This window comes from Passer domesticus, chromosome 12, assembly GCF_036417665.1.
Source record: "Passer domesticus isolate bPasDom1 chromosome 12, bPasDom1.hap1, whole genome shotgun sequence".
NCBI classification, from domain to species: domain Eukaryota; kingdom Metazoa; phylum Chordata; class Aves; order Passeriformes; family Passeridae; genus Passer; species Passer domesticus.
Genome location: NC_087485.1, coordinates 12,877,709 through 12,935,461, shown reverse-complemented (window position 1 = coordinate 12,935,461; position 57,753 = coordinate 12,877,709). Strand labels below are relative to the sequence as shown.

At 38.9% G+C, this 57,753-nt stretch overlaps 1 protein-coding gene and 2 long non-coding RNA genes across 5 annotated transcripts; 2 read left to right on the top strand and 1 right to left on the bottom strand.

Moving 5' to 3' along the window:
- Positions 1–6,079: 6,079 nt before the first annotated feature.
- Positions 6,080–21,059, bottom strand: N4BP1 (NEDD4 binding protein 1). Of its 2 annotated transcripts, XM_064386416.1 has the most exons (8): positions 20,676–21,059; positions 16,557–18,310; positions 12,111–12,241; positions 11,623–11,719; positions 10,290–10,397; positions 8,683–8,790; positions 8,451–8,508; positions 6,467–6,607 (listed from the first exon to the last, which is right to left on the bottom strand). In XM_064386416.1, the coding sequence occupies exons 1-7, from the start codon at positions 20,916–20,918 to the stop codon at positions 8,487–8,489; spliced, it is 2,463 nt and encodes an 820-aa protein (XP_064242486.1). In that variant the 5' UTR covers positions 20,919–21,059; the 3' UTR covers positions 6,467–6,607; positions 8,451–8,486. The 2 variants fall into 2 exon arrangements, with proteins under 2 accessions (XP_064242485.1, XP_064242486.1); XM_064386415.1 differs by lacking the exon at positions 8,451–8,508 and having other exon boundaries at positions 6,080–6,607.
- A 919-nt stretch (positions 21,060–21,978) lies between these two features.
- Positions 21,979–42,573, top strand: LOC135279283 (uncharacterized). Of its 2 annotated transcripts, none has more exons than XR_010346580.1 (4): positions 21,979–22,374; positions 24,796–25,040; positions 27,906–27,999; positions 41,475–42,573. It is a non-coding gene; the product is annotated as an uncharacterized LOC135279283 (long non-coding RNA). The 2 variants fall into 2 exon arrangements; XR_010346581.1 differs by lacking the exon at positions 41,475–42,573 and adding an exon at positions 28,205–28,227.
- Positions 42,574–53,272: 10,699 nt separating this feature from the next.
- On the top strand, positions 53,273–57,227 carry LOC135279285 (uncharacterized). The gene is made up of 3 exons (XR_010346583.1): positions 53,273–53,343; positions 56,033–56,090; positions 56,637–57,227. It is a non-coding gene; the product is annotated as an uncharacterized LOC135279285 (long non-coding RNA).
- Positions 57,228–57,753: the final 526 nt, after the last annotated feature.

Here is a 57,753-nt window from a genome sequence, read left to right as displayed (position 1 = left end):
CCCAGGAAGAAACTGGAAACCAATGTTCATAACTTCAATTTTTCATACTCAGAAAATGCTGCTACTTTCATAGCTGGATGTAGGACTACTGACTTTATTGTGCCACAACAGCACACAGCCCCTGTTTGTTTGATACCAAACAAGGCTCCTCCTTGCCCACTGGCCTGCCTTCTTTAATTTAGCTGAGTTCCTCTTGCCTGTGTTTCTGTATGTTTACAGCATTAGGAGATGTCATTCTAGTGAAACTTTTTCAATGTACACCTTCCCCTTATTTTATAGGAGAAAGAGGATATGTGCATGCAGCACTAGTATTTAATCCATAACCACAGCAGTCCTAAGAAGAAGGTGTCACGTATACCTTAGTTGGGGGAAAAAAGCAGCAGACTATTTCTGTCTCTGCTGTGCAGCACTGGCTAAACACTGATCAGATACTTCAATTTAATGCAGAGTCCCATTAAATCCTTTCCACAATGCATCACTCACCTTTGGTGCATTATGAGACAAATAAAAGACAAGCAAGAGCCCATCAGTGAGGAAAGAAAGAAAGGGTTACGATAGTTTTACAGAAACATTACAAACTTATTTAAGCTGCTTTATTATTTGTATATAATTAAATATTACATTAAAAGAAATCATAACCTCCCTTCCCAAGTAGCTCCTCAAGCAGCAATTACATTCACCTCCTACCAGAAACATTTGAATAATGTCCCTGAAAGGCCCTGAGACTAAATCCACCAGATGGGATAGATGAGATATCCTGGGCTTTTGCATGAATTATTTCAATCCATCATCATTTGGAAGACTCATAGCTGCTGTAATATTGGAAAGCTTAATTTGATTTCCATTTACAAAGTAGGGCTTTGATGGATGCAGTAAAACAAAGGATAACAATCTAGCCACTATATCTTTATCTCCTCTGCATTTTTGTTGACAGCAGAGAAGAGAGGGCTCAGACTCATGACCAACAAGAGTTTAAACCACTGTACCAGCTGTGACAACAGAAACCAGCACACAGCATCCAGCAAGGGCAGCTGTAGTCAATCTCCTGCAACCACCCCCAATAGCATTTTAGGCCACTACATCTACTGCTTATGAATCAGAGCCCTAAATAATTTTTAGTCAAAATTAATGCATTGAAGGGTATTATACAAAAATAATCATGTGCACACACTGAGTTGATAGAGACTCTGTGAATTAATTTCATGATCACCCTAGCATTTTCTTAAACAATTTCATTTCTAGTGCTATCTTCTTATTCATTTACTCAAAAGTCTGTTTCTGGCTCACGTCTGGAAGGGAAACAGGTTTGGACACTGGGAAGCTGTGTGTTGATGGTATACGTTTCGCAATAAGTTATATTCAGCCCAGGAAATTTCTCTTTAGATTAGGTGTGAGCAGCTGATAGGCACACAGGCCAAGAGAATAAAAACTTGGTTAAAAGTTAAAATATGGCAAGTTCTGTTTTCCTAATGTAGAGAATCCTTGGATAGCTACAACTGTGACAGAAAACATTAATTTATTCCCAATGAATGCCAAATATTACTATTTTAATGCCCCTTCACTTCAGAATGTCAAGAATGCCCTTATCCATACTCTTGGTGTTCTGCCAGTAGATCTGGCAAAAGACTCCGATGTGCCTCTTTTAATTCAAGGCCCTCTGCTGTGAAGATCTCCCACACAAAGTATTTATAAACCACAGTGTACCTCCTCCTTCTCCTCACAGAAAATAATCCCAGACATTCACGCTCTGCCTTTTAGATATTCCCCATTTCCCTGTCTGCAAAACCCCTCGCTGAGCTGAGTTTGGGCTCGGGCTGGGGATGCTCCCCACAGAAGGGAGGAGGAATCCCCGGGCAGCGCTTTCAGCCCGGCTCAGAGCTGTGTGCTCCGGGTCACTGCCCAGCAAGGGCGGCTCCTGCCTCTGGATCCTGCGCTGCCCCTCACCACGGGCTCGCCAGCCGGCTCTGCCCTCAAGATGCTGTCTCGGATTTTTAATACAATACTTCTGAATACCAAAATTTATTTATTTATTTATTTATTTTAAATATAATTTCTCATGCACCGGTATCTTAAACTCCTGGCAATCAGAACTGCTCAAACAGCAGACTTCTGGCCGCACTTCAGCATCCAAGGAACTCATATAAAAGGTAAACATAAACACATTACCACCAATTTCATGCGCCTATCAAACACAAACTGCCAGCGAGCCAGAGCGCGCAGAGTCCCTGAGCCGAGAGGCGAGGGGAGCCCACGCCGTAGGGACGCGGTAAAACACCGGGGCGCCGCAGCCCGGGCGCAGCGCTGCCCTCAGCCCGGGCGCGGCGCTGCCCTCAGCCCGGGCCCGGCGCTGCCGCTGCCCTCAGCCCGGGCGCGGCGCTGCCCTCAGCCCGGGCCCGGCGCTGCCCTCAGCCCGGGCGCAGCGCTGCCGCTGCCCTCAGCCCGGGCCCGGCGCTGCCCTCAGCCCGGGCGCGGCGCTGCCCTCAGCCCGGGCCCGGCGCTGCCCTCAGCCCGGGCGCGGCGCTGCCCTCAGCCCGGGCCCGGCGCTGCCCTCAGCCCGGGCCCGGCGCTGCCCTCAGCCCGGGCCCGGCGCTGCCCTCAGCCCGGGCCCGGCGCTGCCCTCAGCCCGGGCCCGGCGCTGCCCTCAGCCCGGGCCCGGCGCTGCCCTCAGCCCGGGCCCGGCTCCCCCGGGCCGGCGGCGCCACCTCCTGTCCCCTGACACCGGGCCGGACACCCGGGAATCAACCGCTCGGATTCACCTCCTCACCGAGAACGGCCTGTGTTCTGTATAAAACACATGCAAGCCAGCCTTTTATTTTTGATGAATAGACTCTTAATATTTTGCTCAGCAAATCTTTATCTTAGCAATACTAAGACTCAATACTTTGAATATCGCACGCTTATTCAACAGCCAGGGAGAAAAATTATGCTTGGCTTTGGATTTGAATCACAATTATTCCTATAGTTAGTGAAAAATGATAGTAAAATAAAACTCAATGGATATATTTCAGAATTCTGACGATGTCTTTGGACTTGTTTCTGTTTAATTAAAAATATGTAATATTTTATTTCTCTTATGTACGCTTAAAATATCATTCCTGAAACAGTTAAAAATACTAAAGTGGAGCTGAAAAGGGGACCCAGTGCATTCAAACTCAGTTTCTTCTTAAAAAATGCTTCCTTTGAATTAGCCATTTAAAATTATATAATGCAATCTGACAGAACTTAGTGAGCCACAAGGCAGACAGCAAAAATTTGGGATTGTCATACGCAGCTTAGCAGAGTTTGAACAGTACAATGGAACCACATTCTAAACATAAATGCATACAATACACATTTTAAAAAATGTACAAATCTAAAATCCATCTATTTTTTAAAAGTCATTGTCTACACCATCTACTTCAGCACTGCAGTATTTCCACTGTATGCACAGAGTTACATACCAACATATACAAAAGTGGTAGATTTATGTACAAAATTGAGCACAAAGAGTAGCAGTCAGGAAGGATAGGAACAGTCTGAACACCGTGAGTTACACTGTTGTAAGGCACTTGGGTTTCCATTCTGTGATAAAAAAGAGAAACTGAACACATCAGAGAAACACCTGCTTATACAACCAGACTCCTCCAAATAGCAGGCAGCCTATTAAGTCTCAGAATCTGCAAAGTCATTATTATTCTAAACTGTATTTGTGAAAATAACAGGTCTTATACATGAATTATAGCAGAGCTACTCCTTTCCAATAAAACAGAGCCATCCAGAACATAAACCAGCCCCAGATCTAAAAATAGCATTTAATGCAGCTACACAGAATTCTAGCAGGAAAGGCATTCATATCAAACATAGCCCGCAAGCTTGCAAAACAGAAGGAAGCACTGCCAGTATTAGAAAGACACTGTGAGTCACTGTTTGTCATGGAACTTTCACAGGCACTCTCTCTGGTTCAGAAATGCTCTTCCAAAACACAGCTACCCCAATAAGGCACTGAAACAGGAAGGAAAACAGCAGCACGAGCACCGACTACTGGGACTCATCTGAACTTTGCTTGTTGACAACTGCAATGAAATTGTTTACATTACATGCCCTTAAGACGTAAGAGAAAACACTCCTTTTAACAGTAAAATGCTGTATTTGTCACAGAAATCCTGCACTTGGCCTCATACCAGGAATCAGTCTCAGGACTTTAAAGGGAGCGAGAGGGAAATGCCGGGTCACTCACACGTAAGGGGAAGTCCCCGGTATTTTCCACTGCAAACACTGCTTCTAGCTGTGCTTTTGCAGCCACTGAGGTCGAATAGCACGAGGCATGCTTCAGAAACACACTTTGGAGAAATACAGAAAGAGTATTACTAAAATCTCTTGTGACAGGACTTGAGGGTTGAAGCTGAGTGGGGGGGATTTAAGTTAGATCAGCAAAAAGCTCTTCACCCACAGGGTGGCTGGGCACTGAACAGCCTCCCCAGGGAGTGGGCACAGCCCCAAGCCTGACAGAACTCGAGAAGTATTTGGACAATGCTCTCAGGCACGGGGTGGGAGTGTTGAAGTGTGAGGGCCAGGAGTTGGACTGGATGATCCTTGTGGGTCCCTTCCAACTCCATGAAGCAATTCTCTATGAAATAAAGATTACAATAGATTAATAACCCCACACTAGCACCTATAAAGTGAAAAGAACATATGCAATCAGGGATATACCCAATGAAAAGAAGACAAGTTCTTCAAGGAGCATGTTCACACATGTACACAGGCCCCCCAGGCAGTGTCAGGGAGCTGGTGATTTATTCTCTTACTATTTATTAAAATTATACCAACTATAGTCAGTGAAACAGGCTTTAAGAACCTGCCTAAGTTTTTATGGGATTAGACCTCGGAGATTACTTAACACTTCACAGGTATGAACTAGTTCTTGGCAAACATGTGCTGGTCAGAAGGACTCTGCCCACCTGAATAGCAAATCTCCCACTCACTTACATAGAATAAAGAATAATTTAGATTTGCCTGTTTGGATGCAGAAACATTAAAGGCCTCTCTTCATCATCACCTGTATTTTCGAGAAGCTGTAACTACTGTTCCTAAAACTTTTTTGTTCTTGCTGCAATTCTCTTTCAGGTTGCTTGTGTTCAGGGAAGAGCAAGACTGCCTTCCATTTCTGACTCCACAAAATGTGAAAGGGCCACGCAAAAAAGTCTTTCAAACAGTCTTCCAAAACCCCCAGTTCCTCAAGTATATTTCAGCTCTTTTGCATATAAACAGTGATTTCAGGCCCTGTGGAACTGGAGAGAAAGCCACTGATGCTTTAGGGTAAGACTCAGTACATCAGAAGTTGAATGTAGGCTCATTTTCTTTACAGTCTAATTTGATTTTACTCATGTGAACACTTGGCACCAGAGACTGGTTAAAAGGACAGAGTAACAGACTTAAGTGTGTACAGAGATACAGACAATCTTGACTTTGCTCTGCTCTAGAAAGCAGTCCTATTGGTCAGCTTTCATAAATTCATCTTCCTTTTTTGCACCTTGCTTTTGGGATAGATCCCAGAACAGATCTAAAGGGGTGGAGTTGACTACAGCTGTAGCTCTGCACAAAAAAAGCCATTTCTACACTGACAGTGTCACATTCTGTTAACACCACACCATTCACACTTAGAACAGACAAGGCATCAGTGCAATTGTTAAAGATATTAAAATTATTCTGAACGAATACTGATAATCAAGATAATTTCCAATTTAAAAATCATTGTAGATTTCAGATATTTTAAAGAATTCAAAACACCTTCTCCCTGAGAGTTGTGAATTTACACTTTCTCCTCTAACTACCCCACACAGCACTTCCAGCCAGAAAGAGCAAAGGGATTTTCTTGGACTTTCACGCCCTTCCCGGGATCCTCACGGGCCCACAGCCGCCACCTGCTGGCAGCTGCTCCCACACGCCGGTCTCCAACTGACAGGAATTCTGCCTTGCAGGAAAAGGGTTCCATAAAAAGTACTAACACGCTGCTCAAAAGGGAGTACTGCCACTGCTTTAACAAGCAATTCAAGAGAAGCAGAAATACTTTTTTTTTTCATAGAAAATATTACTAAAAATCTGTAGTAGCAGCAGTTTTTAATTTACCAAAACCAGGCATCTATTAGCAACAGAACATACACAAAAATATCTTTGTTTATACAAATAAAATTAGGTTTTTAATATTCACAAAGTAACATAAAAGAGCGACATTTTTCTTCACATTGATAATTATTAGTCAGAGCAGTTGTGATATAAAAGCTGTGTAAGCATTCAGTCAAGCACCATGGCAGACAGTGCATTAAGATCTCTCATGAATGGATGATTAGATAGTATTTGATCAATCTTCTGTCTTTGATCATAGTCAGGAAAAATTTTGATCAGGGCTTGTCTTAGCTGGGCTGTTTCTGAGGGAGATCTCTGTGGTGGAATTGCTGGACAAGGCTCTGTGTTTTCTTCTAGTGGAAGCAATGGGGATGAACGATCATCATCATCGTGCACTCTGCCCCCAGGCTGTCGACTGCTACTGCTCACTTTGGGGAGGAATGAGGGTGTCTCAGAAAAATATTGTCCACTGCTCTGTAAAGCCTTGTGTGTTGACCAGGAATCTCTGTGAAACAAAATAAAAAAAAATTAATTAATTAAGCTAAAGGACATGCTAGCTGTAGTTCTCTCTATATATGAGAGAGATTCAAGTGTGTATAACAAACTTCCCTGCTGCTCAGCCAGCTACTGACTGGAATCAAATGACAAGCATTCTTTCAAAGTGAAACAAAACAGGAGGCATAACAGATCTCAATATATGAATCTGGCACAACTAACATTAATATCACCCAGAAATAGCCTCAATATGCTGTGAGTCCTTAGTTGGCAAATTACAGCAAATTTTAGGAAGGTATAGATAAAAGAGATACATTGAATACATGCACACTGACGTGGAGCATGTGAAAATGCTGACAGACCAGTTCCAAGACTGCTTCACAAGACTATTCTTCATGTACTTTTGCTCTGGACTGAGCTGTGCTCATATTTAGATCAGGGCCTTGCTTCCCTTGTATGGTATCCTTAACAGGCCAATGAAGATGTTTCAGCAATCTCAGGATTTGAATACTCTTAATTATTGCAATTCATTTCAGACTTTAAAAAGTTTTGCTACTCTATGCACTGCTAGCACTACAAAAAATTAAGGTCAGTCTACTTCAGATGCCAGCAGATACCAGGGAAATGTGAAGTGGAACTCATGTTACAGTCTAGTTTCCTACCACCAAGTGAAACAGTACCTAAATTACAGAGCTCTATTTTAAAAGCATTTGGGTTATGACACCTCCAGTTACTCAGTGTGGAAAGGTTTTCTAAGTGCTGAAGATTCTAATAGTTTCTGGTCTTGTTCCTGGTGCCATTTATGCTTTCTGCATCATTTAAATCATGTAGAAAAGTCACAGGGAAGGAACTAAATTAACTCTTGGCAATGGCAGCTTTTCTCTGTTCTTCCTGGTTCTCCCCCACCCAGCCCAATCCCAAAACAAACACCAAAGCCTACTTCCAGTTCCAAATTTACAGATAAGAAACCAAGCTCTTCTGTGGTCTTCACACAAGACTCTCTCCATTTCTACGATCATCACACTCACCTACCTCAGAACGCTCAGTTTTCATTTTACTTCTCTCAGACACAGGCAGGTAAAACACAGTGTTCCAAATAACATCTCAAAGGTTTTGTACGAGAGCTTGAATATTCAGCATTTCCTTCTGGAGTACTAGCACTGCACTTGCTTTTTTAAAGTCAACACACTAATTTTCAAATCAGCTTGTAATCTATGGTATAAAAATGTTCTACTTTCCTCAAATATTTACAATAGATGAGATTCTTGCTTATTCTTTGTATTAATCCTTAAGAATAGGTTCCCTTTTCTATTGAAAATTTTTAAGTTACCTCCCTTGTTTTTAAAAGCCCTCTCAATACTCCTCAGAATTCTTAGCATTTCTAATTCCTAAACTGGTGAAAGAACAGGATATTATTTTCTTGTGCAAAAGAGCAAACTAATCCTCAAATCTTGGCAGTTCGTGCAAAGCAAATTCATACTTTAAATATGTCCACATTTCAAAAGTACATTGATCTTAAATGAACAATTTATGTTCATTAATATTTATAATTATAATAATTATATTACTCCAATACAAACAGATTTAATAACAATGCCTCCAAAATTGTTTTGGCAAGAGTAAGGTACCCTCAACCATGAGGTGAAGTGTCTCTCCTGTAGCAAAAAAACCTGAGTGCAGGGTGTTTGTAGCACCTATCGTCCCACTAGGAAGAAGTGACCAACCAAGGTGTCTTAGGTAACATCAGTGTAATTAACAACACATACCCACATCTCTGGCACCTTTGGGTGCTGTTAACACACCCGTGCATGAAAGCCACCACAGCCAAATCTCAGCAGAAGCTTTTGTCATACTTATCTCAGCTCTCAGAGAGATCTCAGAGGCAAATGTCACCAGCAGTTTCTGAACGAACTGAAGTAACAGGAAACATGTGATTTATTGGGGTTTTTTTTGTTAAACTGCTACATGCTACAGTGTTCCTGCTTAACTTTACTGTGCTTTACAGGTGTGTGAGTGAAGCAGGAGAACAGTTTATTTCAAATGTGAAATAACTGTGTCAAACAAAAGTGAAAACAGTGTTTATACCTAGAACAGCCTTCACTTCGAAGGAAGTCATCTAATCTGGGTCCATTTCTTCCCAAAGGATCATCAGGAACCATAAATATGTCACCAGCAAAAGTGTACTGGAGCAACCTGCAAGAGAGTTCTTTTAAATAACAAGGTATTTCACCCTTGTTGTCCTTCACCTTTGTAGCACAGGACGAATTTCCTTAGAGTAGACACCACATCAGGAGTCCCTGAAGACTAATTAGTAAACCCAACTAAGACACAACCAGCATTTCCTGTCTAATTCCATGGGAGCTGTGAACTCTCCCTATTACACTGCAGAACAGAGCTTTCCCTTTTTTTTTTTTTTACAGCAACTGTTTTATGACAGAAGATTTGCAACAAGATCACTGTGGAATTTTCTAGGTGATCAGAGATTTCTTGGTTGTTCTAACTCCTTTTCCTTGCAAGAATCTTCAGTCATGTAGCTGAAAAGCTTGTGTTAGCAGAATGCCACACAACTAGCAAATATAGTACCAAATGCTTACAGTTAAGACACAAAACTGTTTTTCTGGAATCACTCTGGGACAGGTAGAAATCAACATAAAAAAACCAAAACAACACAATCCAGTTCAACTGAAATTTGTCTGCAAGGAGAAGACTTGGTACAGTGGAATTTCCCCAGAAGTAAAACTAATACCAGATGTTAACATAACCTCTTAAAAAACCACAGACTCAAGATGCCACACCAAGTATTCTTGCTAAAGTTCTGTGGAAGAACAGAACCTGACTTGGGTAGAATTCACTCAAGAAATTATGTAAATGCCTACATGATTAGCCAGCATCAACTCCATGGTCTCACAGCTGTACTGTCAATCCAGGACAAGTTTTTAGTTCCTTATTTCATTAGAGCTAGACTGACTCCAGCCACTGTAACAGATGCACCCTCAGAAAATGTCAGGGACACTGAGGGATTAGTGGGAAATTTTACTAACAAGATCACACCTCAGCAGTAAAATAACCTGATTTAACTGAAACTGGAAAAAAAAATCCCAAACACCCAAACCCAACAAACAAGAAGAAACAAGCAGAAACAAAGTCCACAAGATGAAGCAGGAATATCTGGTAATGAAGTGAACTCATCTAAACCCAAAGACCAACTGCAGGGAAATGGCTACATGGATATGCTACAAGAGTTCATTTTGTTTAGCTGTGAAAATCTGTCCCACTTGAGTAAAGAGTGATTGATTCTAAATAATTAAAAGTGACACTACATCCTCATCAGCTATCATGTCTCCCTGAAAAAAAATGAGCTTCCAGACAAGAGGGGCTGTGAAAGTGGACTGCTCAAACAAGATCCAACACTGACCTTCAGAAGTGACACACATGCTGTTACACCAAGCTCCTGCTTATGAGAGCAATTAACACACATACATGACAGAATATATGAATAACAAGGATATTAGACTACTCAACACATGACCGTAAGGCCATGAATCACCACAGTGAGTCAGAGTACTTTGTTTGGATCTACCAGAACTGCATGACAGATTAATTAAAGATAGCAAAATCCCACATGTAGGTAGAATGCCTACAACTGCAAGGACAGCCACCCTTTTAAGATTTCACAGAAATTCAATAATTACCTTTTCTGAATAATTTCTCTCCAGGCAAATGACTCTGTCACAAATTCTCTGAAGTTGTCATTAGTCACAATAACACCTCCAGTTTTAGCAGCAAGGTGTAATAAAAATCTGTAAAATTAATTTCAAAGATCACTAAGATAGTTTGTTTTGCTGAAAACAATCCAAAGACTTAGAAAATGAAACATTTTATCATCCCAAAGTAATCTATTTGCATGAAAACAAGCACCTTGATTACCAGAAATTACTGGTTTTACCCACCTTAAACTTACAACAATGTTTTTGGTAGCATGCACTTATATAGTGCAGCAGTCTTTATGGGATGTTTTCTTCCCCATTAAAAAAACCCAAGCAAACAAACCCATAGAAGCAAAGGCCCCCAAACCCCATGGTGTAAATATTTGGACAGATAAATGGCATGCTTTGTGCAGTTATTACACAATCCAACACAAACTCATTTCTATATACTTTTTTGCTTAGTGTTAATGCATATTAGTGGTTTGCTCTGTCAACACTTCTTAAAAAGTCTTCTGTTAAACTATGACAAAACAACTACTGATTTATTAAGAAAAAAAATGTTTGCTTTCTGTTACAATGTCTCTGAAAACACATTTTTTGCCATTTGAAACAATTCTAGCCACAAGATAATGGATGGTGTCCTTTTAAAGGAAAGTGCATGCTTTTAACAAAAGTGCAAATATGTTATTACAAGACTTATTTCCACAGTAATCTCAACTGCACTGCCAGAGCATTACTTATGAAAGGCTGGGTATATATAAAACATTAATGAAGTACTAGGCAACTCCCACAGACTCCTAAAGCTTACTGTGTCTTGTTCACTGACAGATGATCCCCACATTTTAAAGTTGGTCTTTGGTGGTCAAATGAACTTGGAAGTTCACTGGCTTATGCATTGTTGCAAATACACTGCTCCAAATACACAGCAAGGTTTGTGTGCCAACATGGCATCAAGAAGAAAATGGAGCTAAAAACTAACTGACCAGCAGCTGATTTGTGCCCCAAGAATAAAGGCAGTTCAGGGATAGAGTGATGACCAGGAAAGCATAAAAACATTACTGGAAGATTAATTTCTTCAGCCAGCCAATTTTTTTTTTTAATTGCCATGAAAATTTGTAGTTCTCCTTGACTTTCTGAATACATAGTAGCGTTTCCTACAACAGTGAAATAATGTAACAGATGTAAAACTCAGGTTGGATGCATAGCTCTGTCTAGAAAGGCTGCAGAACTAGCTAACAGAACTGCTCATGAAATATTGAGCTTTTACAAGCATTAGTCAGATGCTTAAGAAGACTTTAAAACGACGTATATTCTGTACCTGTCATCATGAGCAGCAATTCTTGCTCCTAAAACCATCCTTGCAGGGGTTAAAGACAATATTCCAACATCCTCGAGCTGCGTTAAGAAATTCTGCTCTGTTAAAACATGATTTGACAATTAGTCTGAGATAAAATTACCAGAGATAAGATTGGCTATTTTTGTACCAATTAAGCTATAGAAATGTCATTGATAGCTGAAGAATTACTCATACCATATAAAAATGGGGAAGAGGAAGTCAAAACTAGAAATTAAAGAGCAAACAAAAACCAACCCAAAAAGGCCTCCACTGATGGCACACCTGTCAGCTTAAGGAGCATTTCAGGGTCTCACACTGTGTATGGAAAGCAAATTACTCATGCTGAGCAGCCAGACTGCTCCTGCTCAACATTTGATGAAACATTCCTTCTCCATTCATTCTTCACAGAAGTCCCAAAGAAATAGTTACAGTCTGGTTTAATTAAGGAAACATTAGGAAATGTCCCTCACCTGTAATGGAAGGGTCACGTCTTGTTCTCCACTGTGGAACAAACACAGTAATATTCCTGTGGCCACGTTTCCAAAAGTAGTCAACAGCTATTGCAATTCCTCTACAGGAGAAGAACTTCCTTAGACCATGACTGAGGGGAAACAAAAAGAAGGGAGATTAAATTCACCAGGGTTTTAATACCAGGAAAAGAAAGAAAATGGAACAAAACCCTGCAAAGTGAAGCTGAAAGTCCCACATAGAGCCTCAGGAAAAGAAAAGGCAGATGGGTGTTAAAGATAAGGAATCTTCTAAATGGAAAGAGCTCTTCAGCAGAAGAAGATAACAGATACATCACTTTGCAACTTTATAGCTCAGTCTCCTTTCAGTTTCCTGAGCACAACAACAATGGAGTAATCAGAAGCAGGTTTCGCTTTAAAAAAGAGGCCCATAGTGATGGTTTCTGAACTCTATTGAGTATAGATTAAAACTGTAACAATCCAACAGTGCAGTAGTTCCAAATACAGTCCTACGACAAAACAGAACACCTTTGGTGCAACTGATTACCAAGGATTACATCTGAACAGCTCTCTGATAACTATCAGGGCCTCCTCTCTCATTCCAACAGTCTGAACAATTGTTCTGAAACAAATAATGTAATTTCTTTGAAGAAATATTTTCAAAACATTGTATTTTGGCATTAATTTTTTTTCTCAATTAAAAAATGTAAGATATTCATTATCTGTTTTTACAACTCCCTTAAGTGACTTTCCAGAAAAACCAGCACCTGCCTAAAATGAGGGGACACAAAGACTTGAATTGATGACTTTGTGAGGCCCTTCCCAACTGGAATTATCCCTATGACCCTATTTGCCTGTTTAAACACATGGCACAATTAAATGTCTAACCAGACTCCAGCATTTCCATAGAGGCTGCACTTAGACAAAACAAAGATATGATTCCCTAGAAAAGACACACTGATCGAGCACTGATGGCATGAACAGCCAAAGCATTTCTTGCAAAATAGTGCATAATCTACGTTTTTAATTAGATGCCAAATCACTACAAAGTACTTTTAACAGTAAGTGAGCAAGTGGTATTCCTTTTTTAAACCAGTCTCCCAAATAACAGGCAAGTGCTATTAACTTGCTATTAACTAGCTACTATTAACCCCAATAGTAAGGCCTGTTAGTTTTGAACAGAATCCTATTTTTAAACTCTAGTTTAACCTACCAAGAAATCTTCCCACCATAATGGTCTTTAAAAGATTTCCATGAAAATATTTTACAGTGAAACTCAGCCTTTGGTAGCATTCATTTATCCTTTTCCAGTTTTGTAAATTCTGTAAAAATAGATTTACATTTTGATAAACATATTTAAGGTTCTCTGAATTTTGAGAGAAATTCTTTATGTAGAAAGGCAGAAAAATGAATAAGTCATATCCGAAATATAAAAGCCAAAAAAATAGAATTTTCAGAGGGAAAAAAAAAATACTATGCCACAGCTGCCGTTAATAAAAAAAAAAGCATTCTTGGTGTCAAGAACAGTCAAAAAAGGAAGGCAACTTTCATAGAAAAGTTACTCTTGGTATCTTCTAGGATATAAATTATTGGGATGACGACTGCATTTAAAGTTTAAGTTAGGCATCCTATTAATTAAAATGGAAAATTCTGTTAAAATATTTTCAATGAATTAATGGTTCTCAACTGGACTTCAAGAAATGCAGAGGTCTCAATATTCATGTCAAAATTTATGCTTTCTCTGCTTGTTCATCCTCCTGTTTTAGAGCTCCAAGCTGGCTGAACTACCATGTACTGTTCTTTAAGGGTTTTGAAGCTTAGAAAACCAGCTCCTAATTTGTCCTGAATGATCACAAAATCCTGCTCTGCTACAACTTAAAAACATACAAATAGCAGCAACTTTATCAAATAACATGTAGATTTAATGTAAGCTATAATATGAAAAAAAAGTCACCCAATTAAATTAAATAAGAAATGTTTTAACTGAGTTAGATAAACATCTGAAGGGACAGCAAATCACCACAGCAAGATGGTCTTTTCAAGATATCCACCACAAAGACTGCATCTGTTCTCCAAATGCCATTGCAAATACTGGCTTTGCCTGTCCCGGTTCTTTAAAATCCTGTGAAGACCCTACACAAAGGTATTTCCTAAATTAAACAAAGATGATCACAAGCAGCAAAGAGCAAGGGACATGTAACATTTTCCCTTTAGTTTGTACCTAAAGTAAATACTGTCGCAAATGAGTGGTTTGGCTGCTTAAAGAAACACCGTCAAAGGTATTGCCAAAGGCGGGGTTTGATATGAATTTGTGAAAATATGGCTTTACAGAGTTTGAAGGCAATGTTCACTCTTGTGAACTTGTGAAGACTAAGTTCATTATTTACTGCGCAGGTTAGGGCATACAAAGATCAAATCAGAATCAGTTTGTACTGATTTACACAGAAGCAGGAATGCAGAAGGGGGTGAGGGTGCAAAGCATATGGGTGCAAAGATAAGGGTACAAAAGGGTTTAGCAGCACTTAATCATCGAATACTTAAGCATTGACAAAGCAATTCCACAGGGCTCACTATAGTTATAACAACGACTTAACTGTAGATTTGAGGCAGTGCCATTCATACCGTGATCAATTCACACACGCAGGTACACAGTGTGAACACCTAGTTCTCTGTGCTAAAGGAACTCATCAACAAATTGCACTCAGCGTCAGTGAAATGCTCACACCAAGCTCCTTTGCCTTTCCCAACAGAAAAGGGTCACACCTCAGGAAGCATGGAGAGGTGTGTGGGAGCTTTGTCACCAGGAACAGTGCTCTGAGTATGACAAAGGTGAGGATCTGTGAACTCTGAGCAGGGTCCCACTCCAGGGAGCGCTGGCACAGCTGCTGATCCCCAGGACAGCTCAAAGGGACTCAGAACTGCTGGCTACAGGGCCACAGGATGACTGACTTTGACCAGCAGTAAGTGTCCCCCCAGCCACAACCCAGCTCGGTAATTCCTGGGCTTTCTTCCCCAAAGCACAGGAACAATGGTGCCATTTGGGCTTTGGTTCAGGTAAATAGTTTACCAAGGCTTCAAAGGATAATTGCTTACCCTTTGTTTCCCACCTTGTCTGGGCACCTGATGTTTCTGATTGGATGCACCACCACAAGTACATATTATTTACAAACTATTCTAGGAAGATATAATTCCATTCAATTATTCTTTCATTCTGAGTTTCTTCCACATTTTAATAAAATTTAAATTATCCAACAACTGGATGTGGCAGTCTGCCCTCAAAAGGCCTGTTTCCAGCATACAAAACCAGGTAATTAAAAAAAATACTTGTTAGCAGCTAGGGTAAACTCTGGGCATTCTCTCATTCCACAAGCAACCTGAGACAACGTGATAACAGAACAACGCGCTGCACGTGCCAAAAGAAAATATTCTACAGCTTTTGCAGCTTTCTAGACTTATGACATGAGGCAAGCACTGATTCATGAACCCATATAGCATTAGTCTAAGCAAGTGGGTGATGCATGAATACCCACACCCCCATCAAAAACGGGGGCCAAAAGAACCCTGAACTAGCATAGAACTGAACTGTATGGAAGCAGTTCTCAAGGTATTGAGAAGTAGAATTGAGAACAATTCAAGGCAATTTTGCAAACAACTCTTCACTTTATGAAATGCAAGAAATGAATGAGGCTTTATTTAACCAGAGGAAAGCTGCAGAATACCTACATGATCAAAGCAACTGGCCCCCAAGCATTGATTATTTAGTAGGACATGTTAATATCTCAATGGGTCTGCTGTTTTGAGGCAGCTCTGTCCTTTACATTTCATAACCAATTTTCATTTGGTTGGGTAGAAGGCACTAGTTGTTATATAACCTTTTTGGGGGACTGTGGGTCAATAGCACCCAGCTACTATGCCCTACTGAAATGTGGGGTGTGTGCAGCCAATCCACTGGGTTGCATAAAAGAAATAGTGTAATCTCAGTAATGCACTATAGCTGGTAAATATACATATATACATTTGCAAAAAATAACAGAATCCAAGCAATGCAATGCTGTTGGAGGAGAAATATGTTACTACTAAATGATAACCTCCATTTTAAAACTACAAGATATTAAGAGCACAAAAAAATTCCCCAAATCCAAATCACTTAAGTTGACAATAATTTAGCCTCGTTGTTAGGCACTGGCAAAGCAAATTAAATGTTATGCATAACACTGATTGCAACAGAGCAAAGCTTGCCTTGAGATTACTTCTGACTGAAATGTTACATTGAGCTGAACACTGGTGATTCAAAGCAGGTTACTCTGAAATGACACAACTGTGTACATGCACACCAAAAACCTAGCTAGCCAAACCTTACCACATGCCACTGAAACCTCTTAGCCCCCATTTAATCTGAAAGTTCATTGAACTGTTAATAAAAGGATAGCTGAAAAGAACCATACTTACGAAATTGCAACATTGCTTCCATCAATAATGATATGTTTTAAATATGGTTTTCCAGGTTCATTTATCAACTCCAGTTTGTATGGCTTCTTCAGAGAGTCCAAAAATCTTTGAACTCCAGTAACTGAATGATCTGGATGTGGTCCCACTGTGTCTCTGTCTGGATTTGAAGGGTGTTTTTGTGAAAACAGTAACCGGTCTGGGACAGGATTGTCACCATGTGAGGTCTGGGAGAGGCGCTGGTGGAGAGGCCTTGCTTGAGAAGAGCTGCAGTGTCCCAGCTGCTCCTCAGAACCAGGCTGGCTGTTCTGCACCGTTGAGGGCCTTGCAGATTTTTGCTGAAATGCAGTTTTACTCTTACTTGAGATATGCTGCACATCTGAGCTCCCTCTGGCTACAAAGCCAACATCCTTTAGAGCCCCAGCGTGCACAGTGCTGAAAGTTACCTCACCATCAGTTTCTATATTGCTTGACCTTGAGTTGCGATTCTTACCAGGGGCACGAACATCTCTCTGTTTATGGCCCAGAACTGAATTTTTGCTGGGAGGGGATTTGCATAGCAATCTATGCATTTTATCTTCTGCATCAACTTGTGTGTCTGGATCATCTCTTACTTGGTGGTATTCATTTTTTGCCTCCTTTGAAGTATGACTGGATTTAAGTGGACTTTTATTCCTAGAAATGCCTTTGTCTTCTACCTTTTGTGAATTACTTACATTATTTCCTAAAGGAAGACTGACAGTTCTAGCCTTTTGAGATGATTGTTCATGTTCTTTTTTAAACTTCAAATTTTCCTTTTCAATTTCTTCTAGCAATATTAATGGTTCCACAGATTGTCCTAGGATACCGATAACCTTTTCTACAATATTTTGGGAATATCCCATTGTTCTGAAAAAGTTCACAAGAATCTTATATTCCATTTCCTCAGTGAGAGCATCACCTTCTTTAAGGCAGTAAGTAGGACCATCTGATTCATTGCAGCTATCCAAAACCAGATCAATAACTGCATCAGGGTCCGAAGGATTCTTACGTAAAGCAGATTTCACTTGCGGATCATTTTCCAAAGAGAAATGCTTCTTAGGGAGCCTTTCCTCCTCATCAGAGGACCTTCTTTTACATGACGGCCTCTCTTTAAAGGCCACTGCCTCTAACAGAGGATCCTTTATGGGAACAAATCTTGTTTCAGAAGCATCAGAAAACACAGTGTCCATTTGCTTTGTAAGCTCAGTTACAGGTGTGCCAGCACTGCTTCTTGCTTCCTCCCCACCTGCCCTTCCTTCTCTGTTTGCAGGAATGACTTTGGAGGTGCTGTTCTGTCCAAGCTGCTGTGGGCTTTCAGAGCCTGTGAGATCTATGATGTCAATCTTCGCTTCAGAAACAGCAGTGTGGGTAAGAGCTAGGAGCTCTCTTTTTAGTGCACTAGGCAAAATCAGTAAATCCATTGTATACTTATCTGCATGTGCTTCCACAAATTGTCTGAACTGCTTTTTAATCTCCGATTCATTGTCGTTTAATAAGCTTTCATTATTCTCAAAAAGCTTCACAAACTGCTGCACGTGACTTTGAGCCATAACAACAGCTTCTGCACCCCCCTTAATACTGAGCAATCCCATTTCCAGCACTGTTACATCAGCACAGGTATCCTGAATAAGACTGTTGAGAAACAGGCTCTGTGCCCCAACGAAGATGCAGTGCATGTCCTTTGGGTAGTACTCCTTTTCTTCTAGCTCAGGTTCACACACTCCCTTGATGTACTCCTAAGAGGAGAAAGAGAGCAGAGTGAATAGTTGTGAAAACCTAATATATCCAGCTGGTTTTTACTAGGTCAGTAATGGACAGAAACATTGGAAAACAAAGCAAACTTAGCATAAGTCATGTCAGAAAGTCAACACTACCAGTAAACAGGACAATAGAAATAAAGCACCAATATCTAAAATGATTTTAAATAGATCTCATAGAACGCTCTTTTATATTCTCTTGTTTATATCTGATAGCAACAGGTAACTTAATTTGTAGATCAAGCAGTTTAAAATACAGAAGAGATTTATTTTCCTATCCCTATTGTTTGGTCAAGGAGAGCTCTTCATGAACAAATGCCTTTCACTAGAGTTCTACCTAGTCCATAAACCTGAACTTCTAAAAACTTTCAAAGTACATTTCCTAAGGCTTATCATGCCAGCAGCCATCCTATATTTTTGTTACTGACTGAGAAAACTCCAGGCCCCAGATACTTCTGTGTTCCTGAAGCTCAAGATTTTCAAATACACACACACAAAAATCAATCCCAGTGCTATTTCTGCCACCTGTAAGCTATACAGGTAAATCGGTAAATTCACTATACTACCTTGTTTTAAATGTGTCAACAGTTCAAAACTCTGTCAATATAGTATACTATTTATTTTTTCAGATAGCATTATTTTTCCCAAACTGCCTTCTTCTGTGCTTAAAATTCTTTAATATAGTGAAACTAGCTTCTAAGCTGCAGACACTGTATTTGCAGACTCCCATGTACACTACATATATTTACTCTCCAACAATAATTTTTTTTAAACGCAGCTGAGAACCACCAGAAGGTAATGAATAATTTCCTATCACATCGAGTTACATCATCACGGGTACAAGGCAGGCTGCCCCAGGAGCATATCAGCACAAAGTGCTTCTACAGCAAAACCCACAGGGCTACTCTCCACGCCCTGCTCATCACATGACTGCTTATGCAGAGCAACAAGATAACATAATTCGTGAAAAGGCTACTCTAAATCTAGGAACTTTCGTTTTTAACTAAGTAGCAATAGAGAACGTATACATTACCTGCGACTGATAAATTACAACACAAATTACTACCACCAAACCCTTCAAGGGAAGACAAGCAATTGTACTCTCTATACAATAATTCCTCCAGACAGTGTCTGAAATCAAGTTTCTCATACCCTTTAAAGTAGAAAACATTTTTTTTATCTTGTTAGGAAAAGCAGCAATTAGAAAACGGAAATCTTGCGCTATTTATTTCTTGTGCTTTAATTTCCTGGAAAAAAAGGAAGTTGTGCTGCAGATGCCTGGAGAAGAATAGCTACCTGTAACAGCTTCTGGATTCTCTGAGCCCAGGCAAATTGATTTAAATTTCAGAGTCAAATAATTCAACCCCCTATATATTCACAGTATTTTCCTTACAGCTCACTGTAAGGAAGTGCATTACATGTTGAGGAACACGTGCATGACAGTTACCGAATCAAGTGTTTGAAAGCGGGCTGCCAAGTCTGAAATCAGTCACAAAACACACGCTGCGGATCCCCATGAACATCCGAGCGCAGTTAAACAAACAGACCGACCGACACCCGCATATCGAGATTTCGGGTTGGAAAGGGACCTTCAGCCTAGCTACGGCTCACACCAAAACGCTCAGCACATGATTCAAACAGCTGTGCTTGCCAGGCTCATTATGAGTAATATCAGTTTCAGCATCGCTGCTGAGAAACTCCCCCCAAAGGTTAGTTGTGCAAGACATTTAAACGCCTGAAGACACTCCACAGCAACTGCTGCCCCCTCCGAGACACAACCGGCACGGGCAGCGCTCTCACCTCATCAGAGCTGGGCTGAGGAGAGAACTATCTGCTCCAGCCTGGTGAGGCTGTTCAGGTCTGACAACTTCTACAGAAGGAAATAGCAGCCGCGTTAAGCGTTACTGAGAGCCTTGCCAACGAGCTGCCAAATGCCACAGAATAAGGGAACTCTGTAAGGGAAAACATGGCAACGCCCAAACAACTCCGAGGAATTTCTTGACTCCGGGAGGAAGAAGGAAAGCGAAACATTTTAATCTCTCTTTAAACCAAAACTCGGCCCATCCTCAGCCGCGGGCCGGACTCTTTCCCAACGCCGTGCCCGTGAACTTCGCACTTCCCAGCCGAGTTGTTTCGCTTTATTCCCTGCGCTTATGTCAACACGGCGGGAGACTCCCTGGCACCGGGCACACACCCACCTGCCGGAGCAGCGCCGTTCGGGTTCCTCCCGGGGCTTTTCCCCACCCTTCCTTTCCCCGCCCGGCCCCGCCGTGCCGCTGCGGCGGGCCCTCCGCCCGCACAGCCCGCACAGCCCGCACAGCCCGCACAGCCCGCCGGGCCCTACCTTGGCGCTGCTCACGGCCTTCGTGCAGCCCGCCAGCTGCACCCAGATCCTGGCGCTGGCGCTGGGCGGCTGCAGCGCGGGCCGCCAGTCCCCCTGCGCGCCCAGCACGGCCAGCCGCACCTCGAACAAGCCCTCGATGCGGTCCCGGCTGCGCTCCAGCAGGCGGCTCTTCTCGGCGGGGACGGTGAACTCATCCACGCGGGGCTCCGGCGCGGAGCCGTGCGGTGTGCGGCGGGCCGCCATCAGCGCGGGGCGCGCACTCCCATCGCTCCGGGAACAGCGACACCGGGAAACGCCGCACCGGCCGCGCGCGTCATCGGCCCGCGACGGCGCCGGGCAGCGCCCGCCCGCAGCCGCGCCGCCATGGTTAGCACCGGCGGCCTAGCCCCGCCCCCGACCAGCCTAGCCCCGCCCCCGGCCGGCCTCGCCCCGCCCCCGGCCAGCCTGGCCCCGCCCCCGGCCAGCCTCGCCCCGCCCCTCTGCCCTGTGGGCGGGGCCGTTCCGCCCCCTGAGGGCCGCGGGGCGGGGCCATGGCGGGGCAGCGGTGCTCCCCCGGCCGGGCAGGGCCGTCCCGGAGCGCACGGGGGTCAGCGGTGCTCCCCCGGCCGGGCAGGGCCGTCCCGGAGCGCACGGGATCAGCGGTGCTCCCCCGGCCGGGCAGGGCCGTCCCGGAGCGCACGGCACAAGCACCGCGCCCAGGCCGCCCTGGGGCACCTCCGCCCTGCGCAGCCTCTCTGGGCAACCTGTTCCAGGGCGCAGCCACTGCACAGGAAAGGAATTCTTCCTCATATTCAGGTGGAACTTCCTATGCATCGGTTTCACCACCGAGCAGAGCCTGGTGCATCCTCCTGGCACCCCCTCTTTAGATATTGATACACATTAATGAGGTCCCCTCTCAGTCGTCTCTTCCCGGGGCTGAACAGGCCCAGCTCCCTCAGCCTTTCCTCGTAAGAGGGATGCTCCAGTCCCTTGACCAGCTCTGTCACTCAGCGCAGGAGCTGCATTGCCCACAGACTCCATTCTCCAGCGGCTCCCTGCCCGTGCTGCTGAGGAGCCGCAACTGCACGGAGCCCTCCCGGTCGTTCCCCGGCCCGGCCCTCTCTGCCCCGCCTCCCGGTCTCTCTGTCCCGCCTCCCGGTCTCTCTGTCCCCGCCTCCCGGTCTCTCTGTCCCGCCTCCCGGTCTCTCTGTCCCCGCCTCCCGGTCTCTCTGTCCCGCCTCCGGTGTTCCCCGCCCCTCGGCCCCTCTCGCTCCCGTCGGTGTGTCCCGGGACAACGGGAGCACTCCCCGTGGCCCTTATCGCCCGGCACAGCCCCGCGGAGAGGCTGCTCCCCACCCCGCGACCGCAGCCAGGGAAACCTTGGTGTAACACACTCTTGGCACAGCCAGCTCTGGTGTTGCAAGTTTGGATTTCATGTAAAAATAAATGCAAGTTTTATCCCTTCTGACGGCAGGGGACAGAAGTGTAGCTCCCATCCCCAAATCTTTAGCTCTGATAGTTCGGAAAACATAGAGGACGCATTCTTACTTAGCTCTCCCCACCTCCAAACTGTTAAAGGTTAAGGGAAGGTTAAGATTAGGTCTTAAAAAGTACCTCTGGCACTTTTGTGCTGCTGACTTTTGAGTGCCTAGAGCTGACAGTACGGACCAGCTGTTGTACAAAGGAGTAAATGCCTCCTTTCACACCATCCCAGACACAGGTTAGTATCTTCCAAGTTCCCCTTGGAACTATTTGATTCCTGCTTGTTTTGGCCATCTCTTTAGCATCACTGTGAAGTTGGATTTTAGGAGCTGTTCATTACATATAGCTTCCAAAGGGAAAAGAAATATTGTTGTGCATTGAAATGCACATATTTTGTTTTAATCTATTTGTATGTTAAACCAGGAATGGCTTAATACAGAAATACAGAATATCATTTTATACAGCCCCTTGTATCCCTATTAGAACTTTTTAAGCAAATGACAGTTTGCAGTTCTTAGCCCATAGGAAAATCTCTCTAAAAGCTTATGTCCGGGTATTGCTGTATACACTTTCCAATCTGAATTTGAAGTCATTCTTTGAGCCAAATAAAATATTTGTCTGTGACAGTGGTAAAATGAAAAAATAAAAAAAAACAAAAAACAAAAAACAAACCCAAACATCTGTGTACACAGGCTGCATTTGCACACAAACACTCATTCTGCACAGGACAGGATTTTGACAGGGAGTGTCATATTTAAGAAAGATGCTTCCCTAAAGTACTTCCCAGAAGACAATAATTTTTTTCCTGTTTTTGTTGTTTAAACGTTTGCATTTCGCTTTCCCGTTGAATTATGCTACAAGGTTCACACATAGGAATGTAATCTAATATTTAGGGAGGCAATTTCTGGGGTGATTGGTGCCATCCACTGTTAAAACGCAGACACTGCAGCCGTCGTTTCTTTTAGCTATTATTACTTACAAACGACATTTTAAGGAAGGAACTTCATAATAAAAATGAAATTGCCAGCACTTTGGGACACAAAATATCATTCAAAAGCAGAAAGAAAATTTATTTCTACCACATCAACACAGTCTTTTGGAATCTCTCATATAAAAGAAGGCTTACTGACTTCTAAATGATGTGGATAATGCTTGGTGCTGTGGGTATTTCTTGCCTATTTTGCCATGCTGTATGCTATAAAACACGTTTTCCCTGCTGAATTTATTGTATGAGTATAATTCTAGATATATTCCTGATAAATCTGTATTCAAATGCATTGTAGTGGTCTGAGGCTGCTCTCAGGGAGGTCACTGTGGGTGTGAGCAGTTGTGGCTCTGTTCTGACCCAGCCTGCTGAGATTAGGTAGTACCTGACATTGTAATACTCAAGACAAACTAAAGCCCTTTTAAGGTGGAAAAAAAAGATGCTATGGAAAAGGTTTACTAATTATTGTATACACGGGACAATTATTAAAACAAGTTGGAACTTTCTCCCTGCATTGTTATTATGCGGACTAGAAAAATATCATATTTTTACCTATTTTTTTTTTTGGTTTGGAAGTGCAGCCTTAACTTAATCTTCCTCATACTTAGGAGTAATTTCAAGCCTCTTGCCATAAGCACAAATGCAGATGTCCAAACCCTAAATGTGAGCTAAGCTGAGAACACTGGAAATTCTCTGACATCTTACAATAGGCTGCTTACAAAGTGGATTTGTTGGGAAAGAATGATTTTGTTTTCCTCCTATGGGAGGATTTTATTTTGCAGTAAGTGACAGGCTCTGTTTAGTTGTAAGGGAAATTTCACTTTCCTGGATCTTGGGTTGTATCTTGTAAGTTTATGTTAGAGATGGAAAAGTGCAATATTTTGCTGGTAGCAGTTGAAGGAATTTGACACACCCAATGCCTGGTCTTGCTTTTCTGCTTGGCACATCTGCAGGATATATTAGAGCTTTTCCTGAATGTGAGTTGATGCCAAGTTCATTATTTGTATTTCTGTTGGGGAAATTCTGTGATGGTGATGAGTAAATAGGTGTGGGGTTTTTTGATGTTTTGCAATAGCTTGATTCAGCTGCCTGGTGCAACTGCTTGCTCTTTATTAGAATTTCTGCAATTGAAAATTGGTTGTGTGAATGATTTTATGAAACTGGGTCTTCCTGAGTAGTTTGGGTTTGGGCTGTGTACTTGAAACAGGAGCTGTACTGGTTGAAACAATGAGGAAAACAAATTTCCAAACTGTTTTTCAGTTGCCGCGCTGGGTAAATGAGCTATGGAGTCTGTGAATGCACTTTACAGATGGTGCTCTGATCTTCAGTACTATGGTCTTCAGTGAGGTTATTTGCATGCATAAATCTAAATATTTGTTTGATTGCAGGAGGTAGACTTAAAATACTAGGGTATAGGAAGTATCCTGCATTAATATGAATAGCAAAAACTTTAATTTGCAGTCTTAGCACAAATAGTAACATATTCTAAGAGTGATACCTCAAGTAAATTCTATATCTTTCAGAAGGAAAGATATAGAAATAATGTGACTAAAGTCCCCAAGTTTTGTGTGTAGTATAATACTGAAACTTAAGGCAACTCCAAATTCTTGTTAGGAAATATTGGTACATTTTTTAACTAAAATTTTTTTGTTGTTGTTTTTTTGTTGTTTACAGAACTACAGAGGAAAAAGCCAAAAATGCTTTGAAACGTAATTATTAAAAATGCTTTGTAGAGAAAAACTTCTACATCTTGTTCAAGTCCCCAGTTATGGTGTGACAGGCATTTGAAGCCCTGGTGACTAAGAAGGTGATGAAGAAGGTTTCCCTTTTGGACAATTTGTTGCAATGCTGCCATCTTTGTGAACCTATAGATCATCAAGTTTCGTATCAAGAGGCAAACTTTTTGAAAATGATCCAAGGTATAGGTTCTCTAATTAGTAGTTTCTATAACCAAAACTTATTCTATCCCTCAGTTTTAGAGTTAATTACTTCTCTTAATTCCAATTTCTTTTCAAAATAACATCTTGTAAATAATTGAGTCTCTATGAAAGTAAGAAAAAAGTACTGCAATTACAGATGCATCAATTGTTGAGAATGGGTAGGTTTTTTTTCAAGTAATGGACTCTGCATTTGGTTTTTTGAGGCTTTTTGAGTGTGTTGGCTCAAGTTTCTTAATTAGTTACAAAAAGCTGCAGGTGTATTGGCAAAGGCTGTTATTTAGCCTGGGAAATGTTCCAGGAGACAGTTTTGTGGGGCTTTTTTCTAATGTAAATATTTAGCTATATTATTACCAGTAATTTTAAAGGTTCCACACTGTGTGACTACTGTGTATTTAAACATTGTAGCTTCACTTGGATGACTGACAGAACAAATGATAACCTAAGAGTACCATCTTTATTGTGAGAGGGGATTGAACACTACTGAATTACTTGCAGAAATGCCAAGTGGTATCTGAAGGGGTGTCAGCACCGTGCAGCTGGCTCTGAGCAATGCAAAAAGTGAGTCATGCTCAAGTGCCACTCTAAGTTAGTTTAAAATAGAGTACTTTGTCAAAGTTTCTGCAACTACAAAAAATTAAAGCAGCACTCTTGCTAATCTTGCTAAAATCTAGGGATTTCATAAAGCTCTTTCAAATAATTTTTCATAGGTTATCAAAAGTGAGACTCTTGAGCATCATTAAGGTTTTATGACTCTTTCAGCCAAGTGTTTGTTTTTTTTAAATTTTCATAAACATTTTTTTGCTACTACCCTGACTACCAGAATTTAATTTTCTTTTTTTTTTTTTTTTTCTGTAAAACACTAGGTATGGTTAATTGCTGAGCAATGTGCTTGCATGTGCTGTACCTGTTAGGTGGCTGACTGCTAACAGAATAGGACCTTACAGCTGAGTTCTCTCTGTTGGGGAGGTTCAGTTCAGTTTCAGAGTGGGTGGGAAGTTGCACCAGTAATTGGAAGGTGCAAGAGGTGCAATGAGCTGTGAAAATGTGCTTACAGTGGCTTTTTAATGCTTTTAAAAGGTGCAGTCTGTAGTAAACCTTACTGTTGGGTGATGTGTTTTTTGTTTTTATATTTGTGCAAAGCAGGATGACAATAGGTATAGAGACATCTATGTCTGAATTATGTCAGTTTGCAGATAACTTGCACAAAATCTGTTATAAGGTTAAGACCAAGAAAAGTGAATATTCAGCTGAATGTCTGGTCCTGTTGACTTCAGTTTGACTGCTGAGCAGACTAAATGCTGATTTACTTCTGTCAGGTTTTACAGAATCTGGTCCTAAATTTTAGTATTATTTTAATGCCTGGAACAGTATGGTAGTACTTGGTTTGTATTTTCTTTTATAGAACAATATTTTTTCTTCAATTACAAATGAGAATTCCTTCTGAATACACCAAGATTTTTAAACTTTTGTGTATGGAGAGTAAGCTGGGCCAGACTTTTTGTACATACAGTGATTTCTACACTGTCAAAGTGTGTGAAGATATTTCTGATATATTAACACTGTAATTGATCCTCTCTTGAGGGGTATAGGAAAACACTGCAGTCAAAAATTGGACTCAGGACTGCTTCCTGTGAGAATAAGGCTTGATATAATACTACCGGAAACAGCTGAATTATTAATCAGCTGATGTAAATGGGAATATTTGCAACAATTTCAATAAACTTTTAGTTACAACAATTGGGCATGTTAGGCTTGTGTAATAGTGGTGAAAAAGCAAATTAAGCTGATTTTCTTTACATAAAGCACAATGATGCATTTACATTTGATTCCAATGTATTTTATTGCGTGTGTCAGCGCAAAGGCAGTTCAGTAAAATATCAGTGGAAGGCTTTTTCTAGATAGAGACCTCTGGAAATTGCTTCAACCCTTTCACATTTAGAAAGCATAGTTAGAGAAATGGGATGCCTTCATTTATGTGCTTGGTTTCACAGTGATAGAAAAACAGTAAAATGTTTTCAGGATGATACCATCCCATTTCAGCTTATTCCACTACAAGTAATAGTATTTTATTGGAGAGTCCTACATCAATATCTAGGAAAAATAAGTTGAAGGTAATTTGCTTTATATGACTGATAAAATTTTTCAAACCTCTGTCAAAATGTTACCCACATTTTCATACTGCTGTCAGTCTGCAGCCTTCTCCAGACTATTAAATCCTTAAACAACACACTTCCATCATGCATGTAGAAATATGTATAAGTCAGGACTATCCCCAATGCATTTGAGCTGTATTTTAGCACAGTTAAATGCAACTTTCCTTGGACATAAAATGCAATTATTTGAATTTCCTCCCTGGACAATGCCTGCTCTTGACTGGTTTAAAATCATCTCCTTTGACCATAGAACATTATGTATTTATGTAAATCTACTTCTAAGTCCAGTTAATCCATGGAGATTTATATTATTATTTCTATTTTTATTAGAAGAGCATAGCTGTACTGCAAACCTAAACCAGTGTTACTCAGGCAGTAATGTGAGGGCCAAACTTCCTGCTAGAAAACATCAACAGTGAAAAGAAAAAGAAAACTCTGGGATGGAGCCTGATTTCTGAACTTATTTGAAAATATGCTCTTGGGAAAACATGATGCACATGTTCATGACATACAATCTTACAAGTTTGAATAGAATTTGTATTTTGCTAAACCTCATTACTGGGCCTGTCTTGGGTCCAGTTCATTTTGAAACAGTAAACCATCATGAACACTTTTTCCTCTTGTTGATTGAGCTGTAAAGTTAATATGAATGAGCAGAAATGGTTCTAACCAACTGTTTCCCAATATACAGGTGCTGCAATTTCAATTTTGTGTGCTCTGACAAGGAACGACAAAATTTTTTCTCTTCTCACACTCAACTGCAGAGGCATCCTCATAAGAATCAGGTAAAAATGTTCCTCTTGTATCAGTGTTTCACTGTGCTTTGAGCTGAAAATGACCAATGCAAGGCCACAATAGTATTGTCTAAATAACATCACACATGGTAAGATTTGTCAAAAAATAGGACTTAGTAAATAAAAAAGCATGCCTGTTATGTCAGCTCATTAACTTGGCTTACTGATTTTATTTTGGTTATTTTTGTGGCATAAGAACTTGTGAACTGCAACCATTTCACTCTGCAAGCCTTGAGCAAAGGTAGGTGATAGCAGTTTTAAGATTGGATATGTTTAGGAATAGTCACAAGGGTGCTGAAGGTCAAATCAAAGGCAACAATGTACCCAGTAATATTTATGTAGTTTACTTTGAAATAGAGAAATTCACTGTGTCCAATATCTTTAAGAATTTGGGGATTATTTTTCACTTACACTGGTGGAACTCATGACTTAACAGTATTGATATCATTGGGTCTACTGTGGCTTGAAAGCAGAACAAATGAGACACCTGTAAAAGCTCTTCAGTATTTGAGCTCTTTCCCTGAAAAGTAATTCAAACAATAACCTTGTTGCTTTACCTGCCCATCAAGAAATCCATTACAACAGTGTCTGTGATACCAGAACCATAAAACTGGGTTAGGAATTGAGCTGTGGTTTTCCATAACTCCAAGGCATGGTATGGGCTTTGTTAGCTTTCAATGAATTGTGTCAAATTGTGTCAAATTGCTACCAGACATCAAACACCATTCTATCAACTTTGCTGTTTGCAAAGTATCACTGCTACATAAAAGTTATTTGAAGTTTGATGTAATCAGAAATGCATGAAGACAAAAAAATTGAATTTAATCTTCATATTTTCTTCACCAAAATGTGTAATTCCTGAGAAACTTAGATTCTATATCCTCTCTAGCTGTTTGTGCCCCTGAGAGTTTTCTCTACAAGGAAAGGCCCTTCATATATTTTAATTAAAGTCCAAAGAAGAAATAAATTGTCCTTGGCATATGTCATGCTAATGAGTACTAGTTAGTTTGAAAATACATGTTCATTGGTTGTACATGATAATTCCCTTTGAACCAAAATATTGTGTTTATACAGAAACATTTTCTGGGAGCAGTAGGGGGCATCATTTCCCTATTGTAATTCTTCAGAGACATTAACCTCGTGCATTATGTGTGCAAACTGAATTTTTGTTTTGTTTATGGCATTAATCCTGGGGTTAAGGTTGGCCTGTGGTGAGCAATAATAAGTTTAACCTTTGACTTTGTGCAATAAGATGTAATTTATTATTTTTAGACTCTTCGTGAGTGCCACTGCCCTCACTTCTGCTTAAAATAAATTGAGACAAGTGAGCTTTAGTTATCAGTGATCTTTACATGCAAGACATAAATCTAATTTACTTATTGTCTGAGCTTAGCTCTTTAGCCTCTGATTATGTTTTTTAAGCAGTGCAAGCATTTTTTGTTTGGTTGATTTATTAGTTGATTTTTGTAATTCATAGAATCTCTGCTCCCTCATACAGATTTCAAACCAGTAAACATAAATCCTGGAATGTCTAAATCCATAGAAACTTTATGAAATGTGGAAACAAAGCAAGCAAGCTATTAATATACATAATATTTACTTGAAAAAAAACTGAGATCAGGAAAACATTTAAAATTTAATTTTCAAAGGCAATTTAAAGATGATTAAACAACTAGCAGCATGTAAATAAATTGTTTCTGTAGCTGTTGCCTTGACTTATAATGTATATGTTATTTATAATTTTTCTTAATTGTCAGTGAAAAAATTTTAACTTTTTTCTTTCTTTGAAAAACATTGCTCTTTAATTTGCATTGAATGTTTTGGTTTGTAAGTGAAGAACAGATTTATAGCAAGTTTACTACTCTCCATACTCTTCAAACAAAAAAGAAAAGTTTCCAATTGTGTACCGTGAGTACTTCCTCTTTTTGTCCATGTGGAGAAGGTGGTGACCCATCAAATATTTTGGGTGGGATGTGAGGTATATGCTGATTTCACAAATGATTTGGTTTAGGGTTATTCAGGTAGAATGATTCATGCTCATGTTAAGAACAGAACATTGAATCTCTCCCATATCTCAGGCTTTATGTTTTGATATTGGGACCTGTGTTTATCATAGCAGTAATCATACAAAAATATTTTTCGGTATATATGGAGTGTGTGCAAGTTAAAGGGCAGAAAAACTTGAATAGAAATAACAGTCGTGTAATGCTATTTTGGAAGAGTACTGCTGTTTGGTAGGAATCTAAAGTAGGTTTTTGAGTCTGGATTTAATATTTTTGAATGAAAAAAGGAAGTTAAACCACATAGATGAAGAAGTTCAAACCATTTATACTCTTCCCATGAAAGCTTATATAAAAAATATGTGTGTAATTGCATCATTTCCATGGCAGGACTGCTCATGATCACTTTATTTGGTCTTCATAGCACCAAGGGTAAATTTGATGGTAGTTTCAATCCTGCTCCTACATTTAAATGAAGAGACAGCTAGTCTCTGTAGTATGTGCTGGTATTTGAATTTTCTCCAGTTTGTTTGATATAAGTTGTCTTTTGGCTGAGCTTGCTCACAATAGAAGAGCACGCAGTGGCTGAGCTCAGCTCCTGCTGGCTTGTTACAGGTAAGAGATGTGCAGAATATCATGAATCCAACAGTAACAGCTGTATCTCATGACACACAAAAGACAGTGATGGATTGTCAGAGTAATTACACTCCTTACAATCTTAGAAGAGTAATTTTGAAAATCTTCCTGCAGCATGTCTTTCACAGATATTCTTTGTAATTTCCCTTAAGTTTTAATTGTTTTAGATAATGAACAGGTAATAGTAGGAATTGAAGACACCATCATTTATGGTAGTTTCATACACTGAAGCTGTGTTGAGTAGAATGTGTTTAAATGTGAGTTGAGGAGGAAGAAATTATTCTAGTGACGCAGAAGAAGGAAAGAAGAAAGGAAGTGCTTTTTTTTTTTTCAAATGTCACACATATGACATTAAAAAAAGGCAATTTATTTTTTAATAGCTAGGCTGTTGTATTTGAGAACACAGAAGCCGTGTGAGAGCTGAAGGGTGTGCTCCTTGTTGGTGAACCAATAACATGTATTGCACTAAGCTGTTATTCGTACTGTAACACACCATATCAAATATTTGCAATAGATACCAAATTCTGAGATTGCTAATCCTCCTCACAGGGTTACAGCATCAAGGGATGGTAACTTCCACTTGTGGCATAAGTGTGTTTTTCAGCTATTGATAATAAACTGTCACTTGGAGGTTGATCAGTTGTTAAAAAGGATCCCTTTTTATGCACCAACTATTCCCCCCCAAATTTGGAATATCTGATGTTGTTATCTGTTGGGTTTGGAAATTCTGACCTGGAAGCTGAAAATCTCCAGTGAGGGATAGAAAATGTGAGGATACTACATGTCACTTAAATACATTAGCCTGCCCCTGAAAGTGGTACAGTTAAGAGGTATATACTTCAAAATGTCATGGTTCCCAGTTTGCAGCCAACCTCAGGATAAGTCAAGAGGCCTTTTTCTCTGTCCTTTTTGCAGTTATTAATATTTAATGTGCAGTTATGATAAAACAATATAGGATAAAACATTATAGGATAAAACCCAAGACAGGTATTTCTTCTGACTGCTGTGAGCAGATCATCCTGAGTGCCATCACCTGGCCCGTGCAGGACACCAGGGGATTGTGCCCAGTCACCCTGGGTTTATGAAATGCAGTTCCTGCTTGAGTAACTCGATCTCCTTCTGTGACAAGGTGCCCCACTTAGTAGATGAGGGTAAGGCTGTGGATCTTGTCTACCTGGACTTAAGCAAAGCATTTGACACAATTTCCCACAGCATAGTCCTGGAGAAACTGGCTGTTTGTGGCTTGAATAGGTGCCTTGTTTGCTGGATAAAAACTGAGTGCAGTGTTGGGACCAGTCCTGTTTAATACCTTTGTAAATGATCTGGACAAGGGGTTCAAGTGCACCATCAGTCTCCTTGCAGTGACACCAAGTTGGGCAGCAGTGTTGGTCTGCAGTGGGACAGGCTGGATCAGTGGGCCAAGGCTAGTGGTCTGAGGTTCAATAAGGCCAAGTGTTGGATCTTGCACTTGGTCCACAGCAGCCCCATCCAGGGATCCAGGCTGGGGCAGAGTGGCTGGAAAGTGTCTGGCAGGAAAGGACCTGGAGGTGCTTGTTGACAAGAGTTGAACACGAGCCAGGTGTGCCCAGGTGGCCAAGAAAGCCAAGGATACCTGGCCTGTATCAGCAACAGTATGCTCAGCAGGACCAGGGAAGGGATTCTTCTCCTCGTGTATTGGCCCCTGGTGAGGCCACTCCTCAAATCCTGTGCTCATTTTTGGGTGCCTTAATAAAGGAAGGACACTGAGGTGATGGAACATGTCCAGAGAAGGGCAACAAAGCTTGTGAAGGGTCTGAAGGGTCAGTCAGGCTCGGCAGTGCTGGATTAATGGTTTCACTCACTGGTCTTAGAGGTCTTTTCTAAACTAAAATACTATGATTCTATGATTTCATCTGCTTGAAATTGTCCCTGTGGACCTCACAGAAATGATTCTGACATTGTTGCTACTTCTCTGCTGTCTGTGTAACTTTGCCAAGTTGATTGAGAAAGTCATATTGGTAGTAGAAGCGAAGGGAATGGAAAGAGAAATCCTGATCTGAAGGTGTTAGTCCTACATTTGCATTGTTGGACTTCCGTATTTTCTTTTCTTTCTCAGAATGGATTGTAACAAATACTATGTACTATAAAAAACTTAGTTCAAAGCAGCTTTCTTAATGCAAATATTTTTTCATTTGATCAAATAAAAAAAGTTGAGGTAGCAATGAGCAAACTGCATGACACATAATGTCTACTGTGCAGGAGAGACATATATATGATACATACATATATATAATATAAATACATTTTAAATATACTATATATCAATACATAGCATATATGAATATATGAATATAATATATGTAGGCAATATATAATATACAGTGTGTATATATATAGTGTATATATATTTTTTTGTATATAATATATATAGAATATAAAGCAACAAATTAGCAATCTATCAGTCGCCATTTAAAAGCTAAGGTCAAGTGAAATGTAGCTCTGAATATACAACCTAATTTTTCTTGTGTGTTCCTTTGTGCTGTTTCATATAGAAGTTGTAATGACAGAATATTTAGAAATGTTTGCTACCAGCATGGGGAAAAAAAAGCTTCCTTACTTGTCAGAGGCAGCAGGTATGAAGTTCTATCATGAGACTCTCCATTTTACTAAGTAGGAATCTTTCTACTGGATGGATAGTAGTTCTGACAGCTCTTCAAGGTTCACATCAAGGAATGCAAGTTTTTTTCTTTTGAAAATAAACCCAACAGTGCTCAACAGTATTGGGATCTTCATTCTATCTTCCTTTCCTGGTGAGTTTCTCCTTACTTATAGCAGGGTTTTTAGGTCAGAAGAATGGTTAGCCTTTAAAAATCCAGGGTTAGAGTTTGGGGAGAGAGAAAGTTTTGGCTCATGTAGAGAAGAGAAGCACTTTGGTAGCTGAAGATGAATTAAAGTTTCACAGCAGGGAGCTGCTGCTGACCTGTTACCTCTAATCATTCCAGAGCTTTTCTGGGATGGACATTTGCTTCAGCTGCAGCTGAGTCATTGGTGTACCTGAATTGATACAGCTTCTGGTGCAGGTACTTTGCAAGAGTGAAATGATTCAAAAAGAATAAATTCTGGTGCAATTAGAATACTTGCTTGTCCACACCAGGCATATGTGTTGGTGCAGCTGCTCTCAGTGGCTTTTCATTGGGGCATATTTCCTTTTATAGACAAAGACTTAAATGATGAAGAAATTCAGTGGGAAACTATAAAGTGAGTGAAAATTTGCTCTCACTCGAAAGTGAAATGCCGAGAATTGTTTCAAGATTATCTTATGTGGGAGATGCTGTATAATTGTGGAGGTTTATTCTTCCCTCTAAAATTTGCACTGCTTTGGCCAATGGCCAGTAGAAGAATTGCATTCTGACAGTTTTGCCTTTTTATAATCCTATCAAATACTCCTAACTACCCAATTAAGGCACTTTCTCTTCCACTAACATGCTTTTTTCCCTTGTATTTTCCATCAAGAGTTTTTTTTTGCCTGAGTTTAAATACTTGAATTACTGCTTCAAAACGACAGTTGAACATTTTTAGATATGCCGAGATCACTTCAGGTGATTTTTTCCTGATAGGTTGTTATGACTTAAGGGCTCTACAGATCCTAAGCAGTGGCATCTGAATGAAGTTTCTGTGCATGTGGAGTCTGGCCGTGGGTTTCAATGTGTTGTCTTTTCTCTCTATTCTTTTTTGTAACAAAAAAAGGAATATTTCTGGGAATTTCCAAGGAGTACAGTGCACTTAATTTTTAGTTGTCAAGATAGCTGACAGTTTATTATGGTACCATGAATAAATTATTTCAGGGTTCACACTTAAAACAAAGGTAGGAAGACTTTCTTTTTTCTTTCTTTCTTTCTTTCCTTTTTTTTTTAAGCTGACATTTTGAATTTATATTAAGCATAGTATCACCTGGATACACACTGCATGAAAACGTAGACTATTCATAATGAATTATTAACCCAAAGCTTTTACCCTTTCTTAGATGCACTGGAGATGCTCCACAGGATACTACAGGGGTATGAATGTGGGAGAGAATGGGGGGTTTCTAATAGGAGGTATAGCAGGCTACGGTATCAGTGGATGTCATTGTTCAGCAGTTATTTTCCATAAGAGAGTTTTTTATTGCTGAGTGTTGTGCAGAGACCTCTGAATATATCATTAGAAGCACAATAATTTATGGATTTACTTTAGGTAACCTCCTCATACCTGGGTTAACTGCATAGTCAGGATTGTAGTTTAAATCTAGTCAGTGAAACTCTAATCCAATTAGCAACTGAATTTAGTGCACATTTACAATAATGATATTTAAAATGTCTAGGTTTAATCTTGTCTCGGTTCTCTTTGAAGAGTTGACAGTCTCCATGTACCTCTGCAAGACTTTTTGGAACAGTCAGCTCTTTTTCCAAAATGAAATAATCAGCTGCAGATAAGATTCTTCAGCTTCAGGTTTGGTGAACCTGGTGGTAGGTTGCTTGAAAATAGCAAAAGAGAATAGGCAGAACTTTTCTAAATAAAAATTGCAAAGTTTGTCATGTGTTCTTTGATTTACTCGTATCAGATGAATAACTGAAGAGCATCAAGACAAATATTACAAATGGAGTAAGGCTGCTATTGATTTCTGTGGACTTTGAATCATCTTCTCAGGGCCATATTACTGATTGTCAGAAAGTCTAGGATATTATGTGTTTGAGCCTTTTTTCCCACTGTAGTCCTAGAATATGAAAATACATGGAGTTATATAATCAGCAAGCTCCATAAAAGGACCTTGACCTGAATATTATGAGAAGACTTTTGTCTCTTTTCAACTCCTCTAATGTACTTGTTTTAATACCAAGACCTTATTTAAAAAAAAAAAAAAGTAAAAAAAAACCGGTCAAAATTACCCAAGTAACTGAGGAAAAATGAGTTAATCCTTAGTTAATATACAAGCCTCAATCCCCCCCTAGTTAGCTGGCATACAGGATTGGAGAAAATTAAGTTTAGCAAGGGCTAAAATATGAAAAAAATTATGCTGGTGACTTTTGCTCTACTTGTGATCATTTTCACAATTACTTTAGTCTTCCAAAGCATCTTACCTGGGTGCTACTCAGTAACTTTCTTAGCCAGTGGAGAGCTGGAATCTTCCCAATATATGCCTACATAATAATTGTTTTATTTGAAAACATTATTTGGGACGTGAAATGATGTTGTCCATCTGACTTTCACCATCTCTGTGGAGATTCAACTCTGAATTTTTAGGTAATCACACCAATGTTTCTTCCTTTGCCTTTCATTTTTGGCTGACATTTTCAGGCTGGGATTAATTATTTATCTGCCTTTAAATTTTATTAAATTGTAGGACTTAGAAGTAGCAATTTCTGAGTGGCAATGGTATGTGATCTGTAATTCCTTCAGATCAGACCTAAGTCCAGCATACAACATTAAAATAGGGACAGAAACACAGTTCTAATGCTGCCTAGCAGTATAAGAGGTGCAACGAGGGCAGATATTTCTTAAAAAATCCTGCCACAAATAACTTAAATATTTTCCTCTTTCAAACAAATGTTTTTCCTTTCTAGAAAAAGAAGTTTGAAGGTTCAGTTAAACAGCTCTTTGCTTAACACTGAGCACTAAATTAAGCACAGAAAAATCTGTTTTGGTCTTCTATAGTCCAGAATATTTGACGAGTGACCAGCAGAATCACTCTCTCAACATTCTCTGATATTGTCATGCTCCATAGCAAACAGCACTGTTTAAAGGGTTCTGGACTTCACAGATTCTTGTAATCCTTCTTCTGTACTTTCATGACATTGTGAAGGTCTGTTTTATTTGTCTTTCTAGCTGCAAGATCTTTAAATTGATATTTAGGAATTATTTTACTTGTTGAGATAGCTGGGATGAATTTGACCTCTAGTTTGACAGGCGTCATTTGGCTAAAGTATGGGATGTGCTTATGGTTCTTCAGTTGGAATCAAAAAAGTCATAGCAAGCTCCACAGCTGCATTGAAGAATTTCAATAAATGTGAAAATGAGTTTGAAAATAAAACATGAAATAATTAGAGCAGTGCTCATTTTCAGCTTTTAACTGTAGTCCTCTGCACAGAAGCTTGAATTTCTACAGACGAGAAGAATTAATAGCTCTTTTTATTTTCTAATTATAATCTAACCAGCCAGGAGATAGTAGAAAATCTGGGTGCATCTTGTGTTTACAGACCAATGATTCCTGATTTCCATGGATGTTCTTAATTTTTAAGAAAGCAGATATATATGTATATAATATCTATATTTTAAAAAAATAGCAGGAATTTCTCCCTGTGAAAGTCCAAAATAGGCTTATTGCTGACCTGAGTGAAGGGAAATTAATTTCCTTTGATTAACAGAACCACCATTACTGTTATGGTGGAGAAGACAGTAATTAAAATATAGTTAATATAAGCCACCCTCATTTTGAAGCTACCTCAGTTTGCAGCCTCGGGGTAAGCCAAGTAATTAAGTTTGGCTGGAGCACTGAAGGGAAGATACATCTTACTAGCTAAAAACCCAAAATGGTTTGGGCAGTACTGGCACAGCAGAAAGCTCCCATGAGTTCCCAGAGCACTGCTTGTGGCCCTTAGTGGATGCACTGCTCTCAGTGATGGTAATTTCATGAAATGCTAGTTGAGTGTTTTACGTGTCATTCTCCAGGATGTCCAGCCCACCCTGCAAGCAATGCCTGCATTCAAGAACCTGGCAGCTGAGGTCCCTCTGACTGCAAAAACACCCAACTTGTTGCAAGATCAGGCAATAAAAACGAGTCACTTTATGTGAATAAAAGCAGCAATTTGAGTGATCTGTGGATGGACTGGGGATGGGAGACAGAGGACTATGAGTAGATAGGGTAAAGCTGACCTTGGGAATGACCACTTCTGTGGTAAAACGAGCACATGATCCTAATTCCACAGGAAGTTGCAGGAAGTACCCATATCTGAGGCTAAATTTTGTGGAACTTGATATTTACAGGGAAGATATAAACGCGACAAAAACATTCACACTTCCAAAAATTTGCAGATATATCCTCAAGGAGTGCGAGCATTTGAGTGAACATTTCCAGTGTGACTGTCAGTGTCAGTCCCATTATTTCCATTCTGCCAGTACATTCCAGTGTTTCCTGTAGATATGATGTAACATATGGTAGAAATATATGTATATATACATAAGTGTATTGATTGGCATAAATTCCTCATTTACTGAATGGTGAAAATTAAACTGAGAATTATCATGCCTAATAACGCCAGCAGGGTTGTATATCGGGGATTTTTTCAGACTCCAGGAGACATCTTGGTATTAGCAGAACAGTGTAGGTTAATCCATTTCTTTAGAATCCCTATATTTTAGTACTATTTTCACCACAGTTTTGTTCAGCCTTCCATTTGCAATATTGTGTTAGGTGCTGTGAAACACCATGTCTTCTAACTGAAACCAGTTAACACATCTGATGTGAAGAATCTAAGAGAATGCTTATCTTGTTGAAGAAAAACTTGTCTTGGGTCTGTTCTTTCTGGTGAAAAAGAACAGAAATAAACTCTGGCTTCCTGGGAAACAAGTCTTCTCAATAAAAGAACTTCTATTGCCTATGAACACATCTGAGGTTTTGCTGAGAGCATTTTGGCTGCCACATTTTTCTGTACTCAATGTGCTGTCAGTAAGATACTTTGTTAAAAAATTCTTTGGGACACTCTGTCCCACTCAGAACCAAATTTTGTTTTATTCGTGTTATATAGAAAAGAAACATATCCATGTGTTCACCATGATTTCATATTTATTTAATTTTAATCTATTTGTAGGACAATTAGCTGTGGCATGATTGATAAATTCAAAACTGAAAGGATGGTTGCATTGAGCAGGGAAGGGACTTGTCTGCCAGGGTTTCACTGAACTATAGCCAGCTCTCAGACTGGTCCTACCAGAGAAAGAATTCAGAGTACATTGTGTTGATAAAAATGAATAGTATAAAGAAGAAAAATCATGTCCAATCATACTCTACAGTTTAAAATTAAGTGCAAATTTACTTTACTGGTCTGGAATTTAGCTCCATGCTAAATAATGGCTGCTATGTCTATTGATTTGGGAAATGACCTAAAGAATTCTTCCAAACCTGAGTCAGACTGTAGCTGTACTCAGAGTGAAAGTGATAGGATTGTAGATACAAACTTAGCACATCTGCTGGTTTTTTTGAGCTTTTCAAAGGAGTCTGAACTCAGGTTACTTTGTCCATTACACTTTGAAACTCCTACAGCATAGACTGGGGAATGTGTGTGTTTTCATAAGACATGCTTTTCTTGTGACTGGGATTATTATTTTGCAAAACAATTCCAACCCCCAAAATTCTCCAGTAAATTCATGGAACTACAAATTCACTGTTTTGTTTTTAGTATCTCTGTGCATCACCTGTGAAGGCTGAATGGATGGTCTGTGGTATGCAGAACACAGAGAACTGGTGCTGCAAGTGCTTTTGATCCTTGGGCAGTCTGCAAAGTGGGAAGCCACATAAGGAATACTCAATCAAGGCATAAGGTTACCTAAAAATATTTTCTCAATAGCAGAGCTTTAACTTATGAAAAACGTTTAGAATGTCCACAGGGAAAATCTTTGGTTCTTCAGTTTCACATTTAGATTGCTGTAGCTGGAAGTTAATTAGCCCTGCTAGCCTTTTTCTTTTGGGCTAATTAGTAAGAAAACTGGATATAAAAAGTCAAAGTCATTTTGAGAGAAAGAACTTCAGCATTTTGTACAGAGCAGTCCCTTTGGAGGATATTATCTCCATAATGACCACAGGATGCTCTCCATTCTGACAGAATGTAGTTCTACAGTCTCTGGACTCATTTAGACGACATCTTAGTCATTAATGATTTCAGGCCTAGCTGCTTGCAATTGCCAGATGAAACCACATGACATGTTGTTTAATTATGCAATGATCAGCAGCCTTTACATTTTAATTAGGGAGCCACTGTAATGAAGCCGTCCCACTTTACATATGGCTCCTTGGGCTGAAAGGTTGTCTTTACTAATTGGTTGTTTGGAAATGTAATTTTGACACAGCAATACAGGTAGACTTGTCTTCACTTCTAATGTGTTTCCTGATCTCTTTTTTTGATTTGGCTAATTAGTGCTAATAATTTAAAAGCTGCATGGCATTCCAAAACTCCTGCTGTTTACTATGTGTATGGTAGTTTTGTTAACAGATTTTAGTACTGTTATACATGGTGACATACTGCTAGTGCCTGCTCACAATTTTCTTTGGTTTTGTAAGATCAGAGGGGCTTTAGAATCATGCTATCCTTTCAGTCAGCTGTGTGTGAAACAGATTCTTGATGCAAGGACTTTAAAGGACTATAATTTAATAACCATTTTGAGCACTCTTTAGAGACTACTTGCATTGGAAAATACATGATCTTTTCAGTTTAAGTTTTTCAATGATTAATTCATGAATATATCTGCAAGAATGCCAAGGTCTCCAAAATGATGAAAGCTTATCCTTTCACTGCTGTTTGTTTTCATTTCAAATCAAAGCTGTCTTGTTTGTTTGTTTACTTTTAAAAATAATAGTCTGTTCTTTCCACTGGGTTTTTGATAAAATTTTGACAAGTAAAAAAATTAATTTACATTAAAGAATCAAATAGGTAAAATTTCCATCTCCCCCTGTATTATATTGTGTGATATGATAAGCAGGAACATTCCCAACCTGCTCCACCAATCCAGCCCACATGCTATGTCTCTTTCCTAGTTGGTGCTTCATTTTATTTATAACAATAAAGTGGACTGTTCATCTTCATTCCTCTCAGGGATGGCTGTTTATGAGGATCCTAGCTAAAAAATATTTGTCTCTATGTCCTTTCTCCCTTAAAGCTATTTTTGAGTACATCCAGTTGGACGAATAAGTTGCTTCAGTTAGTCAAGAGACTCAGCAGGAGCGTTCCAGACAAACGTTACCGCTGCTCACTTGTTAGAGCTCTCTTCTGGTCAGACTAACATTGATTAAATGCAGGGCTACTTTCACATGACACTCCCAAACCTTTTACCATCCTTTCCAGAGCACTCCTTAGGTTTTCTATTCAGCAGCTTCTGACACCCACACAGGCTTTAGATCTATACAAGTTCTCTAAAAATATTGTTTCATTTCAAAGATCTCCTGTGCATTTCAGAAAATCAGTTCCATAGTTCTCATCTGTTACTAATGCAAAGGTTTTAGAGTGGGAACATATTGTGCTTTGTATTTTTATTTTTATTTTACCTAGCAAAACAAAGACTTGAGAATGATGAAATAACTTTGCAACACTGATAAAAATAGTTAACAATCTCTCAACTGTTAGAAAACTAACAAGAACTTGCACCACCTGCTATCTGGCAGTCAAATAATTTTGTCTCCTGTGTCACAGATATTTATGTGCACCATTATTGTATATTCAGCCAAGCCATCCAGATTCCTTACTTGAAGTGAATGATGTTTGTAGAAGGTAGAAGGTTATCTTGATAATTACTTCCTCTGCTAAATACTTTTTTCGTATAACTTTTTTTTCTTTTTGTATTGATAACTTGGCTTGGCATATACCACTAGGGTACTAGAACTCTGTGGGTGTTGTTAAAATAAGACAATATGAACAAATCCTTCTGACAAAAATACAAATTATTTAATAATTACTAGATGAGATACATAAGGAATGATGTCTGAGTAAGTTTACTTTTTCCATGATTGCTATCAATTTTTTTATAGTTACCTACAAAAACTTGCTCTAGCATAAAGAAATGTAGATAATTATTATGTATTCAAAACTATTTCCTCATTTTCTTCAGAGTACATACTGGATTCTGATCATTACACTGGAGTTAGAATGAAAAAATTCACTGAAATAAGCTTTAGCTGGGATTTCTGGAAAAGACTGATCATCAGGACAGTTGAGCTGGACTTGTGAAGTATGCACATCTTTCAGAATGTATTTGGCCAATAGGATTCCACTGTCTCCTGCCAAAGCTTTGGCTTTCAGCCAAATTAGTTTTGTTGTATTTATACAGAATGGACACAGGCCACAAAAGATAAAAAGGTGCAAAAAGCTGAAATTATTTTTATCAAAATATGAAACATATGAGATGGAAAGGAGAATTGTGGGGTGCATCTACTGCTTCTTTCTGAACTTCTTTATTTGTATAATTTCTAAACCTAAAATTGATGCTCAAGCAATTGGATTTGACTAGGTATGGTTCTCTGGTTACTACTTCACATCCAGCAATCAGGATATGATCCTGTATGATGCTGAGTGGTTTTGCCTTTATTCCCCATAGCAAGCGAGTCATTGTTTCATCTTTACCCTGGTAGCAATATCTAATTTTATTGAGTACTTTTGTAGGCTAAGTTAGAAAAACTTCAGAATAGCCAGCAGGACCATCTACATGCTTAGGAAATTACCAACTCAATATTTGTACGTGCTCAAGAAAACTCTAATGGGACAATAAAGCACTTGCTTCTGAACCAAATGGTGTCTTTAAAAGGAAATTGCTTTTGCAATTGTGAAGTTGCTCATTTGGAATGCACTACATACAGACATCTCTTGTTACCTGCCTCTTGCCAGGGGACTCCTGTGACACACTGACACATTTACACATTGATCTGAGGGAAAAGAAAAACTTCATGTCATTTCAATAAACCAATACAATTCAGCTCATGCTAACATGAAATAAAATCTATTGTGCTTCTGGTTTTATGGGTTGTAAGTTTTTTAATGGGAAAAAAATGTCTGTGTAAAATTTGTTTCTGTTGATCATAAATACTTTTGAAAAATGCCGTCTTGATCATCCATGTTCACTTTCTGTTGCACTTTTGATGTTCTTTATTTGGAATTTAGAAAGATGCCTTTAGTGAGTTGGTCTTTTGAGAATGTAGTTATCACAGGGTATTGAAAAGAGGATAGCAATGTGAATAAATATGGCCACTTTATTTTCTCAAACATGTCAATATGTTTGATATAAGCCTACACTTATTTACCCTGGTAAATGTAGAACTCTGTTTTTCAGCTTTCTAGCTTTTCAGCTTGATGTTTCCAAAATATTTAAAATGAGAGGCCCAAAGATGAAGATCATTAAATTTGTATGGAAAATTTAATATCAAATATAAATAATAGCTGGATGTTTCAGTGATGTGAAACTCTTGGAAGACTGATCATGCAAAGAACAATCTTTGCAAAAGGGCCCTCAAGTGATAAGCAGTCTCTGGAATGATAAGAGCCATCCCTTTGCATTATGGAGAGATGAGCATTTGATCAGCATGTTTCCAACGTCATGCTGGCCCTATAGATTTTGATACCAGGTGTAGTTCTTTCTTGGGTTTTCTGGTCTTTGAATACATATTTTTTTCTATGAGGTATTTGATACTTTTTTAGCTTTATAGTCACCACTTATGAACTGTTACTAATATCAAAGTACTGTTTCTTTTATTAAGTTGAACAATGCCAAAACAGAGCCTTTTCAGAGCTTAAATGTAGCTTAAATGTGGCATCCTTGTTTCATGTAGCATCTTTGTGAGAGAAATTAAGAAATTTAGTATTTATGTGTTATATGCAGATATATTTAAAGTTTATGATGAGTTCAGTGGAACTGCCCAGGAAATGTACTTGGCTTTACTTATTATGTTACATAAACCCAGGACTTAGATTTATATCTCTTCTGAGGAAAGGGTGGTGCATACACAGTTCTGACTTCTACAACATGAAGGATTCTTGTATTGTCAGTAAAATTATATGCAGTGGTTAAGAGTGGAAAAGAAGAGGTCAGCATTCAGGCTTCTGCATTATGGCAGATTACTTACTGCACTGTCTGATAAGTAGGTGTCACATAACCTGTGGCACCTTATTATCACATAACTGATACCAGGTTTTTATTGTAAATCCTTGTAAAAAGAGAGGAAAACCCCACAATTAAAGACAGTCAAGCACACATCAGGTATTTTGATGAAGTAAATACCTGATGTGTGCTTGACTGTCTTTAATTCAAGTACTCAAATCATTAGCTGGTGATTTGCTGAAAATTATGCTTGCATTTCAGGTTTGTAGCTCTATTTGCCAGAATAGATTTAAGTAAGATACTTTTGCATTCAAAGTAGCTATCTAAATTAAAAATATGTTGCCAAAATTTTAGTGGTTGCATTAGGATTTTTATGTTCCTGAATTTTAATAGTGCTATATCAGCATAGCTGGTAAAATACCTGAGAAGCATGAACAGGATTATTGTTCCCTATGGTTGGCTCAAAATATTAAGTATTCAGCCTATATCTTATTTGTGCATTGCACAGCATTATCCAGCTTTAGAACAAGGTGTGATTTGTTTGTAACTCAAGTGAGGGATGGGGATACCTCCTATAATTGCTTAGCAAAGGACTAAACTGACGTCTGCCAGCACCAGTAGGAGCAATTCTGTAGATTTGAGTTTGGAACCAGGGCCCAAGTACACCCAGGTGGTCATAGGGGATCCAGGTCTGTGTCTGCAACCAGGTTAAATGAGGAATGCCACCAGAACAGGAGCCAGAAATGTTTGCCTCATGCAGAAATGCAGGTTCCATAGCCCATCATCCGATGGGATGTGTGCACCACGTCTGGCAGAAAACTTGCTGCTCTTGCTGCTCAGCAAGGCTGGGATGCTGCCTGTGAGAGTGAGAACTTCTTGTGCCTGAAAGCAGCTGGTCAAGCAGCTGGGGTAGATATACCAATAAAGCCTGACATTGACTGGCAACTGCAAATGGTTCTTGGTCATGCTAAGCCTCTTTCGCCAATCTGTTTCTCTCCTTTTTACCAGATAAAGCAGAATATTTAATAATATACAAGATTTTTCCTGGAGTATTAAATATATATGACACAGCAGATAAGGCATTAGTATGATAAAACAACCAGAGTGGTATGTTTTGCTAACTACTGCTACTAATGAATTTTTGTTTTAAGCACAAAAAAAAAGTTTTTAAACTAATTTCAAGTAATTTCTCTATAACTGGTTAAAGTGATTGGTATCTTTTAAAAGATTATTAATGGCATTATCACTTACTATATATCCTTAAATATATGTATGATGTGACTTCTCTCTTATTTGGGGAACCTGAATAGTAAATATTAAGATTAAGCCTAAATATTAAAAAGAAGTGATAACAATCATAACAGTATGAGCCCAGGGTATCCCACAGCAGCTCAGTGAGTCATGGTTTATGATTACTTGATTGGATTAAGCCTGTAATGGAATCCCCTATCCAGTTTCTACGAGATTTCTAAATATCTCACACTAAGTTCCATCTTTCTTTTAAAAATGCTTTTTTTTTTTTTTTCCACTGTAGTACACAACCAAAAGCCTCATGGTTGCTAAATTGTGTTAGTATGACCTGGTACACTGAAGTTATGACTACTGATTTTCATACATCCTGGGCTACCTACATTCTTATGTATCTATCAAGCCAACATTCATCCCCATCATAAGAGCTTTTGCTGTATCACAGTTTTACAGATAGAGAGGAGAAATGCAAGCACATTGTCTCTGTAGAGAGAACCATTGCAGAGCAGAGTCCTGGATAGACAGACACCCCTAAGCCTGTGCCAGAGCCCAGGGCAGTAGGAAGCTCAAGACAGGGTTTGCTGGCTTCAGTGGCTACTGCTTCAGTGTTTGCTCTTAGATCCATGTGGATTTCCATGCCAGTGCAAGGCAGCAACAGCACAACACCCCACCTCCTCACACCCTTGCTAAGTTCACAGTGACATCTAAGTCACCTTTTTTTTTTTGTAACAGAAAACAAGGCACAAAATTTGCATCCACATCATGTAAATTGGTGCCTGGATCACTTGTTTCTCTCCTTAAATATACCTGAAAATTGCAAAGCATATTCACCATGGCATCCAAATATTCTTCAGAACCAACAGTGAGCTCTGCAGATCTGTCTGCTGAATGCTTGAGGGAGATCAGCTTTCAATTCCCTCTTACACGCTCATCCTCAAAAATATTTGTGAATCTTAGGGATTAAGTCTCTGACAGGTGGTTAAATTCTGCCTTTTGTTGTTTTACAGAAGTCTGACAACGAGTAGCTGTGGAAATATATATTTATTGTGTAAAGAGAATAGGATAGGAATTAGCATTGGAACTACCTTGAAAGTTATAGAGACACCTTGAATACTTTCAGTTTGTACAAAGAAAGATGCTTCCCATTACAGAACTGACCTTGGTGGATCTCAGAATGAACATGGTGGGGGTCATTTATACTGAAAAAGCTTTTGGCCATCAGGATAAATACAAATTAATAGAAAAACCCCTTCTAACAAATTAGGATACTCTGTTGGAGAGTCCTTGTACTGCAAGGTCTGTGCGGTGCCCTGAAAATTAAAATTCCAGTCTGTTACTTATAAGAAGAATCTGCTGCTGGTAAAAAGAGCACTCCTTTTTGTTTCTTCATATGAATTACTGAATCTTAGCTACAATTCTCATTATCTGGCTCCCTTTTCTAAACTCTTGTGCATACCAGCTTGTATTAAATTGTCTTTTTTACTAACTGGGTGTGGTGAAAAAACAGTAGCTAACAAATGTGGTCACTAAAGGTTGTTTTTTATTGTTTGAAGCTGTTAGTTAATTACATCTCAGCTATTTAGGACAGTTGACTTCATGTTAATTCAATTAAATATTTTAAGCAGTGACTTTATTTAAATAATATTTTTCTTTCAGCACAGCTGCCCGTGAGTTTGACAAAATAATTTTACTGCATGGTGAACTTTGCTAGTACAGAGAGAGTAGCTAGACCAGCTAATTTGAGAAAATGCAATATTTATTTTAAGAAATATATTTTTGTTAATATTTTATTTTTCCTGCTGTATACTTTCCTAATTTCATTTGTGATTTATAACAGCTAATATATGTCCTTGGTGCTACATTGTAACAAGACAATATAGTAGCTGATTAAAAATAAAATAAGTGAAATAATTTTAACACTTCTAAACACATGAAAATAAAACATTTATATTACTTATTATTCAGCTATTATATTGCTGGCATTTATTACAAAAAAGGTATTTTACAGAGATTAAAAAAAATTATGAAACTGACCCTTTAAAAATGTACTTTCACAATAAGTAAAAAAAGAAGGCAAGGAAAATGTCAAAAGCTAAAATTTAGTAAGAAAACAAGATTCTGAGTTTTAACTGGCTCCTAGATGTTTTTGAAAAGTGAAGGTGATTGCTGTTCATGCCCCTGTGGGTGTGATCTCGGCTGTCCCTACAGCAGACCCCACTCCCGGCTCATGGGAGCCCTGCCCACCGAGGGAGCTCTGAGCATGGCAATGGCTCTTGCAGCGGGACAGAGCACTTTGCTGCTCGTGCCCTTTGAACACCACTAATGCTGACCAAAATACAGTGAACTCATGGTTCATTGTAGCACAGGAAAGGGGAAAAAAACAAACTTTTTTTTTTCATAAGCTTTAAGTTTTATTTTACAAGCTATTGTTGTTGGAGTAAGGACAAAAATTAAACTTGAAATTTAGTTTTACTTCTTGGAAGTGAATTTTTAATAGAACCTTCTCCATAGGACAAGTTTAGTGCGAGTTCCTAGGTTTATTTCTTTCTGCAAACATGGACTTTTCTTGCCTTGCAAAATATATTTTTTCACCTGTGTGTAACTGCAGGTTATTTAAATAAATTACCTAATTTACATATGCAAAAATATTAAATTAGAAAGTCCCTTATAGTGACAAGTACAGGTGAGTTACAGAGCCCTTTCTTTAGTATTTTTGAAACATATTTGAAATTTTTATAACTCAAGTCCATGTTAAAGAGAAGATGGGTTCTGCAGATTGGTTCAGGTAGAGAACTCAAGGAATTAATATATTTTTACATAGTTTGAAAAGAAGAGCAACAGATCAACCTTTGGTTGGACCTGGTCTCAGAGATCTTTTCTAGCCTTAAAAATTCTGTCATTCTGTGGCTCTCTAAAGTAAAACAAGGTAATTAGAACAATCAATAGAAAAATGCCACAGCTCATCCCTGTTTGTTAAAGAAGCTATTAAAGTTTGAAATGTATTGGACTGTCTTTTAAAAGGATTATTTTGAATTCTGGTTCAGTGAATTTATTTGAGCTTTATTTTAAGTAAATTCTTAAATTTAAATAAAGTTAAATAAAGTTCCTCTAAAGTGTTGCTGAATGGGAACTACTCAACAAGTGTACTATTATTGTTTGTTTGTTTGTTTTTCCTAATCAGAACCTCATTGTTCTTTTAATTGGTGTTACTGTCTGAATGTAATACTTTTCCATTTTCATGAAAAATTAGCATGGGAAGCATCAGCAGAAACCATATTGTTTCTGCATTTCTCAATCAACTTCAGAGCTATTTGCTGAATAATATTTTAAAGAAAATGGGCATTTTTCTAACAAATATTTATTGTGGTTCTTCAATTCTTCGGAAGGCTGCTTTTGCTGGGTTAGTTGACTTAAAGGTTTAGCACATCTCTAGCAATAAACAAGCATGTTGGACATGTTGTTTGATGAACTTCAAAGATTTAAGCACTCAGCTTTAATTACTGATGGTTTTAGCAACAGCACAATAAAGATGGGCTCCTGCTTCACTAAATCAAAGAAATGTGACTGAGGGACTTCTGATCCAATTGTTCTCATTTAGTTCAGCTCTCACAAACGTGGCTGTAAAATATCGTTGTGGCTTGAGTTGACATGAAACGCAATTGACATCAATCAAATACATAAAAAAATTGTGAGAATCAATACATGACACAAACCTGGTAGTTCCAGCTGCTTAATCAACTGCACATATTTGTATTTCGTTTCCCTCCTGCCACTTTTTCGCTCCAAATTCTACTTTATTTTTTTTAAGCTCTTGTCATCTGCAACCTAGTAAAGCTTAGCAGCTGCTGAGATGAAAGGATCAATATTTCCCAATCAGGATGACCTGAAAGACACTATTACTATACAGCATTTAAGTGCTGTTGTTACTAAGTAAAGCTCTGTACCTTTTGGTTGTTCAGTGATAATAACAATCTTTTGTCTGCCTGCTGATACAATTGTGCACACGATGTTGAATAGTTATGATTGTGTGGCTTGTCAGCATTCCAAGGTTTTGCCAGAGACCTGGCTATATGAACTCATTCAGAGAAGCAGGGCAGGTTTAATGGGCAAGTTGGATGAAGCATGAAGCCAGCTGGTGTCAGCTGCCTCTTAACAATTGTAATATGTATCAATCACTCAGCATGGATTTTTTTTATTGGTATATTTTTGATCTTTGAGGTCTTATACCAATAAAACATAATTACTGGGATTTAAAGGGGCAGCATTATTTAGAGGGAGGAGATGAAATAGACCTTGAATGGAAAATCTTCAGCATTGCCACTTCTATTGGCAGGAAGATAATTCAAAGGAAACTGATGGAACAAAAAAGAGCTTCTTCTCATTGGATTCTGCAGAGAGAGAATCCAGTGCATGATTTCAAGGACTGTGGGGTTCAAAAGGATGTACTTTAATTTTTTTTAAAAGCCAGATAACTTTAGGTTAGAAAACTAGTTTAAAATACCCAACAGATTATCTTGGAATTATCAGATTACCAGATCTCTAAGAATACTGTTTAATATAATGGCATAAATTTATTTTTCTGTACTATAAATCTGATATCAATATTGTGTGTCTGATATAGATAGCTTAAGAAAACTTTTGTGTCTAATGTGAGATTGTACAAAAGGTGAAGCAACATCCCAGTGAATCTGAACTGATTATTGTTCCACCATTATTCATATTGACTATGTTGTAATCTATCAAAACAAATGTCAGCCATTTCAAAACAAAAAAATACTTCCTGAAATCTTATCTGAGCCGCATTCATCAAAAATCAGCCACAAACTACCCCATGCACTGTAAAAGGTGTAATTCAGTCCAGGAAAGATGTTCAGAATTTTTATATTGCAGTGTTGAAGGCAAAGAAGAGGAGGAGACAAAAATGTTGTAGCCAATTAGCTAAAATAGTACAATTGGTGCATTCTAAGCTTGATGGGCTCATTAAGCATTAAAACTCCTTGACATTTCCCTGTTGTACTGATAAATAGGAACGAACAGTTTGCATTTTATATTTTACTAAATTGTATGTCTTTTTGGCTTTTTCATCTGTCATGTTTTATATGTTTAATTTTGCATCTATTTCATTAAAAAATTCAGCACTAAAGATTCTTTGCTCTTCTTCTAATTATGTTCCTTTAAAAAACTCCTAGTTTTGTATCAATGATATTGTTTGGTTTTAAAGTGTAATAGTTAATGCTCATTGTTAAATTGCCAAAAGGATATAGACTAATTTAGCATGTTGTGGCTGCTTGGTGAAAATGCCATCATTAGTGATCCATGAGTTGCAAAGAAAAATAGAAAAGGAAGAAGGCCAACAGCCTCCTAAGTACCCCAAATGATTTTTAGAAGTCCATTTTTATTAAAAGAATTTTGAATGGGACCTTTCTTGACATTATTAAATACATTAAAACATCATCTTTAAATGGAATTACAACTGCATTGATTTAATAAATAGGAAAGAACAAAAGGCAGATTGTGAATGAGATAGTGTTAGCCTTTTTATACTACTGAATTTAACCTCAGGACTACCTTTCTGTACTATTCCCAGTTCAGAAAAAATCCACCTGGATTGAATATTAGTGGCATGAACTGATGAAAAAGACCCTCAAGTTTTTTCCTTTTTTTTCCCATTTGCATTCATAACTAATTTGTTCAGAAATCCCCTTTTGAATTTTCAATCATATTCTCTCTCTCTCTTAAAAGCAAAGCTCCTGATAAGTCCTTATTTTCTCTTGGTTTTCGAGGTCAGCATCAGGCCAATAATTACTAACTTCTGTATTGGGTGTAAAGGACAAGGTGGCAGAGGTGGCTGCAGGGTGGCCTCTGAGGAGGAGTTCAGGGGCTGCCCAGTGCCAGACCTTGCAATAGACACAGCAGTTGCCAAAGCCAAGCCCTTTGGAGGAGCTTGTGGCACCACTGTGAAAATGTATTTAAGATAGGACAGAAGAACAGAGGGAAGAGGGACCAGAGGGAACAAACAATGAGATGGAGCACTTGCTCATGGCAGGGCATGCACACCCAAAGGGACTGTGGCTCCTGGGTGAGCCCATGCTGGAGCAGGTGTGGCCCCAAAGAGGCTCTGAGCTATGGACAACTCCAGACCAGAGCAGGTTCATCACGGAGGGGAACTGCACCCTGTGGAGCATAGGAAATGAGTGAGGAGCACAGAACAGCAAAGAGAAAGCTCTGTACACTGACCTTGAGTGCCTGACCACTCATTGCCTCCCTGAAGGGTCTGAGTGTACCCTGCAGAGATAACAAGGCAGGCAGGGAGGGGTCTGGAGCGAGCTAATGAAGTTGAGCCTGCTATTTTCCCTAAGTAAATTTTTGTCTTCTTTGTTTGCCAAAACCCAAATCAATAATCAAATATTTATATTGCTGGCAGTAAATTAATTTGTTCTGACTGTAAGAGAGGTTTACCTTTTGCCACCTTTTTTGACATGTTACAATATTCAGCTAGATGAGTGTGTAGTGTTGCAATAACCAATTTTTTTCTCATCTAGCACAAAAATTATCTTTAAAAATCTTTGTTAATGATAATAATACTCTTTTTACAGTTCTGGCTGTCTAAAGGGACTTACAGTCATGATTAGCATGATTAGCTTTCATGCTGGATAGACCAGAGTAGCCAGTGAAGTGCTGCAGAGCTACAGAGGTTCTGTTCCCACGCTTTATTAGCTGTTCCCATGCTGAGGGCCTTAGGCTGACTTTATATTCCCTGTATTCTACCACATATGATGTAACCAGCTCACACCATTGCTCTCATTCAGGTACATGGAGCAGGCAGAGATTGTTCAGTCCCAACACTTATGTGAGACACTAGCAGAGCTTCCATGAGCACTGTCAGGGTTACTCCTCGTGCACTTTCCAAACCCTCGATACTCCTGCAGCAACATGAGCTCTTGTAAATGACAACAAGGCCCACAGCCATGTTCTGTGTCATCATGAAATGACAGGCTTGTGGGCTGACATGAACTATTCTTTATGAATATGGGGGCAGGTGGCTGAATGAAAGCATTGCAGAATGTTTTTATTCATTGTTTTAGAGGCTTCAATGAGTGTTAAATTATGAGGAAAATTAAAAAACCCCAACAAACTACTTGCTGCATTATTTATTTTGGAGGGGTGTATTTTTTTTTTTGTGCTTTAAAATCTATCATAATGTCTATTACTACTGTTTTGTCTGTGGTGATTTATCACTATGTTCTTTGCATTGTCATAGGCAGATTTGGCACCATTATGTTTAATTATGTAAACATCATTATTTACCATGGTGTTTAAACTTCACATGGTAGAGTTTGGTACTGGGGTCATACCAGTGACACATGGTTGGTACTAAATGCATTCATTTCTGTATAGTCCCCCTCTCCCTCTCCCTCTCCCTCTCCCTCTCCCTCTCCCTCTCCCTCTCCCTCTCCCTCTTCCCTTCCTTCTTCCCCTTAATTTCTCTCTCTCACCCACTCTCCCTGTTTGCCCCCTTTCCCTGGTGCAAAACTTCCACCTTTTACATTATGGTCATTCTATTTATCTCCATCTATTATGCCATCTATTTATCTATTTGGGAAGTTGTCCCAACCTGTCTTACATTCCTTACATTCCACTTAAAAAAAAATATTATTTCAATCACTTAAAGCACATATATATCATTATGTAGTTTCTATATTTTTCTTGGAAAAATTTTCACCATATGCATGTTGAGGAAAGAGGTTGAAAATATTTATCCACCATGGTGTGTATTTAATCATACAATATATTTCCCTTTTTGTAAAGAGGCTGAAAACAGGACCAATCCAGCTCACGGAATGAAATCTATTCTCATGATACTACTAAATTTTGATTCTCCTTCCTCACCATCTCAAACTCAGGTTAATGGACACTCATATTTAGCCAAAAATTCTCTCTTGTAATCATAGAATTGTGAAAAGAAGGCATTTGAATGTGTTTTCTCTGCTTTCCTATTTTACATTAATTTTCCTTGGTGCTGTGTTCTCTTTTTTTACAGTGACTGTATTCATCTGTCATTCTGCTTAAGCAGTCACTCTTTAGGTCTTGATTACCCTTGCTTTGGGCAATGCCTTCTCTCTTAAATAATATGGTGAAAGCAGATCCAGTGAGGCTTACACAATGAGACCTTTGAGGTGCTGCTCGATCCTATCTGGTTTTACTGTGATAAAGATTGGTCTCTCTTTCCACAGGATTCATGATCACAAGCACAGCTGTTATTGTGCTTACAAAAAGTATCCTATGACACAAATACTTAACAATTTTATCAATGCAAGAGATTGGCATTGCTCTTTCTGCTGCTGCTTGATTTACTATTAAGAGGAATGTTTGTTGGTTCCAGGGAATAAAGGCATTTCAATTGGGAGGCTCACTGCAGTCACTCTGGACAAACATTGTATTGCCTCTCAACACACTCTTGATTAATTTTAACAGAAAAAAGCAAAAAGAAATTAAAATTTTCACTGTGTTTCACTGAAATTGCTAATACTCAATATCCATGTGGGCAGGTTGGTTCATGTCCCTCAGTGGAATCTTTGTGACTGTGTGACAGTTCTGGGATCTTCAGGCTGGATTTGTAACTAATAGTGATGGAAACAAGGTAAAGCCCCTCAGGTTTGTCACCTAGCTCAGATTCAAAGCCAACAGCAGTTGTGTGCCTCTCTGAAGCCATTGATTAAACACTCCAAATGCCTCTTAAATGTGTTACACATTATGAATAGTTCTGAAGCTCTCTTATGTGGGTGAACATTTAAATGGGTGAACAGGCCAGACTGACCTTTGCCACAAGTTGGGATGAAGAGTCCCTGTTTGTTTTAGCATCTTCTTTGGGTTTGGAACTGGGGTTGTAAAATCCTCAACTGCTTCACATCAAATCCCTCCTTCTGGGAAGTGTCTGCCTGGCCAGCAGGGGCTCCTCTCTGGGCCTCCCTTGCAGGAGGAGCATGGGAGTTGCCTGTTTGTGCAAAGATACCCAGTCCTTTCCAGAGGTGTTTGCTCCCTTCCTTTGTCTCTTTGTGCACCTATGCAATCCCACTCAGAGTCTAGCTCTTGTGTAATCAGTTTCTGAACAGAAAATGCTCATAATGCCTTAATTTTTTTTTCACTTCTAAACCTTGAAATGAAAAAAAAAATTGCTGTTCAGAAGTGTATTTAACTCAGTTTAGGCTTGTGGTGAAAATCTATTTATTGGAATGGACTCTGAATGGGGTGGCTGAGATTAGCACATTCTTGTAAGTGATTAGTCAGTTTTAATGCTTTGATACTTGAATTTATGGAGTTAAGCCAAGGGATTTATTTTTGCTTGTTTTGTATAGGGAAAGTTTCACAGATCTATATAAACATAATCACTAAGGATTTTTAGCTTCTTTCATGGGGTCATTGACACCAGAAAAAGAAGACAAAAATAAATTTGAAACCAGAAAAAAAAAGGAGATTAGTACAAGTAGGAAGAAAATATTAAATAATTTTTAAAATAGAAATACTGAATAAGGTGAATTCCTAAAATGAAAGAAACTGTACAAATTTTCTTCTGGCACTTTCTGGAAAATATTTTTAAATTATAAAAAGACAGAAACAATAAATTGCACCAGGTTTTTGTGAGAAACTATGAGATTTTCTGATAGGAAAGTTTCCACAGCAGAAATGCAAAGCCAGAGTAGATAGAAATACCAGGGTTTTGTTGTAGGTGAAGTTTATAAACCTGCACATCCATTTCTTTTGTCTTTGCTTTGAGATGCTTGGGCAATATAAATATTGCAGAAATAAAACTTTAATCACAACAGCATACGACTCCACTGATGACACCTGCCATCAGTTCCTTACCTGTGTTATCTCTGCAGTGGCCTTGGCTTTTAAATAGTTCTTTCATTGGAGAGGAAGGAAAGGTCAGCGATCCCTTATTGTTCCACACCACCGAGGGGTTCCGGAGATTGGCAGCCAGCAGAACCTTGCAGGAAAGTGCTGGATAGTGCTGCCAGCACAGGCTTGCATAGATCAGCATTTCATTACAGAAATAGCAAATGACTGATGTATTTTCTGGGTCAAGGTGGAACAAGTTAAATAAGGATACTGACAACTTGAGTAGGGGAAGGTGGCTATTGTGTGCAGTATTCCACCAGCTGTGGATGGACAGTGTAATCCTCTTTTCTTTCATTATATAACAATACTTAAGTATTTCTTCCCTGAAACCTATTGTGTGTTTGGATATACCAGAGGAGCTACAAGTGCTTCTCTTAAAGAATTTTAGATTCTTTATTTAGTCATGATCTAGGTTTAGTCATTATTTAGAGAGAGAGAAAGAAAGCAGTTTAGTAAAAGCTTTAAAACCTTAGCTTTTTCCTCCAAAATGTTCTTTATAATCACAGCATCTCATCTGAGCTGGTAGAATTGAGGGTTTCAGGGATGCAACTTAGGAAACTGAAGCAATCAAGAGGAAGAATGGCTTCTAAGGCAACAGAATGGTGTCTCCAGATCTTTCCGTTTAGAAGGCTCAGAAATAAAGAAAAGCATTGGAAGACCATTGAAAGACTTAAGACAGCTAATTATTTCCTGTCCTCTAATTAACATTCAGTTTTATCTGTTTCTTAGTTGTTTCACTTTCCTGAAAATAAGAAAAATGAAGAAGTTCTGCCATTAAAAAAATCATAAGAACAATTTTTGCTGGTAATTTATCAGTTCTGTGCAATGCCACACAACATTTAAAGTGGATTTTGGCAAAATTTAATGAAAATTATTCCCTTTTCAAAATTACAAATAATTGCCTTTCTTCTATATCCTTTTGCTCCTCCTCTGTAGAAAGAAGCAGATGAGGTTAAAGTAAGATTTGTTTCTTTAGGATAGCTGTTTGGAGATGTACACTTAAAATGTGCACCATTCAGAGAAGGCTGTGTAAATGTGACAGACACAAGTGACAGGAGCTGATCCTTTGCATTTGGAATTCTTCTTTCAAGGCTGTTTTGATGCAGAGCAGGTGGCTTGGCAGATAGAGCTCCACCTGGATAAACCATGGGACATCAAAACAGCCCGTTACCTACTGACATGCAGGAACCACAACAGGAAATTGAGATAAAGTATGAAAATGTTTTGCGACAAATTCAGACAGCTCTTCTGCTAAGGTGGACCAAGGAAAAAGTTATAAATTTCTTATTTGGGTTAATATTGAATGTTCTTAATTTTCTTTTTTTTAATTTTTGTATTTAATTTCTTACATTTATAATCAGTTTTGGATTATCACAAAACCAAACTATGGGCACAAAACTTAGAATATATTTGTGTATTTGTACTTGCAGAGACAGGAGACCTGCAGGTTTTAATTCTGAGGTCAGGATTCTCATCAGGTAAAATCTGGTGAGGTTACGTTATGCAAACTTGGGTCCTCTTGAATAAATGAAAATAAAAATTATTTTTTAAAGTTGAATGTATTTCAAGTTTTAGAAAATCCCATTTTATACTTAGTCTTTACAAAAAATTAGAGTTTTGTCCACAAGACAACTTAGAGTTGTCACCAAGCTGCCAGATAACAAGCTTATATTGTTCAGTAAAATATATTACAATTTTATCTACTTGTACTGTTCAATAAAACATTAGTATCTCAGCATTTTTATTTAACAATAGGCAACCCTAGGCCAGTAATTATGCAACAATTATAATAATAAAAACTGTCCCCTGCTGCTCACCTAGAAACACGAATATATTAAACCAGTACTAACCATCTAAAAGGAAAGCAACAAACTACACTCATTTTTAATGCCCCTGCAGTGCACCATGGGAAGCTAATAATTCACCCTCTAATTAGTATCCCTTCTGCTGCTGTTGGCACAAGGACAGACAAAGAGGCATCCGCTTCATTACAAACTTGCCTTGGTAATCTTTAAATGTCTTTCTTCTCTGCAGGTTGAACGCGTGGAACAGGGGCAAATAGAATGTGCAATTAAAAAAGGTTTGCTGGTATCGCTAGTCTGACCATGCATCCTAAGTCTAATGAGTGCACTAAAAAGTGAAAAAAAAAGCCATTTGAATGGACTCATTCTCTTTTTTGGCTATATTGTAATTTTCCCTTCTTTTCCTTCATTAGTGTCTACATTAAAAGGGAATACACCAATGGGTAAAGATTTGATAACTTCACAGCATACCTGCAATGACAGTGTTGTTTAGACTTTGAGCAATTGGTCAATGTTATAAATCTAATTTAAGAAAAAGTGAATGACAGTAGGCCTTAATTAATGCTTGAGAAGATTAATTGTTTCAAGGGGAGTGTATCAATTTTAATACTTTTCTCTTTTAAATCTGGAATTATTTTGCCACAGGGCACTACAGCTTTGAAATATGCAAAGCATTTCCACATAATTTTTAGTATTGTGGCGCTTATAGTGCTCATACTATTAGAGTGATGTTTCCCTTTAAGTGTCTTGTTTACACATGCACTGTGTATTTGTTGACTAATTTAAGCTTATAGAAAATGTTGCATGCCTGAGGATATTTTCAACTTGCCAATACACAGCTGATTCTAATTATTATAGAGAAATTTTAGTTTTCACAATGGCTTGCTGGTGCTGTCAGAAGCAAGGCCAGCAGTGTACTGGACAGCACTCAGACCTCGTGCTCTGGTTCAAATACGGTTTAAATCAGTTGTGTTATTTGAATTTCATTGCTGTGTAGTGGTCTCTGTGAAGCCCATCAATAGGCTCATAACAAGGCTAAGTGCAATGTTGCCTCTTCTGTTAATTTTGAGGATTGCTTATTGAGTAATCAGAGGACATGCCTCTTCATCCCTATTTAAATCCAGTCCTGCTCTCTGTGAGATTCTACTTGTGTAATCACTAGGAGAGTTGAATATCATGTCACATCCTTATGGACAATCAATAGAAAATTATAAAGCAAAATGACCACAGTAACTAGCTTAAAATTTTACCTTCTATTTTGATATGTATCTGTAATGCTCTCTGAATGAATATGTAATTAAACTTTTTAAAAAAAAAAAAAATGTAGTTTGAAGAAAGTTAGTGGAGCC

Bases quoted from the DNA above. Each gene is read 5' to 3' on its own strand.
- N4BP1 (XM_064386415.1), bottom strand. From the start codon at position 20,918: ATGGCGGCCCGCCGCACACCGCACGGCTCCGCGCCGGAGCCCCGCGTG. The intron at 12,242-16,556 runs GTAAGTATGGTT...GTTTCCCCTCAG, and splicing joins GGAAGCAATGTTGCAATTTC to TCATGGTCTAAGGAAGTTCT. The intron at 11,720-12,110 runs GTGAGGGACATT...ATGTTTTAACAG, and splicing joins ACGTGACCCTTCCATTACAG to AGCAGAATTTCTTAACGCAG.